The 69,833-nt window shown below is 45.4% G+C and overlaps 3 protein-coding genes across 11 annotated transcripts; 2 read left to right on the forward strand and 1 right to left on the reverse strand.

Moving 5' to 3' along the window:
- Nucleotides 1-3,377: 3,377 nt before the first annotated feature.
- On the forward strand, nucleotides 3,378-5,644 carry NFE2 (nuclear factor, erythroid 2). The gene is made up of 2 exons (XM_060113953.1): nucleotides 3,378-3,491; nucleotides 4,643-5,644. The coding sequence occupies exons 1-2, from the start codon at nucleotides 3,378-3,380 to the stop codon at nucleotides 5,642-5,644; spliced, it is 1,116 nt and encodes a 371-aa protein (XP_059969936.1).
- Nucleotides 5,645-8,429: 2,785 nt separating this feature from the next.
- Nucleotides 8,430-14,919, reverse strand: HNRNPA1 (heterogeneous nuclear ribonucleoprotein A1). Of its 4 annotated transcripts, XR_009533817.1 has the most exons (12): nucleotides 14,809-14,919; nucleotides 14,129-14,245; nucleotides 13,714-13,860; nucleotides 13,356-13,566; nucleotides 13,166-13,258; nucleotides 12,987-13,079; nucleotides 12,662-12,736; nucleotides 12,303-12,452; nucleotides 11,605-11,760; nucleotides 11,266-11,331; nucleotides 8,790-8,860; nucleotides 8,430-8,572 (listed from the first exon to the last, which is right to left on the reverse strand). XR_009533817.1 is itself a non-coding variant. In XM_060113288.1 (11 exons), the coding sequence occupies exons 1-10, from the start codon at nucleotides 14,821-14,823 to the stop codon at nucleotides 11,276-11,278; spliced, it is 1,113 nt and encodes a 370-aa protein (XP_059969271.1). In that variant the 5' UTR covers nucleotides 14,824-14,919; the 3' UTR covers nucleotides 8,430-8,860; nucleotides 11,266-11,275. The 4 variants fall into 4 exon arrangements, 2 of the variants coding, with proteins under 2 accessions (XP_059969271.1, XP_059969270.1); XR_009533818.1 differs by lacking the exon at nucleotides 12,303-12,452; XM_060113288.1 differs by having other exon boundaries at nucleotides 8,430-8,860.
- Nucleotides 14,920-15,503: 584 nt separating this feature from the next.
- Nucleotides 15,504-51,422, forward strand: CBX5 (chromobox 5). 6 transcript variants are annotated; one of them, XM_060111684.1, is made up of 7 exons: nucleotides 15,504-15,641; nucleotides 19,375-19,485; nucleotides 19,786-19,887; nucleotides 32,895-33,073; nucleotides 37,953-38,139; nucleotides 41,173-41,273; nucleotides 42,931-51,422. In XM_060111684.1, exons 4-7 carry the CDS (start codon nucleotides 32,937-32,939, stop codon nucleotides 43,079-43,081), a joined length of 576 nt encoding a protein of 191 aa, XP_059967667.1. In that variant the 5' UTR covers nucleotides 15,504-15,641; nucleotides 19,375-19,485; nucleotides 19,786-19,887; nucleotides 32,895-32,936; the 3' UTR covers nucleotides 43,082-51,422. The 6 variants fall into 6 exon arrangements, with proteins under 6 accessions (XP_059967667.1, XP_059967665.1, XP_059967663.1 ...); XM_060111682.1 differs by lacking the exon at nucleotides 19,375-19,485; XM_060111680.1 differs by lacking the exons at nucleotides 19,375-19,485; nucleotides 19,786-19,887.
- Nucleotides 51,423-69,833: the final 18,411 nt, after the last annotated feature.

The raw sequence follows: 69,833 nt of genomic DNA on the forward strand, positions 1-69,833 counted from the left end.
TGAGAGTAAAGAGGGTGGGTTATAGTCCCTGGAAATGATGTCCATCCTACCTGATGTGCAATGCTGGGGAGCAAGATGCCTGTGTGACCTCAAAGTGTGGGCTAAACTGGAAAGTGGGAACCGTCTGTTGTAAAAGAAAAGGGACACAGGGAGGCATGTTCCACTTTCTCAGTACCTCTTCAGCTTCTGTACCCTCTGTGATGTTCTATCTGATCCAATTCCGACTATACCCTCCTTCCTGAGCTATACCTCTGGCTGCCTGCCCCCTGGCCCGTCTTCAGGAAGGTAGACTCCTAAGACCTGTTGAAGGTAGACTTCTTGACCTTGCTTGTTGTATAGACCACCACCCATCTCTGAGTGTCTAGGGAAAAACAGACTATGCCTTTTTGGCCTGGTGCAAACTTGCCACTGCACCAGAGAGCTGGTTGGATTTGAACCTTAGGTTCTCCTTAACTGCTTCTTTCCTAACCTCCCGCCTCCCCCAGCAGCCCTCTGGATTCTCATTTCCCTGTCCCAGGGTGAGGGGAAGATTAAATTTCTGGTCTTTATGAGGAGGGGCTGATATCTAGTCTCAGAGACTAGGGCAGCCTAGAACCCAGCCTTGCCTGGGTCAAGGGTGTGAAGCTAGGAGAAGTCTGGAGATTACTTGCCAGGCGCTCTTCTGGCTTTGCATTCTTTTAAGTCCATATGGTTGGACCAGTTTAGTAGTTTTCAAAGTAGAGTGGGCCTCTGGCATCAAAAACACCAGGCCACTTGTTAAAATGCTGATTGCTGGGTACCTGCGACTATGAATTCAATTCGATAGGTCCAGGGTGGCTTTCAGAATTCTGTATTTTCACAAGCACCCCAGGTGAATGCAGGCCACAGTAAAGTTTGTGACTGCCTGAGCCAGATGCAATCTATTGTAAGGAGGTTCTCCAAGTCTGTCCCAATTTAATAAGAGAGTCTGAATAAGAAGCGATTTGCCCCAGATCATGCATCTGGAAGGCCAGAGAACCTGGTCTCCTGCCTCCTAGGGCAGGATCTTTGTACTGCACCTAAGAGTCAGATCCGGGAAACTATGAGGGGCAAAATGGGATGTGTGTGTGTGTGTGTGTGTGTGTGTGTGTGTGTGTGTGTGTGTGTGTGTGTGTGTGTGTGTGTGTGTGTGTGTGTGTGTGAAGGACTGTGAGGCAAGAGTCATTGTCCCTGCCCCCAAACCCCTTCTCCATTCACTTTGTCTTTGGGCAATTTCCGCCAGAACCTGGGTGGGGGAAGGTGGGGTTCCGGTGTTGAAATGGCATCCTGGACAGACATAAACACCCCACCCTCTGCCCACTTGCCAAGGGCCTGTGCCTATACCAACTCCCAGCTCTGGGGATGGCAATATAACAAGGGTTAGGGTTAGGGTTAGGGGGCAGGGGCTAGGGGAGATCCTCCTTTGAAAGGACAATTTAAAGTTCTCACCAATTTTGTGGTGAGTCAAAGAGTGTATCCCATATTAAATAGCTGTGATAGGCCAACCTTGTGGTGATCTAAGGTCATCCAGTCCTATGCTCTGTCCTTCTATAAGTCTCCCTCACCCACCCAGCCTGCCTGCCTTCACTTACATGGCAAAGGTAAGGTGTGGTGTCTGGCCCTAAGAGATCAGGAGGTCCTTGCCACATCTACTTGAAGTCTCATGCCAAAGGCAGGGAGAACAGATGAGGGTGAGATGGGTGTCAGGGAATAGGGAGGTGGGATGAGGAGAGAGGTTGACAGAGAGGAGAAGATGAAGGTGGGATGAGGGGTTGCTGAGAATGTTGAGCTATCCAAGTAGAGAGGGACCTCCAGGATCAACTTGTCTCATTCCCTGGTTTTACAAATGAGGAAACAGAGGCTCAGAGAAATGTGATGGCTTGCCCAACATCATGCTGCTGCTCTGTGGCAGAGCTGCAGCTAGAGCCCAGATCCAAAGAAAAGGGGATGGAGGGAAGTGTGTATTCAAGCCTCTAAAGAACTATTCCTTAGAAGAGAAAAGAGATTGAGATTCAGGACTTCCCTGGTGGCACAGTGGTTAAGAATCCACCTGCCAATGCAGGGGACGTGGGTTCGAGCCCTGGTCAGGGAAGATCCCACATGCTGCGGAGCAACTAAGCCCGTGAGCCACAGCTACTGAAGCCCGTGCGCCTAGAGCCCATGCTCTGCAACAAGAGAAGCCACTGCAGTGAGAAGGCCGTGCACTGCCAACGAAGAGTAGCCCCCGCTCGCCACAACTAAAGAAAGCCTGTGCGCAGCAACGAAGACCCAGTGCAGCCAAGAATAAATTAAAAAAAAAAAAAGAGTCTGAGATTCCACAGAAAGAGTTGATTGATGTCGACCGCCAATAGAGTCTCATCTTATGGAGACATGGGAGCAGGATTGGGAAGGCGCCTGGAAGGTGGGATAGGCTAGTAGAGTCGGCAACTCTAGGTACCAGACCTGACTCTGCTATTTATCAGCTTGAGTCTCAACTTCTGAATGGAACTTACAGGATCTTTGTGGAAATCAATCTCGTAAACGAGTGCTTATAAACTACCAGCCCGGTTCTCGACAAATGCCAAATAAGTCTTTGCTGTGGTTATTCCATGACCTTAGGAGAGAAAAGACCCCTGGTTGTGTGGAGTGGGGTATAGCCAAGATGACCCTCTGGGACACAGGGCAGAGGTCCAGTGTCTCCAGAGACCATTCCTCCTCTGCTGCCTGCTGCTGATAAAACTCTTATCTGGCCCAGGCAGGGGAGCCCAGGGCCAGGATAGGAGGAGAGGGCAGGGCTGCTATCAGTCACCAGGCCTGGGCCATATCTTAGAGAAGGGGAGGGGCTGTCTGCTTGTCTCTTCCCACAACACACTCCTTGGGGATCCCCAAACACTCGCTCTCATCTTGGAAAGAAAAGACTGAGATCCTAAAAGTGAGGGCAGAGGAGGAGAGCAGGAGTGATCCCTGATGTTGCTGCAGGAAACAGGAAAAATAAAAAACACTGGATGATGTGACTTTTGCTCTGGCCAGTGATACAGTTTTGAGGAGTAAGAAGTAGGCGAAAGTGAAGGCATCTTGTCTGAAAAGAAGATAAAAACCTACTGTGCTCCCAAAGGAACTGCCTACAGCCATAGCAGGTGAGATAGAGACAACACGGCAGAAAAAGGCTTTCTAGCTTAAGGAGTTTGTCCGATGATGAGTACAGCATGAATGGGGGTAGGGTAGGGCGGGGAATGAGGCATCTCCTTCCCTCAGGTGAAGCTGGAGGGAGCCTCTCCATGGAGGAGGACAAAATTTCTGACCTGTGGCAGGAGAGGCCCTAACTCCTGTTTCTCCTTTGACACAGATTGCTGGGACCATTTGGGCTTTCGGGACCTTGGACCAGGCCCTGGCCCAGTAGGATGCCCCCGTGTCCTCCCCAGCAGAGCAGGAACAGGGTGACACAGTTGCCCACTCTGGAGCTGGGTGAGATGGAATTGACTTGGCAAGAGATCATGTCTATCACTGAGCTGCAGGTGAGTGGGGTTAGGGGGCAGGGCTGGGGGGAGGGAGAAGCAGAGAAACAGTGGGTCTGGCTGGGACTGAGGCCGGGGGCTGGAGCAAGCAGAGCCCAGGGTCTCAAGATGGAAATGTTCCAGGCACTGTAAAAGGAAGGGCTGGAGTCAGAGGGCGATCTGGATGGAAGATCAGAGCATTGAGGGGGAGGGAGTGTGGATGAGCAGGAGATAGGAGTGGTGGGGAAGGAAGGATCTGATTGGGGGTGTAAGCTCTCTTGGCAGTCACTCTGCTTACGTCTCTCTGCCCCACCTCCTGTACTGCCTTCCCTTCCTCACCTTCTTCTGTTCTGACCTCCTCCAATCCTGCCCATCTTCTTCCCTCATTTCCTCCCCCTGCCCTAAGCAGCAGGGTGGGGGGTGGGGGGGGCCTTTCCCTCAGGTAGCAGAGCTGTAGTTCTGACCTTGGGAAGGGGGGTCAGACTATGCCAGGGTCCTCTCCTCCTGCTAGTTGGACAAAGGGGTGTCTGTTGGCCTAACAATGATGCCTTTGTCCCCAGCTGGGCTGGAGCAGGGTGGCTCCCCGATGTGGGTTGGGGGCCCTTTTCCAGCACGTTCTCTCCTCCTCTCTGCACCTGGGCAGGGACGGAGGGACTGAAGGGGAGAGGGCAGAGCTTGTGCCGGCTCCCCAAGGTAACTCTCAGCCCCAGACCTGGCTCTGTGCCCACCCCCTTTTCTTCCCTGCCACCATGCCTGGGCCCTACAGCAGCTCCCTCTGCTGGGCACCCAGGGCATGGCCAGGGTCTGAACTTGACCCTTTGACCCTAGATAGGGGCAGCAGGAAGAGGGTTCGGAGGGTCATCATGGAAACACTCCTTGTCTTCCTGAAGGAAATAAAGGGACATGAGCCATTTCAATACAGTAAGAACTTCTCCTGAAGAGGAGGGGATTCCATAATTGTTGCGTGACTTCCCTTCTTGTTTAAGCCGCTTTCCTCGTGAACAAACTGTATCACAACTTTGCCAGAAGCTTTCAATGATACTCAGCACCGTTCTCTTCCCTTGTGATTATCTCACTGGGTCTTTCAGCGGGACCCAGTTTGGTTCTGAGAGAGAGCTGGTTTCTTCTCTTCCTCAGCCTGTCTCCAAACCTTTTGGTGTCTTTTCTTGCAGGGCCTAAACGCTCCAAGTGAGCCATCCTTCGAGCCCCCGGCCCCATACCCTGGGCCCCCGCCGCCTCCAAGTTACTGCCCCTGCTCAATCCACCCGGAGGCTAGCTTTCCCCTTTCTTCACCACCTTATGAGCTCCCAGCACCCACATCTCATGTCCCAGACCCCCCATACTCCTATGGCAACATGACCATACCAGCCTCCAAGCCACTGACCCTCTCGGGCCTGCTCAGTGAGCCCCTCCCAGACCCCTTGGCCCTCCTGGACATTGGGTTGTCAGCGGGGCCATCCAAGCCCCAAGAAGACCCAGAATCCGACTCAGGATTATCCCTCAACTATAGTGACGCTGAATCTCTTGAGCTGGAGGGGACGGAGGCTGGTCGGCGTCGCAGCGAGTACGTAGAGATGTACCCAGTGGAGTACCCCTACTCACTAATGCCCAACTCCTTGGCCCACCCCAACTATGCCTTGCCACCTGCTGAGAACCCCTTAGCCTTAGAGCCCTCCTCGGGCCCCGTGCGGGCCAAGCCCACTGCACGGGGGGAGGCGGGGAGTCGGGACGAGCGTCGGGCCCTGGCCATGAAGATCCCCTTCCCTACGGACAAGATCGTCAACTTGCCAGTAGATGACTTCAACGAGCTGTTGGCACGGTACCCGCTGACGGAGAGCCAGCTGGCACTAGTCCGGGACATCCGAAGGCGGGGCAAGAACAAGGTGGCCGCCCAGAACTGTCGCAAGAGAAAGCTGGAGACCATCGTGCAGCTGGAGCGGGAACTGGAGCGGCTGGGCAGTGAGCGGGAGCGGCTCCTCCGGGCCCGAGGCGAGGCCGACCGGACCCTGGAGGTCATGCGCCAACAGCTGACGGAGCTGTATCGTGACATTTTCCAGCACCTGCGGGATGAGGCAGGCAACAGCTACTCCCCTGAAGAGTATGCATTGCACCAGGCTGCTGATGGGGCCATCTTCCTGGTGCCCCGGGGGACCAAGATGGAGGCCACAGACTGAGCTGGCCGGAGGGGTGGGACTGGTGATTGAGGTTTCCTTCATTCTCTTTTGATAAAGGTACTCCCCAACCGTGAGACCCAGAAGGAGCTGAGTTCTGTAGACCAGGAGGGACCACAATGGGAAACCTGGCATTTGGAAGGTCCAAGGTGTGTTCAGTGAGGCTTGCCTGGAGGCGAGGATGTGAGGGGAGGGCTGGAATCTCTCTTCCGTGATTCAGTTTCCTGGGTCTCCAATCTCTTGTTTGAGCTTTGGTATATAAAGCACTCTACAGAAATAGCTTTCCGCTGTGTCTTCCTTCTCGAGGGAGGGTGATGAAGAGGGTGCCCCTCAGAGCTTACTGCCTGTTGGTGGCAGGGAGGTAGTTCTGCTGAGCTTGCTTCTTTCCCCTACGGCTCTGTATGAGGACGGGACACATGACGACACTTGGGCCTGAGCAGTGTGATATCTACCTCCTTCACTCCCCTTCTCAGAGCCAGGGGCCATGGATGATTTGAGGAACCGCACCTTCTCGGGTGGCCCCCTATTTATAGAGCTGCGATTGCTGCCAGAGCCAGCCAGACCCTCTGTGAGAGGTCCCCGAGTGCTAGGCCACTCCTTTTTCAAAGTTGGGGGCACTGGAAATCCTAGAAAGCCCACAGGCCGTTTTCCCCTCCTCATGCCTGCTTCTACGGGACTCCCTCAGCCTGGGTCCTGGTATGCCAGAGCTCTCTCCGAAGACTGAGTGAGCTGCTCTTGATTGGAACGAATTTGATTGGACACCCAAGTTTCAGGGGATTTCACACCCAGGTCTGGGTACCAGGTCTGCTCCACAGTGGAGCACAGTATGCATTTCAGTGAAATCTTCCATCTCCCTGGTTACATTAGACAGATGTTACCCAATTCTTGTTTTGGTGCCTCCGCCCCCCTTTCTAGATCCACGAAGATCTAGGGCCTTTTCTTTTTTCGCGGGCCTCTCACTGTTGTGGCCTTTCCCGTTGCGGAGCACAGGCTCTGGACGCCCAGGCTCAGCGGCCATGGCTCACGGGCCTAGCCGCTCCGCGGCATGTGGGATCTTCCCGGACCGGGGCACGAACCCGTGTCCCCTGCATCAGCAGGCGGACTCTCAACCACTGCGCCACCAGGGAAGCCCTAGGGCCTTTTATTAGTATATTTTTTCTTAGAACACGACTAAGTTTCAGAATTCTTAGCCACATGGATCAAAGTCCAATCAAACCTCCTCCAAACACCTTCATCTCCTTGCTTGGAATTGGGGTGGTTCCCACTCTTCCCAACCACTAATTATATAAATTACCTCTGGCGTATTTTGCTTCTTTACACTTCTATTCAATTTTACTAGCTCCATTTCAATAGAGAAACCTCACTTCCAAGTTCTGATATTCATTACAGTTGTGAAACAAAAAAGCAGACGTAAGTGATCAAAGTGGAATCTTCATGCCTACAGATTCAGAAAAAAAAGTGGTCTCTAGGGAATGAAAGCTTCCTATTTCTAATAGATCTGAAGACAGTCCAACCTGTCAACTTTCCAAAAACCTGAACATGTGGGATCAAGTAGTAATGAGATTAGTTGTGAAGTAGTGAGATTAGTTTAGTTGTTCCATTTGATTAGTTTGCTTAAAGGATTTCAGAATGAAGTTTTTCATTCTAACCAAACTCACAAAGATGGTTAATTCAGAGGCAAATTTAAACATTCATTCATTCAACCAATATTTACTAGGCACCCAATAAGCTTAGGTATCGTTCTAGGCATTGGAGATAGTGAACAGGAGACACTCCTCATGGAGTACACTGTAGCGGGGAAGACCCTCATACACATATTTATAACAGTACCTAAGGCCAAAGACAGAAGGGTGGTCACAAGAATTTGAACAAGGTAATTATCTTCCTACAGGTTATTTCCTCATTTAAAAAATAGGGAATTTACTTTTTAGCAAACTGGTAGCCTCAGTTGTTCTATCCCTCCAAACCATTGTTGTATCAATCAGAGAAGCCTCATTCAGTAAATGGAGATTCTTACTTGTAATTCTGGTAGTAAAATAACTGACCTATGGTTTCACACACTTCATTCCCTTTCATCAAGGATGGAAATTGAGGCTAGATAATGACCTTTCCTGAGGATGGTAGAATATAAGCACTTCCTAGAGTTCAACTATTGCTTTAAAATATTTTTAGGTTCATTACCTTTGAGAAGTTCCTTTACCTTCGTACCCTTGGCTCAGTATTTTTGAAGCCTGAAATAGCTGACCAATTAAATATTTATTCATCAAAGATGAGATCCACTATGCCCCTCAGGAACTGAACAGATGAGACTCAAATTCAACAGCATCTGCCGGCCTTTACTACACCTTGATTTTCCGTTGCCAGGAGAGCTACAAAAAAGACCCGCTCAAGTGGAGCAGTAGCGAACAGCTCACTCCTAACCGGGTCAAGATTTACTCCTGCAGCGAAAGAAAACCAGTTCCTCTGATTTCACTAAACCATGGATGCTGATGGGACGAACTTTAATAAAAAATAGTAATGCATAGTAGTAGAATCACATAAAACCAACCCAGTACTTCCTCCATCTGAATTAACACGCAGCTATGCTTAAAACATTTATAACGGTTTTCTTTCAACAGCTTACAGTGACTACAGGGAAAAACACTGGTAAGGAATGAGGGTAAAATTCTTCTGGTTTACCATTAACTCCTTGTACTTCCTGTTCTCAAACTTGGTCTAGTAAAGAATATGCACTATCTCAAGTTATTTACCATAAACATCATGAAGACACAGAAAACAAGAATCAAAACCAAGTTCAACGCATTTTATTTTTAAAAAGTCCATTCACAAAATTGAATGATTAATTCAAGCTGCACAGCAGCTAATGACTACTGCATGGCAGTGAAAATGAAGTGCACAGTGGCTCAGATAAAGGTCCTCATAAGGATGGTCCTGCAAAAAAGAAGAAAGTATATACATAAGCAGGTGAGATTCTACAATTACATCCATTCTCTTTACTGAGAATCCAATTGCTTTAATAGCTTTTTGCTGGCTACAGTCTGTTAGATCAGATAATAGAACAAATTATGAGATCTTACTTTAAGTTCTGAGGCACAGCTTGGCATTTTACTTTAGGAATACTAAGCACTGTTACTTTATAAAAACCTACCTTTTAGCCATGAGCTTGAACTGGAATTTTGTTTTTTAAGAGTTGCTAAGCCTGTAGTAGCACACTCCTCCCTAGAAAAGTAAACAGCCTTTAGAACTAGCTTTTCTCAGAGACAAGTTCCATCTCAGGCTAAACCCTCCCACCCCCCCACTAATGGTCCACCCACCCTCCCACCAGCATTCTGGGGAAGATTCTAATACATTACTTTGAGCCATTGTTTTAAGTTAATAGGTCAAAAGAAGATAGGAAATATAGAAATTAAAGGGTGAAAATGTATCACTGTAGAATTAAGTAAAGTGCTTGCTTCCTTCAGTTGGGAGCCACCAAGAGCAGGGTGTCAACTTAAAGCAATTCATTTCCAGAAAAACCAAGTTCAGCTTAACTGGACTAGTTTTGGCTCAATATATTAAAGAAAATATAAGAGAAAGCTGGATTTTAGAGAGCTATATGGATGTAAGTAAAATCTGTTCTTACCTACCAGCATAGCAATAAAACCTTTCCTCCTGGTTCTGACTGCTAGTCCTAAGAGTCAGGTGTGCCTTACTCTTGTCTGCCTCCTTCCTTGCGATGGTCACTGAAACTTCACTCCCTCCTAGCTTTCATGGAGCGTGCCGTGGCCTGCCCCTGGCTTATCTGTACTCCACATACCACAAGTGTCTACTCTCAGCTGTAGAGTGTCTGACCTCGGAGCCATTCGCGCTATACTTGCTAGCAGTTCCTAGTAGCTGAACATCTCTCCTGGATCTTTAAAGGCATTGTCACGAATCCTGAGGTATCTGCAAACTCCCTCAATAGTTAAGGTTCCACCTGCCATTGCAAACTCAGCCAGTATCAAGCCCATGGAACTATTACCCACGCTTTCCCACCCACCTCCACCTCCCAACCAACCCCACCCAACCCCCTCCCCAAACTTCCAAGTAACACACCCATGGGATGGAATACACAGTCCTAGTGATCAACAAATCTCTCTTCTACTAAGTACAATGGCACTGAAATTGAGGGTACCAAAGGGAGGGCTCAAAGGAAGCTATGTACAAATAACAATGATTGGATATTAAGTAAACTGTTATAAAGGTTTAGAAATCATTTTCTATACAATCAGCATTTTAGAATGTTTGTGTCATCTTGTGCCGTATTTAAAGGAAAACTGCAGTTAGCATGAATTAAAGTAGATAATATGGCTCCTCACCATAACAAATTCTTATCTCCATACAGATAATTATTACTAGTGTTGTCAATCCATAAACCTATATAAAGACCCACCCAACCAGAACAAAAACTGCAGTTTTCCTTTAATGTAAACCTGTTTTTGTGTTAAGAGTAAATTCCTTACTGGTACCGGTCAGTTTAAAAAGGTCTCCCCAAAACTTCTAATTTGTGGATTTATGGGGTGGCATTAGCCAGCATCTGGTTTCTATTCTCTGGCAGAGTTTTGAACTTGAATTGTGATAGAAGCATTCAACATTATCAGGGGTAGCGGGTAGGGAAGGTCCAAAGCTCTGCCAGTCCCAAATCCATACAGTTGTCATTCCATTCAAGAGGGTATTAAATTGTTTATTTATTACACATGATAATGGATGATACACAAGCTTCATTCCCATCTATATCTGGTACCATAATCCAATTTAGATATATTGCATAGGATATGCCAACAATCATATATTAATAATCAAAAAACTCCATCACTTGGCTTGGGTGACCCTTTTCACGGTGAACTCCAGGTCACAACGCAGTAACTGTCAGTTCAACTACACCAAGGTTTCGGAAGACAGTAGCTTCTCCACCAAAGCAGGTTGTAAATAAATTTTGAATGGAACCTGGCATCACCCTGAAGGAACTCTAACTTCACACTGTTGGGGTAGTTTACCAAAATGGCTTCAGAGTAGACTAACTTTACACAGCACATTTAAAAAAAAGACACATTTATTCAGCGTCATGATCAGACTATTACATTTAGCAATCAACAGCATGGGTGCAAAAAAAAAAAAAAAATCTACATTAAAACCCTTTGTTGGAATGCTTTACACTTTCCACAGAACAGAAACTAAAATAACCTGTTATACAATTAGTCACAAATACAGTCCTCGAGTTTTGCCCATACACATGAGTATTGTCTAAAACATGTCTTCTTTGTAGCAGCTAGGCCCTGCCACCACTGTGCTTGGCTGAGTTCACAAATCTGTTGTAACCTGTAGCTTCCCTGTCACTTCTCTGGCTCTCCTCTCCTGCTAAGCTTTGTTTCCTGTTGAACAATATGGAATAAAGTTGTTAATCTAAACATATTAAGACTCAAGGCTACAATCCAATAGCAAGTTGTTTCCCACAAATTTTGCTGATCTGAATATTAACTTTATATCCACAATTTTACTGTAATTATAATGTTAACTATGTTTCACTGCTCAGCTACATTAGGGTTACTGTGTTCATTATCAATTACAAGAAAATTAAGTGAAAACCAAAAAAGGTGTTCACTTACCTGGCAGTAATCAAAACCTTCTGCCACTGCCATAGCTACTGCTGCTGCTGGAACCACCATAGCCACCTAAGAACAAATTTGTTCCCTTAGGCTTTAGAAGTATGAATAGTAACGGTAATGCTTTTTATATGTCGGGCTTTCATATTTGTATTATATAAGTTCAAATTCACAAGTTTGGGCTCACATGATTTTCCTAACTGAACTACAAGTTACCAGTCACTTAAAATTTCCTCAAGATTTTAAATTGTCAGCTTTTTTCCTGCATCTGCATTGCCTAAAGGTCTAATATTTTCCTCAACGGTACTAGTTTAGCCCTCCCACACCACATATACACCATACCTTGGTTTCGGGGTTTGGCAAAGTATTGGCCTCCACCACCATAGGGGCCAGAACTTCTGCCTCCGAAGTTTCCTCCTTTCATGGGTCCAAAATTGGAAGATTGATTGTTGTAACTGCCAAAATCATTGTAGCTTCCACCACCTCCAAAATTGCTTCCTAAGAATGGAAAAGAAGGCCTTTATCTGTTACTCGGGGAAAATGATAAATTCTGGTGTTCTAAGTAAAAAAGTTGCTTGATCTGCCTTGCTCCCAAAACTGGTGGCTCCAATGTTTATCTTTGTATTTTATCCTTTCTGGGCAAGGCATTCAGTTGAATAATCCAATAATCTAAAAAAATTTACCCAACTCACCACCGTATAGCAAACAATATATTCTCTAGCCTTGAAGACCTTTACCCATCCAGGGGCACAGCAAACACATGCTGGATACATCAACTAAGTGCCTAAGACCCCAAGAGTTAAGACACTAAATCCTGCTAGAATCTAATCTAATTCCAACTGAAGACACCACTATCCACTTACCCATCTATCTATTTTGGGAGTGAGGCGGCCCCAGCTTAAAGCTAGGAGGAGGTAGCATTGCAAGCCCGTTAAAAAAGTACCATGCAGCGTAACACACAAGCATCAAGTCCCCGTATGGATAAACTCTAAAAGGCTCATCTAGCTATTGCACCAGTACTTGGATCACTGGATACCTACCACTACCACCGCCAAAGCCGCCTCCGCCTCCTCCGTTGTTATAGCTGTCACTCCCGCCATAGCCACTGCCCTGGTTTCCATAACCCTGTCCACCACTTCCATAGCCTCTGCTTCCTCCAGAGTAACCAGGGCCGCCTCCTCCATAACCACCTACAAGAATACAATTCTTCTCAATAAGACAAAAGTAGTCAACAGTCAAATTCTGTGCTAGCGTGACAGCTAAAGGCCTGCTCACAACATGCTATTAGGTCAGAATTGGGCTTATCATGCACTAGAGTTTTAGTCTCTATTAGCCTATTCTAAAGGTTGCCAAAACTTATATAATCTGTGGTTCCTTAAATGAAACAAACAAAACTTACCATCGTTACCAAATCCATTATAGCCATCCCCACTGCCACCATATCCACCACCACCACGGCTGCCACCAAAGCCACCTGGAGAAAAGCAGAATTAAAACAAACAAACACCAGGTTTGAAGTATGTGGATCGCATACAAGTCACCCCCTTCTAAATCTAAATTTTAGGAAGCATTAAATCAGTAAATTATTTCCGTATGCAAGACTAACTACCGGTTAGTGAGAAGCCAGAACTACATCTGGATTAAAATGTAACTTTGGATAAGACATCTGGGGGTAATTATAATTTTACCATTAACTCTCATTAGTAAACTATAACCACACAAACCTCGACCACTGAAGTTTCCTCCACGACCAAAGTTGTCATTCCCACCAAAACCACCTCCACGACCACCACCAAAGTTTCCAGAACCACTTCGACCTGAAGAGACAAGTTTTAAGTGTTAGGCTATACAAATTGGAATTACTCAAAATTATGTTTAAGGTTTAATTAAGTAACAAACTGACCTCTTTGGCTGGATGAGGCACTAGCCATCTCTTGCTTAGATAGGGCTTTCCTTACTTCACAGTTGTGGCCATTCACAGTGTGGTATTTCTGAACTGAAAAAATATGAAGATAAAGGAAACACCAACTCAGCATTTAGAATACAGCATGGATTTCAGAACCTTTAGCAAATGCCAGCTACCTGATACTTACTGACAATCTTGTCTACGGAGTCATGGTCATCAAAGGTTACGAAAGCAAAGCCTCTCTTTTTGCCACTGCCTCGATCAGTCATGATTTCAATCACTTCAATTTTCCCATACTGTTCAAAATAATCTCTTAGATGATGTTCTTCAGTGTCTTCTTTAATGCCACCAACAAAAATCTTTTTCACAGTTAAGTGGGCACCAGGTCTTTGAGAATCCTAACACGAAAAAAATTAGGTTAACTTATATTAACAAAACCTATCCCCAAGTTAAGAATTTTAAGTTTGCTACACCCCCAAATGTTAAGTCCCCCTAGTGGCACACTTCCAAATGACTAAAGGAAGGCGGGGGGGAAGATCACTTACTTCTCTTGAGACGGCCCTCTTTGGTTCCACAACTCTTCCATCCACCTTGTGTGGCCTTGCATTCATGGCCGCATCCACCTCCTCCACAGTGGCATATGTGACAAACCCGAAGCCTCTGGAGCGTTTGGTGTTTGGATCCCTCATTACCTTTAATGTTTAATACGTGGTAAGACCCCAGAAGCTATTGTCTTTTCTACCTTAAGGCAACAGGAGACTTTATACCAACCCTTTGTCTGAAGCCCTTCAATTTCCCACTAACCATCTAAAGTTAATCTATTAATTGGGAGTTTTTTAATCAGTTAAAGCCACACCTTACTTAAAACTATAATCCCATTAGCATTCAGACAGTAAGTACAGCAAGCTAAGCCAAAGAAATCAACGAGTTCTACGGTCCTTTGTCTCTTTCAAGTCTTACCACACAATCTGTGAGCGTTCCCCACTGCTCAAAATGGCTCCTCAGACTCTCATCGGTTGTTTCAAAGCTCAAACCTCCGATGAAGAGCTTCCGCAGCTGTTCGGGCTCTTTGGGTGACTATGAGTAGGGGGAAAAAAAGCGGTAAGTAGGGCTGTAACGCAAAAACACCTTGCAGTTACAAGAACCAAAACTAAAACTAGATAGCAACGTACGAAACATTTATTGTTCCTTCTGGTCGCAGCAAGCCACGTGCTTCTCCGCACTGGGGGAGGCGGTATGTTGGGTGCTGGGTGGGCCGGGAGGCGCCGAGCGCATGCGTCCCTCACTCCCTTCGACGCACGCGCAACAAAAGGACTAGGAGGGAGGAGTACATCGCCAATATCGACTATAAATGCTCTTTAAGAAAGTCGCCCGCTGAGACAAGGTAAAAAAAAAACAGATTGAATGTGCTTAAGAGTTTTGCAAGGTGGACCGAGCCTGCGTGATAGCTAAGGGTTGCAGGACGGCAGCCTCATGGCGAAGAGGACAAAATGGCGACCTCAACTTAGGGAGGGGTAGGCCCTGGCAGCGACCGAAGAACTGCTGAACCGGCTGGGGCAAGCAGCCAAACCAGGCCGAACCCTACTGAACTAAGGAAGGCGCGAGAAAGAAAATTTAGCTGGAGAGAGCGTCCTACTTACCTCTGACTTAGACATGACGGCAGTGGAGGGGGGGCGGGGGAGACGTTAACGATGCTTACTCGGCGGCGTCCACGAGCAGAAAGGAGTAATCTACCGAACGTATCTGCCAGCCTACCTTCGGCCTCGCTCTTTTATCCCGCCTCCTCGCTTTCAGCATTGGTAGACTCCGCCCCTGAGTAGCTCTGATTGGATATTTGAAATTGCTCCCCCTTACTATTGGTCTCTGATACTGCAGTGCGGTGTAACATCATCCGTTTGGGCGTTCTACGCAGTCTCCACCCCTCGGGGGGCGGTGTCTATGGGGTCCCGAGTAATATTATTCGTAAGTAGTCTGATTGGCTAGTCAGCCAATCATTCATGTTTGAATACACTTAGGGTATTTAGATAACTTTTTAATTCTCTACGCTACGAATTTTATCTTCAGCTCATCTGGCAAACCATGATTAATACTATGTATCAGAAACGTAGTTACCATGTAACAATTTTTTTTTTGGCAGCGACTGCCTGCTGAGCGCATGTGTAGTAAAATGGCGAGTTTACGCAGGCGCGTTAAGAAGTTCCGCCTGGCGCTTGGAACACGTGAAATGGCGGGCAGGAGACAGCGGCGAACCTAAGGCGCCTGCGTAGTGGCGGGAGTTGGGCCCCTTTTTGCGCAGGCGTAATGGGCGGGGAAAGGGTCCAGTTCCAGGATTGGTCGCGCAGGCGCAGAGAAGGATCCGTTTTGGCGGGCGGTTGGCGTTGCGCAGAACGCGGCGGCAGCGGCGGCCTGTGGTCCGGCCTCACCACCGAGGAACAGGGGAGACGTTAGCGTGAGTGATCGGTCTCGATCCCGGGTAAGTGGCGGACAGTCTTGCCTACGCATACGAGGTCTTGAACCGACTCCAGTTGGCCCCGTTATTGTGTAAAATGAATGGACCGCGGGGTGGGGGCTAGTGAAGGGGGAGCGGTGGGTCCACCCAACCAATGGAAGAACAGGGGCGGGATGTTTTATCCCCGTAGTTTCTGTGGCGTTTTGCAGCCGAAGAGTTTGACTGGCGAGTGAATAGGCCAATTGGGTCCTCCTTTAGCTGCCGACTGACCGGTCCTTGGGCCATCGGTATGTAGGAGGCGGGCTTTCTCATCCTGAGCAGCGGCTCACTGAGCCAATGAGCACGAAGCGCGCGGTAGGTTGGGCTCCTCCAAGAGGCAGCGGTTTGACTCCAATGGGGGATGCGGCAGTCGGGCGGATAAATGGATGGACCAAATCTGGAGCCAGTAGGCGGACAGCTTACGGAAAGCGCTCGGGCTGGCCGTCCAATCAGCGCTCCAAAAGAGGGAGGTCTTTGATTTGGGGATGCAAGGATGGGGAGTCACTGCCTGCGATGGCGCGAGGGGGTGGGTATTTTATTCACAATGACTTGAACGAATCCTTTGGGTCTCTAGGCCACACACTTCTCTGGTAGGGAACCTGTAAGTTCACTCCTATATTTCTCGAGTTTGGCTTTATTTCCCTATGTAGGTACATCCCACCATCCTGCAATGTTTAGGTTTTGTGGGGTGCGGGCAACAAGGGAGGTCTTTTGACTTTGAGAACTCGCTTCTTAAGGAAGACGGACTTGAAATGTTAGAGCGAATAGGATAAATCTCTTTGTATTGTTGTGGAAAGGTACCCAAGAAAAATTAACATAATTGTAATAATGCATATTTTCACGGACAAAGAGATTTGTAAATCCATAGAAAAAGTTTTGGAAAGCTACATACCAAAGCGTGTTACCTCTAGGGATACACTGGGATGGAGACAGGTCCGATTTCAAATGTTTAAATCTTTTCAGGGATAATAATTTGTGATTCAAGTTAAATTTAAAAGCCAATTGTTTTTGTGTTTTCAGTTATAAGCAAGTACTTCTCAACACCTCCTTACACCTCAAAAAAGTTCTATTTTTCCGTTAAGAACTAAGGTGATCCTCTGTTTAAAAATACAAATTTTAAAAAGGTAGCTTTTTTTGAGTACTTAGTATTGATACCTGCTAGGCATTATGCTAAATGCTTTGCAAGTATCATCCATGTCCCCAGTGCCTTTATCTTAGGCTCTTCTCTGTGGAACTTTTCTCTCCATATATATCTCTTTCTTTACACCATTACAGATCTCCTAAGCCCTTTCTGCTGTTCCATTGAGGATATCTGGATTTGGATAAAAAGGAAGTTGCTTAAGGAGGATGATACTTAGGGTGTTGGAGACAGGAGGACTCATCCATCACCTGGGTTTTTTTTGGCCTTTTGATTATATTTCCTTCAAAGTATTTTATATGCAGTTCATATCCCATTAGTAATGCCCATTCGTATCAGTCGAGTGTATTTTAGTAAAACAAATTTTCATTGCATATTGGCTGTATCAGAGTCTATACTGCTCTAATATTTACTGATTTATTTAGTGTCAAGGGGAAAATGTTTAAATACTGTAATAAGTTCAAATACATATGAAGTTCTCTTATGAGTAGAGACCTTCCTGACATTGTACAAAAGGAAGATAATTTTAGATGAGCTTATCATGAAGGAGAGATTTTCACGTTCTCTGGTACTTGCAAAAGGAAAACCTATTTTGTATTTGCTTCTAAACTATTCGTCGGTATGCTAATAATGCAGCTACTTAGTTTATAAGAACTAAAGTGAAATAGATTAAGGGTATCTGTCCCTAATTTATTTAGGTTTGAAAGGAATACAATCTTGATCTACTACAGGGTTTCTCAAGCTCAGCACTATTGATATTTTGAGCCTGATAAATGCATTTCACCTCCCCCCATACCCCCACTTGTGACAATCAAAATGTCACCAAATGTCCTGGGAGGGAGAGGTGCAAAATCTCCACTTGAAAACCATTGACTGAAATGACAGATGGTAGAGTTGATTATCTTGTCAAAATCTTTTATTTTGCCAATTGGAATTTAGAGGGAGATGGGTGAAGTGTTTAGGAAGTGTCCTTTAGTAAATGGATCACTAAATCCTCATGATTATCTCTTCAGATATAGCTGATCATTGTTTGATTGGATAAAAGGAAAATTTCATTAAGGTTTTTACCATTTCTTGCAATTTTTTTTTTTTTTTTTTTTTTGCGGTACTGTGGCCTCTCATTGTTGTGGCCTCTCCCGTTGCGGAGCACAGGCTCCGGACGCGCAGGCTCAGCGGCCATGGCTCACGGGCCCAGCCGCTCCGCGGCATGTGGGATCTTCCCGGACCGGGGCATGAACCCGTGTCCCCTGCATCGGCAGGCGGACTCGCAACCACTGTGCCACCAGGGAAGCCCCCATTTCTTGCAATTTGAACGTTGATTGCATCTTGTGTTTGTTTGGCTTCCTAAAATAATGGCAAATATGTTTTTGAAGAAGGTAGACTTTGCTTTAGATGCTTATTACATTCTCATTTGACTTAATCCTGTTTCCTTTAAAGTTTCATTATGCAAATAAATATGCAAAGCACTCTGACATTTTCCTTTTTTTTAAATAAATTTATTTATTTATTTTATTTATTTTTGTCTGTGTGGGGTCTTTGTTGCTGCACGCGGGCTTTCTCTAGTTGCAGCGAGCGGAGGCTACTCTTCGTGGCGGTGCGTGGGCTTCTCATTGTGGTGGCTTTTCTTGTTGCGAATCACGGGCTCTAGGCACGCGGGCTTCAGTAGTTGCGGCACGCAGGCTCAGTAGTTGTGGCTCACGGGCTTTAGAGCACAGGCTCAGTAGTTGTGGCGCACAGGCTTAGTTGCTCTGGGCATGTGGAATCTTCCCGGACCAGGGATCGAACCCATGTCCCCTGCATCGGCAGGCGGATTCTCAACCACTGCGCCACCAGGGAAGCCCCTCTCTGACATTTTCTCATCTATAGTACTCTATTTCATTTTCTTAGAAACACAGGTCTATTTCTGCTGATCTGATTTTTCAGCTGTACACTGGGGGAAAAGAAATACTGACTGAAAAATAGGTAACCAAATCATGCCACCCTAGATTACTCTTGAGTAGATTCATCTCATTTCCAGCGCCAGCTACTTGGCTGTAATTATAGTGATCCCTTATTTGATGTTTTTAATGGTATATTATAATGGTATATTTTAATTTGAAAAATTTCAGGACTTGAAGCTAGACTTTTTGGTTTACTGTGGTGTGCAAATAAAAGTTGTTTGTTTTATTGTAAATTCTCTTACAGTGTCACAGTTAATAGATTTGATAAACATTTCTTTCTGGTGGGTAATTTTTCATTGAAATTCTGAGACTATCACATTGAAAATCCTAAGTTTAGACTTATTTCTTGCCTTTGGAGAATCTGGTTTGGCTGTTAATTTGTTCCTTTCTGTTAACAATATAAAATGCTGTGCCTTTGTTACAAAAACTAAATTTCAGGCACTTGCACTTAGAATTTAGAAGCATATTATTGCATCCAAACATGAAATGATTATTCACTAAAAGGGAAAATAACACATCTTCACTGGTCTGTCTGAAATACAGTAAGTAGAAGTCTGGGCAGGAGGTGAGCAAGATGATAACTGAGGAAAGAGAAAGAAAGAACATACCTCTGAAGTGACTGGATTTTTATATTATCTAGGGAAGTTCTGGTGATTTTCACTGCCCTTGACAGTACCTCTGGGAAAAGAGAGAAAGGTATCAGGGTACAAAGGTTCCTGAGGAAGACTACTGTTTTTTTGCTTTTATCAAGGTATTTTATTTAACCACATAGCATGATTTATATATCTTATTGAAATAGCCCATTTAACATCTTCTGGTAAAGCATTTTTTCTTGTCCTTTTACTTGGTCTATTTTTATTTCCGTTTGCCTTACGTGAAATTGGGCCTGAATGCTCTGGATGTTGATTTAAAAAGCAATAAATTACAGTGTGAGATATCACAACTGACATAGTATGGCTGATATTTACACATTGTTATCTTTGGACTTGGACTCTGGGCAGTTGTCTTTTTTTCGCTGACATAAACTTTGATTTTCCTTCCCTCCTTGTAGAGGATGGCTTTAGCTGATCGTCGTACTAATGGGAAGGAGTCCAGGTCATCCTGAGAAGAGTTGGCTTGTGCAGAGTCCAGGACGCAGATTTGTTGGATTTCTGTAAGCCACTCGAAGCCACGTGTTCATTTCTGATGACAACTTTACACTTGTGTTGGCAGAATACCCACAGTGACAACTGTTGCCCGTGTTTAGTCTGTTCGGGAGCTCTCCAGCTAGCATGTTTGGGGGAGGACCTACACTGTTCTTGTTAGAAGCTGTGTAAATATTAGATCTTTCTGAATTTATCTTCTCAGATCTGCCATAATTTTAGATAAATTGCATCCTGTGACCGCCTCAACTTACCCTTTGAAATGAAAGATGAAAGGGTTTAGGCATTCTTTGGGTCATTTAAAGCACAATTCTTTTTGCATCAGTAATTGGTTTTATATATGTCCGGTTTATGATTTTTAAAATTTTATTTCCCCTGTGTCTTGGTTTCCTGTGGCTGCAATTACCACAAACCTGGTGGCTTCAAACAACAGGGATTTATTCTCTCACAATTCTGGAGGCCAGAAGTCTGCAATCAAGGTGTTGAGCCCATTCTGGAGGCCCTAGGGAAGAGTCCCTTTCTTGCCTTTCCAGCTTCTGGTGGTTGTCAGTTTTCCTTGGCTTATGGCCTCATCTCTCCCTGCTCTGTCTTCATGTTGCCTTCTCTGCGTGTCTGTCTCAGAACTCCTGCCGCTCTTAAATAAAAAGATACATGTGATTGCACTTAAGGCCCACTGATAATCCAGGATAAATTTCTCCTTTCACATCTTTAAATCACATCTTTTGCCATGTAAAGTAATATTCACAGGTTTAAGGGATTAGGTCATGGATAACTTTTGGAGGGCCATCATTCAGACTGTTATACCTTGGTTCTCTAACCCCTATCCAAATAAATTTTACCTAATTCAAAAAAGGAAAGGTTATTTTTAAAAATGAGGGGCAGCTATGGGGCGGGGGAAGGCTCAGGAGACCCAAGTGAGCCATTTGCCCTCTTCAGTCCTTAGTTTCTTTTTTCTTTTTTTTTTTTTTTTTTTTGGCTGTGTTGGGTCTTTGTTGCTGCACACGGGCTTTCTCTAGTTGTGGCGAGCGGGGGCTACTCTGTTGCGGTGCGTGGGCTTCTCATTGCGGTGGCTTCTCGTTCCAGTGCGCAGGTTTCAGTAGTTGTGGCGCATGGGCTTAGACGCTCTGTGGCATGTGGGATCTTCCCGGACCAGGGATCAAACCCGTGTCTCCTGCACTGGCAGGTGGATTCTTAACCCTGTGCGACCAGGGAAGTCCCAGTCCTTAGTTTCTTATATGGAAGAAATTGGATAGGTGAGAACTAATAGCCTTCTGGACTTAAGACTTTTATGAAGTGACTCCTAAATTGTCTTGGAGTTTATTTGTGAAGTTAATTTTAAATGCAAATCAATAACTCATTCTTATATTTTGGGCCAATGTAGTCCACTCGTGGTTTTGACTAGGACTTGAGGGACAGAAGACTTTGTTGGCTGCTTGTCAACTTCTCAGGATGTTAACACAGGATAACAAACTGTACTTGTTAATTGTGTGTGATTTTCTAAAAAGAATGTAATGGACTAGCTGGGCCACTTTCCACTCATTCTAATGAGGCTGTGGACTGTGTAGTCTGGATTTCCTATCCAGTAAGAATAGTTCATCAAATTTAAACACTTACAATCAATTATACCTCAATTTAAAATTATTTTTAACGAGAGGGGAGTAAGCAGAATTTTAAGAAAAGAAAATAGCACTGACAGATTTTTCTAACTGAAAATAGGTCATGGACCTAGTTTTAAAATTTTTCACATGCAGTCCTTTTTTTTTTTTTTTTTTTTTTTTATTTAACCAATTGGCATGCCGGATCTTAGTTTCCTGACCAGGGAACGAACCCGTGCCCCCTGCAGTCGAAGTGCGGGTTCTTAACCACTGGACCACCAGGGAAGTCCCAACATGCAGTCTTATTCTTCAGACTTACTAAGTGCCTGTTCCATTGTGTTTCATTGCTAGGAAGGACACCAGAAAGCATAGGATTGAGATGGTGTCATTGAAAGGACTACTTTAAGATCAAGTTTTATAACACACTCATTATTTATTTCTTCCATGGAGAGGAGGAACCAGATTGAATTCAAGTATTTCTCTGATTGTAATCTACAATTCTTAGAATAAAGCAAGTTCATATCTGAGCCAGCAGGCATAATTATGTTGGAATAAAATGCTCTCTGCTAAAGAGGTCAGCCAATAGGCTGGGAAATCTATCTTAAGTTTGGTTTCTGAGGCAAATCCTTGAACTCCTTGTGCCTTGTTTCTCATCCCTAAATCAGTAAGACTCACTTACTACCTCACAGGGAGTTGTGGAGGGTAATATACTGCTAATTTGTTCAGTATTTCACAACAATAAATTATATCTAGGAATCTGATGAAACATAGGCAAACCTCATATGTGTAGTTGGAGACAAGCATAGGTGAAACTTACAAATAGTTCAGCAAATTCATTAAAGTTATTTTTAACATCCAACATTTGACCTTCAGTTTCCTGTATATTCTCTAAAGTGTTTTCTTGTTCTTTTTCCGAAACAGACATGAGGTAGGTAGGGCAAGTAGCTAACACTAGGTTAGATGATAAAAGGATCAACTCAGGGCCTCCCTGGTGGCGCAAGTGGTTGAGAGTCCGCCTGCCGATGCAGGGGATACGGGTTCGTGCCCCGGTCCGGGAGGATCCCATATGCCGCGGAGCGGCTGGGCCCGTGAGCCATGGCCTCTGGGCCTGCGCGTCCGGAGCCTGTGCTCCGCAACGGGAGAGGCCACAACAGTGAGAGGCCCACATACCGCAAAAAAAAAAAAAAAAAAAAAAAAAAAAAGGATCAACTCATTAAGAGGATACAATAATTCTAAATTTTACACAACTAATAATAAGTGTCAAAGTACAAGAAAGAAAAAAACAATAGAACTAAATAATAGACATCTGCAATTATGCTGGAGACTTCAACACCCTCTTAATTAAAAAAAAAACAATAGAACTGAAATAGTAGATATCTACAATTATATTGAAGATTTCAACACCCTTTTTCAGTAATTAATAGAACAAGTAGACAGAAAGTCAGTATGGAATAGACTTGAACAACACTATCAACCAGTCTGATGTAATTGACATTCATAGGATATTCCATCCAACAGTAGCAGAATTCACATTTTTTTCAAGTGCAGGGGAACATTTACCAAGACAGACCATCTTCTGTCATAAAACAAATCTCAAAATTAAAAGGATTTGATCATACAAAGTATGTTTTCTGGCCATAATGGAATTAAATTAGAAATCAGTAACTGAAAGGCCTCTGGAAGATCCCCAAATATTTGAAACTAAACACACTTCTAAGTAACCCATGGATCAAAGAAGAGATGACACACAGAAAATTAGAAAATATTTTGAACTGAATAAAAATGATAACGTCAAAATTTGTGGGATATAGCCAAGGCAGTGCTTAGAGGAAATTTATATTATTAAATGCTTTAATTAAAAAGGCAGAAAGATCTAGAGTCTGTTTCTATCTTAAGAACCTAGAAAAAGAAGGGATAAGAGTGATGGTGTTTAAGGGTACAGACTTGTAACAAGTAGTAAATAACCCTAAAGACCTAATGCATGGTATAGTGAATATGGACAATAATATTGTACTGCAATTATGTAACATAAATATCACTACATTGTCCACCATATTACAATACACAAATGTATCCAAGTAACACACTGTACACCTTAAACTTACAGTGTTACATGTCAAATTTATTCAATTAAAAAAAGAAAAAGCAAATTAAACCCAGAGTAAGCAGAAGAAAGGAAATAGTGAAGGTAAAAGCAGTAAGTAGTTGATGAAGTATAAGACAAAACTAGTAGAGAAAAATCAATGAAACTGAAAGTTGGTTTTTTGAGATGATAAAATTAACGAGCAAGTCTGATCAGGGGGAAAATGTCACAAATTACTAATATCAGGAATAAGAGAAGGGCTATCACTACTGATCCTACAGACAGTGAAAGGGTAATAAGGGAGTATTATGAACAATTATGCCAATACATTCAATGTCTAAGGTAAAATGAATGGCTTCCTTGAAAGACAAACTACCAAAGCTCACTTCAGAAAAAATTCAGAACCTCACTAGCCCTATACGTATCAAGGATAATGGAATTTGTAGTTAACAGCCTCCCCACAAAGAAAACTCCAGGTCTAGATGGCTTCACAGGTGAATTTTCCCAACTTCTACGGAAGAAATAATATCAAATTCTACACAAACTGTTCCGGAAAATAGAAGAGGAGGAAACACCAACGTGTTCATTATTTTTAACTTCATCTACTGTTAACTTCCCTGCTTTGTATATATGTATATATTAAAAATAATAAATTTATTTATTTATTTATGGCTGTGTTGGGTCTTCGTTGCTGCTCACGGGCTTTCTCTAGTTGTGGCGAGCAGGGGCTACTCTTCGTTGCGGTGCACGGGCTTCTCCCTGCGGTGGCTTCTCTTGTTGCGGAGCACGGGTTCTAGGGTGCACGGGCTTCAGTAGTTGTGGCTCGTGCTCTAGAGCGCAGGCTCAGTAGTTGTGGTTCGTGGGCTTAGTTGCTCCGCAGCATGTGGGATCTTCCCGGAGCAGGGCTCGAACCTGTGTCCCCTGCATTGGTAGGCAGATTCTTAACCACTGCGCCACCAGGGAAGCCCCTGCTTTATATTTTAAAAAGTGTTTAGTTTTTTTACCCCCACAGCAGACCTATGAGATAAGTAGGGCAAATAGCTAACACCCTTAAGGTTAAGTGAACTGTCCAGTTCAACCTTTCAGTGATCTGGTTGGGATAGGACCCACATCTCCTTATTTCTAGTCCTGATATTGCCACTGTTAACTAGTTACCCCTTTAGTAGCTTTTTTGTAATAACCTTTGGGGATGGTGCTAACCAGTGCTGACTTAACTAAGGAGAGTCTTAAAACCTTAGTCCTTAAGTTGACGACTGGGCTAGACTCACTGCTTATGCAATGCTTGACACCTACTTGGCCCTCAATAAATGTCCCATAACCAATTTTAGAGCAAGGATCAGTATTACTGTATCATCCTTTTGGCATAGGATCTGAATTGGGATGATGGTTGGAAGCTAGACAAAAAGAGAGTCAGGGCTTCCCTGGTGGCGCAGTGGTTGAGAGTCCGCCTGCCGATGCAGGGGACACGGGTTTGTGCCCTGGTCCGGGAGGATCCCACATGCCGCGGAGCGGCTGGGCCCATGAGCCATGGCCACTGAGCCTGCGCGTCCAGAGCCTGTGCTCCGCAACAGGAGAGGCCACAACAGTGAGAGGCCCGCGTACCGCAAAAAAAAAAAAAGAAACATCTTATTTGGCATAAGCAATGTGTCAGAGTGCTCAGTGGAAGAGCTGGGTGGTCTGAGATTGGCCATCCCTTTAGCTTTATCTGATGGCCTTTCTTTGCATTTAACTATCAAGATATCTGAAGTGTAGAGCACACTTTTATGATACTGTGGCATAGTAACTCACACTTAAATGTCAATAGAGATGCTTGCAGAGACGTACAAGGTTCAATAATTTCTGGTGTAGGTTTGTTTCTCCTGTCACCACCCATTATATATATATTTTTTACAGCTTTTAAATTGCCACAGAGAGAAATTGGTCAGGATCATAATAGATGGCCAAGGAGCTGCCAAGGATACCGTTGTATGGGATGGGAAAAAGTTCAATACTGGCTTGATTTTATTTATCTAAATTGTAGACTATGACTTCAATATAATTCATGTTGCTAATACACCAAGGTAATGGCAGAGCACAAAACTAAGCCGTATGTTGAAGGAATGCTCTCTTTTACTCCTGAAGTTTTACAGTCTGAGATATCTTTCTTATTCCAATTATATAAAAACTCCTTTTTTTGTCCGGATGTATTAATCAGGTTTTAGCATATTGGTTTAAAGTCTAATACCATCTCAGCAGTTAGAGATTTTAGTTTGGTTATGCAGATTAGTTTTTATGACTCTTGAATGTCTTTGCAAAACTAAGACTATGTTAGAATGTAAATTGTTTGGCATAGTAGAAGCTTTTCCTTCAAATAGAGGATTTGTTGAAATGACCTGAAGGGGCCCTTGTAACCCTTAAGCTGCTGATGGCCAAAATCTGTACAAGCTAGATAAGCGTGAGTCTTAATTTTATGCCTGTTTAGAAACTGCTTTATGACCATAATTTTATTTGGTGGTGGATACTTCAGTTCTCTTTTAACCCCTCCATATTTTGTGAACATGAATTGCCAAAGTGGTATGTAAAAAGCTAAGATTCGTGGTAATCTACTCAAACGTTGCTCTTACTCATTTTTCTTAAGATTTATGATGAAATTGCTAGGTTCTTCATGAAGGGTGACAAGATCTACTAGTTCATGCTTCACATTTAATTAATAGAGAGGAGTGGGTGTGAGATTAACACTCACTAGAGACTGTGGGGCTTTGAGATGAATTCAGTACATTCCAAGGATAGAGTTGTTGGAAGCACCATCTGGAAGACATTTGCCCATAGTGATACAAATTCTCCTTTCTCATGAATCTTGGAACAATTGACTATCTAACCTCTCGCCCAGCAATGGGTTTAGGTGTGCCCTAACTAAATTTAGAGAAGATGGACACTTGGGAGAAGAAATTCGGTAGATTTGAATATAGGAAAAAGAAAAATCTCATGTAAAATTATTATTTTGTGGAATTGTGATCTGGTAACGGGTTATCAACAATTTGTGTGTTAGTGGTAAATATACCAATGAACCAGACTTAACGCTTTGAGCAGTTCTGAGAATTGCTATAGTACACATTCATTTATATTTTTTAATGGCATTCAGAGCTTGGAGGACAGTACAGTCAAATGAAATTTATAAGGCACCCTTTATCTCCATTTATAATGTAGATGTTTTAATCTAAAAGAACAAAAGGCTCTTTACTCCCTTGCTCGCTGGAGCAGGCAGCTTAGATAATCAACAAATAGGATACTTTGCCCCCAGAATAATTCTGTGACTGGTTGAAGCAGTGCCTTGGCCTGATTTTTGAAGGATCATGAACTGGAGCTCATGCTAGCCAAGGGAGAGAGCGTTTCCTCTTTCCACACTCCTGTCTATTAATAAAGTTTGTGTTCTCTGTATGTGGCTTGTTAATGACAGGGGTGTTAATGACCACAGTTAATCTTCCTCCTCAACTCTTTCCTAATCCAGTCTCTTAAGTAGACATTTAGAAAGCTTTTAACTCCTCTTGAGTTGGGTGCTCATAGGCTTTTGGTGGAGGTGGAGTGATAGTTTTCAGCCCATTTAACAAAACCTGAGACAGCCAGGACAGCTGTAATGTGCATCCCTATGCTGTGTTTTTGTTAAAATGTCACATGGCTTATACTTTGGAAATCATAAATCTAGTGGAAGAAAACATCTTTATAGAGGGTATTTTAGTTTTATGCTGTATGTTTTACAAACCTGAAACCATTGGTACTTCTAGGTCTATAAAGAGGAAAGAACACAAACCAGATTAAAATGGTTCTGTAAATTTGGTTGCTTTTCATCTGTTTTATTTGCTGCAATAAGGCTATAAAGAGGATGCCTTGAAGACAATGCTGTAGCTGACAGTTTAATCTTCACATAAGCCACCAGCTTTCCCCAAGGGACTTAGGGGAGAAATGGGAGTTTCTCAAGCCTAGACCAACTGAAGTCACCCATCAGTGGCATATTAATACATGTGATAGGGACCTTTGCATATGCCCTCGCCCTTTCCTACTCTTTAGAATGACTTGCTTCATAGAAGATTTTGCCTTTTTAGTGGGCTTATAAAATTTATATTGAAACTCTAAAATAAAGAGCTCATTGATTATGCATTTTGACATTTGGTTTGACTAATGTCAGTTTAGTAGGTAGTTCAGTGAGGCAGCTTAGCAGTTGGTTTCATTACTTTTTAAACAATACAAAGAAAACTTAGAGAAAAACGTAGAATATATATAATACATATATATGCTTTTGCTCGTAAGTCGTGATGAAAATACAGTGTGCTACACCGAAATCTAAGAAAAGCCACCAGGACAGTTGACGTTGAAAAGTAGTGACTGGAGGGACTAGAGCAGAGCCTGAACTAGATAGAGCAGACACATACCGGAGATCTCATGTGGGTGGTTCTGTTTCCAGGATTGATTGGTTGATGCAAACAGCTAATCATTACATCTGTTGTTCTTCTGGATTGCTCCAGCTTTCAGTAATGCCCTCTCTGTAATTTCTGGGCACTGGCAGTTTTTACCTTTTTTTTTTTTCTTTTACCCGTATAATGTGTGGGGCTTCTTTTGTCCCTCTCTTTCTGCTTCACCTCCTCACCTCTTCCCCACCCCACCCCCTTTTTTTCTGGAAGATTCATGTGTTAAAGAAGTTTCCTGTCATCGACTTGGAATGTGGGTTCTGACTGTGCCTGACCGCAGAGCTCTTTGATGTTTGTCCAAGGCTGAATTTTCACCAGATCCCTGGTTTAGGTGTTTTTCCCCCAGCACTCAGAGGCCTGTAAGGTGAATTTGCCTTGCATCGTTGATATGAAGGGTTGGTGGGCCTGCTCTTTCTCATGATCTGATGGGCCATTAAATTGCTGGACTCTGTGGTTGTTGATGCCTTTACCAGAGAGTTCCTGTGTATGTTCAAGAAAAGGCTGCGTGAGAGCTGTTATGTCTGAAAGACTCTAGAAACTTGAGAAGCTCACCCCTTCCCGTGGAGATTTCCATAAGGATAATAAGGTTGTGCTCAGAGGCTCAGCCTCTCTTTCTCTGTCTTGGTATCGGGATTCTACCTTAATCAAGCCATCGTCCTGCCAGCCATGTCTCATTTCTCACACTGGAATGCTCCCTCCTTCCAAGCTCAGTGTGAACCACCAGTCTTGATGCTTTATCTGGTCCAGGCTCTAGCCCTTAAATTGTCCGTCTGACTCTGTGTTTCATTTGACCCTAATACACTGGGTCGCAGTGTCTAAAAGAGAATTACGTCCCCTCCAGTGTCTGAGTGCATTTCTCATTTACTGCTGCTCCTGAGCCGATCTGTAACTTCAAGGTTAAGATAAGACACATTCCATCAGAACTATGTCCTCATCCTTGCCAGCTTCTGATCTGTGACTGTCCAGGAGATTTACAAGACAATTGCATGCCATTCTTTACAGAAATTATGGTTGGACTCTGACTCCTGGCATAAGGCCCAATTTGATTTGTCAGCTGTTAAAAAACCCATTTCCCAAAGAGAAAGGGATCTTAGCCATGTGCCTTTTAGGCAGTTCTTAAGAGTGGGAAGGAGGGAATTGATCTGACCCTTTATTTCCTGATGTTTTAAGGAGAAGGATGGACACCTGAATGTTTTTGTCCCTTTCCTCCTTGAATTCCCTTGTTTCGCCTTAAAGGTTTCACTAAAATGTTAACATTCCTGTCCTTTATCCCTTTACAGAATTGCTGTTAAGTCTTTTCATTCTGCCATCTCCAATGCTTTCCTGAATTTTAAAGAGTAAGAATTTTGCCCTTGAGAGAAAGGTTTATTAGTTTACCAGCACCTGGTTAACAAAGACACAGTTCCTCCTTTCTTCCTCTCTAACATGTTGAACTGCAGGAGTTACTGCATGTGATATGGTTTAATGGCTTAGGAATTTGGAAGGTCACATATTTCCTGCTGCTGTTGTATTAGGCCCTGTAATATTTTTACAAAAGCTTCTCGTTGGGGGACTTAACAGCCCTTTGGTTTCAACATAAACTCACTCTTTCCCTAGGTGGTAGGCAGTGGGGATTTATTTGGCCCACTTTAGTGATTCTGGGGTTAGAGCTAAAATTTATTTACTCAAGATCACACATGGCAAGTTAATCACAGAATCAAAACCCTGATCTAATTCCTTTGGCATTGTTTTCATATCCCTTAACTACAAAAAGTTTTAAAAAGTTAGGAAGAATCGAGAAAGGCAGTTTTTACTCAGATTTCCTGATGGGTCTATTCAAGGTTGAAGAAATCCTCGTAGTTGAAAACTGTCCACTTTGCCCTCATATCCTACAGTTTCTTCTGTTTGATAACCAAAATAATAACCAGTCTTGATGCTTTATCTGGTCCAGTCTCTAGCCCTTAAACTGTAAAAGAATCACCATTCTTTTTTTTCCTCGGTCGGGTTCTTTGCTTTCGATTGTCCCTTCTTCTTAATCTCCGATGGCAGCAGCCTCTATCTCTAAAAGACCCATATCTGTAAAGCAGAGAGCAGAGTTTTGGAGCTCTCTAAAATGTTCTTAGGGCCAGGAGAAAGGAATTCATGGGACTGCAAGTCTTAATTCTCTTTTCTTTATTTATTTCAGTCTTCCTTTTCTCAAGTATTAGGGATTCTTAATATACAAAATTTTAAATTACTATACTGTATAATTAATGTTCCAGGTAGGTAATTATTTTAAAATTTGTTTTATAACATTACAAGAACAACTAATGAGAAGTGGTTTTAATAGTAATGGTTGTGACTGGACTGCTCCCTCCCTTCTCTTTTTTAAAACTACTTAAGAATTAAATTTTTTTTCTATCTATAATTTCAGCTGAAAGGTTCTTTGGTAGTGCTTCAAGTCCCTACATTCTGTTTCTGTATCCAGTGATTCCCCCCAAAGGGAAAGTTGTATAGCATCTTTGAAATCCTTCCCTTCCCCCTCTCCGGTTAGTCCCTGCGCCCCACCCCCACCCCAGCAATCTTAATTAACTGTTCAGTGACAGATGGTAGAAAAGGCCTCGTCTAAAGTGCTTCTGGTGGGCTGGATTAGGGGGTGGGTAGTTTGTACTGATCTTGTAGAAGGCGCTAGCCTTTCCCCGCCCCCCTCCCCCCTCCAGTTGCGCTATAATCCTGTTAGATCTTAAAATGCTATTGATTAATTCTCAGTGCTCTTAGAGGAATAAGCACAAGTTTTGGGTTTAAAATCCAAGCGCCAATTCCCTAGAGCTCTGAATGCCTTAGCCTTGAGGCCAAGGGAGGTACCTTCCAACTTCTCCACCCAGTCTTCACTGAAAAGAAAAGTTAAGCCTTTTAACTTTTCCGTTTGCCTCTCCCCCCTCCCTTAGTCTAGTAAGGCTGCCAGTTGCCATGGCAACGGACTGGGACAGCTGCGCAGTGGCGCCTAGGCAGCTGGGTGGGGGCGGGGGAGCTGCCAGCCCGCCAAGCCCCAGACCTGGGAGGGGAGGCCCCTTCTGTTAGCCCAGAGGGAAAGAAAGAACTGGGGCGATCCGGTAGGTAAAGGAGGGAACCCCCATTCATCTGCTGCCTCTGGGGCTCCTCTTCTGCGTGAAGGTGTAAAGGTAGATTTTCCTCTTTCCTCCCTCAAACCGAAGAGCACATATGTAAATCCTTGTTTTTCCTTGTGAGGCAGGGGAGGCCATAGCCACAATGCTTCACTGCATGCATCTAACCCGGGGCTGGTTTTAACCCTGGCGCTCTGACCTAAGCTGCTCAGCTCCCGGAAATTCCAAGGTGAGTGGGGGTGGGGGTGGGTTACTCTCCTTGGAATATGACATTTCCTGTCTCTGGTGAGGTTGGAGGCTGCTTTTATTTTAAATAAATCAGATTTTTTTCTTGAAGCTTAGGACTTTCCCCTGAATTCATGGAAAAATTATTTTGAAACCCCTCACCTACATTACCCCATCCTCCCACCCCCTCTTCCAAATAAAGTATGTTAATGAAGACATAGTTTTATTGCGAGGCAGTAATGGGTACAAACAGTTTTTTGGGTGGGCAGACCTATTGCTAGTAAGTTCTGGAGGTATGGTTTCCAACTATATATTCTGGGAGTAATTCCCTAAAATTTGCTAATTTGAAGTAAATTGATAAATGCAACTTTTTATGCTACTCGAACAAAATTCCGAGATCAGTAGCGACCTTCCCTATTCCTGGGGTGGTCTTCCGATCAGGATGGAAATATTTTTAGTGCTGAAAAAAAGCTTTAAAGGTTACAGCAAAATAAAAATAGAGTTCAGCTAAGAAAACAATTCCTGCTACTCTGCAATCCAGACTCTAGGCACCATTTAACATGGTTAAGGAAGAATTCTTAAAAATGATTATGGTAACAGCAACGTGGGAATTTAAGAAACTAGATTCTCTGTTGAGTACCCCCCGTTGTGCATATTTCTGAGCTTAACTCAATTTCCATTTGTGTTGCCTTGCTTCAGCTTTCCTTGGGCCTATGAATGGTTCCTCTGTGTTTTGAGGCTTCATGTTGATGTGAGTCTGGGACCAGACTTCTTTTTCCTCCTCCTCTTCCTTTGGCCCAAAGTCAACTCCAGTTAAGAGGAGAGGTACCTCCTTAATAATTGGATGAGTTGAGCCTTAAGAATTATTGAACAACTCAATGACTAATTTTGATTTTTAGGACTAAAAAATCTTTTTCTCCTTCCTGCCTCCCTCCCATCCCCAAATGAAAGGGGAGGCTTAATGTGTTTGAGATGTCAGCCTTGCTTTTGTGAGCTGATGGATGCTCAGAAGGGACAAGCTCAGTTTGTTTAAGGGAAATGTACTGAGTCACTGAAAATGTGGCGAAAGATGCCTGAGCAGGACTTTTTTTGTGCTGCTGAAAGACTGTTCAGGATGCTCAGAGCAGAGGAAAGTTAGATTTTGGTGGCTTTTCTTATTACTTTTTTTCCCCCCGTTTTTATAAAAAACCTTATTAACTTTGGAGGGAAATGTGTTAATTCTATCACGGTTCTTTTAACTGAAAGTTTTCCATACTTGTCTTTGAGTTTATGGCTTGTTAACAGTTATAGAATTAGCTAGGAGTAAAATCCCACACATTACTTGTCTTATGGAATCTGAAATTAGAGGAGTTAGATAGTTGTGCCATCTAATAATTTTGATCTTGTTAGCTGAAGAGAAAGTTGTAATTGGGAAAGTGGGGATCTGCCCATTTTTGATTAAACTCTTTAGGACTCATCTGTAGGATGCTTTAAGACACAAGAAAAAGGTACATGGCAACTTTGTGTTATACCCCCTGCATCCCGTCAAGAAGAGACAGAGTTTTAACTGCTCACATGGATTCTGACCATTTTTGTCCTTCCCATTTGCAGGAACCCGGTGGCCTTAGTCCTTCAGGTGGAACAGCGTGAGACATGGGAAAGAAAACCAAGCGGACAGCTGACAGTTCTTCTTCAGAGGATGAGGAGGAGTACGTCGTGGAGAAGGTGCTAGACAGGCGTGTGGTTAAGGGGCAAGTGGAGTATCTACTGAAGTGGAAAGGCTTTTCCGAGTAAGTGCCTTCTCTCAGGCTTTGGGACTCTGTGCAGGTAGACGGAGACACAGACATTTCCCTGTGAACCATCACCATCTTTTTTTTTAACTACTTGCACTCCTTTCTAAGAGTCAGAAGACACAGCAATAAACTAAGCAAAACCTCCCCCTTCTTGGAGCTGATGTTCTAATGAGAATGCTTTTGAGAGGCAGTATAATGACCTGGTTAGGAGCATAGACTGGGGGCCAGATTGCCTGGGTCCAGATTCTTGCTCTACCACTTATGATACGAGCTGGGTGACCTTGGTGAAGTTCCTTAATCTTTTTTCTTCCTCAATAAAATAGGGATTAGAAACAGTATATATCATAGAGACATTGGGGAGATGTGTAGAGCCTGACACATAAGCTCAATGTAAGTATAAACTGCTACTGTTACAATTCTTTTGGATGTAACTAAGCTAAAACACATACATGTAGGCAGAAGAAATTGTAGTTGATTCCATAGCCCAAAGCTTTCGATAATGATCCTTGGACCTCAAGATTGTCCTAGGATGAAACACTCATCTTAATGAGAGACTTAAATCTGAGACCACATTTTACCCCCAATATTTATTTTTATTTATTTATTATTATTTTTGTGTGTGTGTGGTACGCGGGCCTCTCACTGCTGTGGCCTCTCCCGTTGCGAAGCACAGGCTCCGGACGCGAAGGCTCAGCAGCTGTGGCTCACGGGCCCAGCCACTCCGCGGCATGTGGGATCTTCCCGGACTGGGGCACAAACCCGTGTCCCCTGCATCAGCAGGCGGACTCTCAACCACAGTGCCACCAGGGAAGCCCCCGATATTTATTTTTTAAAATTTCAAATATACATACAGCTGAGGCAAAAGAAATTGAGTGAACACTCAGATACACACCACCGCATTTCTACAGTTAACATTTTAATATAATCTATCCCTTTATCTCTCAATTTATCTTTTATTACTATAAAACCCCTCTTTTTAGGTCAATGAGCTTTAAGAATGGTACCGAAGTGTTGACTATTCAGAATTAGGCAGTAACTGACTTTATGTTGAAGTGCTAAAGTAGGTTATTCTTTCCTTTGGAATAAGTAGAACTAGACACACAAGCACATAGGAGAGGTAGCTTGAAAAGTGAAATACATGAAGCTGTGTAATCATTAGGCATTTTGCCTCAATTTCTCATTAATTCTCTTCCCAGGATGCCTGATAACAAAGAATGGGTTTCTGTGAACCCCAGTGAGCTTTTAGGAACTGGTTTAGGCTCCTAGAGTGGTGCTGTCCAGTAAAAATGTAATGCAAGCCACATATGTAATTTCAAATTTTACGGTGGCTACATTAAGGAAAAGTGGAATTAATTTTAATAATATATTTTATTAAGCACACTACATCAAAATGCTATCTCAAAATTAATACAAAAATTATTGATAAAATTTTACATTATTTTTCATGCTTAAGAATTCAAAGTCTGATGTGTATTTTACATTTTGTAGCACGTCTCACTTCATAGTAGCCACATTTCAAATGCTCATTAGCCACATGTGGCTAGTAGTTACCATACTGAACATGACAACTTTGAAGTGTGAGGCTTAAATATAATAAAAGATTGAATGTTTTGCCAGTACCTTTGGACAAAGTTATGATCAGGAGCCTTCAGAATATGTTTAAGGTTATTTTACTATGTGAATCAAGTTTCTCATCTGGAGCACTGTGGGTGTTTTAGGTGGGGCAGTTTATGCACTGCACGATGCTTAGCATCTGTAGCACACACACACACAGCACTAAATGTGGGTAGCACAGCAATCAGAATGTGCCCTCTGTATTTCTAAAGAGGAGTGCTATCACAACATCTAGAGGTGTGAACTATAAATTCGAGAGACCTAGAGCACCATGAGAAAGGAATTAAGATACACCTAAAGACTTTGAGGGTGTTTATGTGACCCATTGAATCACCACTGGAAATTGTTGGGCATTTTGAAGAATTTCAAGACTATATAATTGAGCTACTGGTACCTTACATACATAAAAGAGGGAAAGAAAAGGTTTAGGGTAGATGGATTAAACCTTTTTTTTTTTTTAGTATTTACTTATTTTTTTGGCTGCATCAGGTCTTAGTTGTGGCACGCGGATCTTTCATTGGGGTGCGTGGGCTTCTCTGTAGCTGTGGCGCGCGGGCTCCAGAGCATGCGGGCTCTGTAGTTTGTGGCACGTGGGCTCTCTCGTTGAGGCGTGTGAGCTCAGTAGTTGTGGCGCACGGGCTTAGTTGCCCCGCAGCATGTGGGATCTTAGTTCCCCGACCACACGGATCGAACACACGTCCCTGCATTGGAAGTCAGATTCTTTACCACTGGACCACCAAGGAAGTCCCAGATTAAACATTTGTCCTTACTTTGTCAGAAATATCCAGAGTTTATCATTAAAGACCGGAACAGATTGTGCCCCTTCAGCATTGTCTACAACTAAGTACCTACTATTTACTAGGCAGTGGTCATATTCTACCTCATGTGTTCTCTTTAATTCTCATAACAGCCTTTAGAGGTATTTTCAATTTACATATGAGGAAATTAGTTGTTTGCCAAAGATAACAGAACTGGTACGTGCTGAAACAAGGACCCAGCATCAGATTTCTTTGGCACTAAAACCCAGGTTCTTTATAAACTATACCGTGCTATCTTTTGGGTGAAAATTGATTGATGTAGAAACAACAATACCAATATGGTAGGAAAAGGGATAATCTCATTAGAAGACCGGCTTTCCTTGCTAGCAACAGAGATTCTCTCCTACCTCTGCATCTGCTTGCTTATTATGCTACAGTGTTGGCACGTCTCTTGAATTTCGTGCCTTAATTTCTCCTGGGATAGTAAACTTACATACATATTCTGTGGATTTAGGAGAAAGTTATTGTATGAGGAAATTGTTTTGGTTTTTTTTTTTTTTTTGCTGAAAGAAGAGCTATGAGGAAGAGGCTTTTCCGGTTTTGGCTCAAATGATTTAGAAATAAATTTTGTTTCATTCTTAAGCTCTTTTTGCAGAAAGTTGAAGTCTAGAGTAAATATCTCAGATTTCCCCATCATTCTGCTACTTAGTTGAGTTATTATGGCATGTGTTGAAACCATTCCAATTTAAAGATACCTTATTCAAAAAACAAAAACAATGAAGGATCTAAAATGAATGGTGCATAAATGTAAAAAATTTTTCCTCAGTCAATGAATGGATTATAGAAACTGCTATGGTATATTTACAGATATCTTAATGTAGCTAATTCTTCCTATATAACCAAAAGAACCTCTGCCACGGGTCTTTTGGTTATAGGAGTGAAGAGGATACCTGGTCTAGTTTTTCCCGTGTAGAGAGATTTCTTGCTTTGATTCCGTAAACTGCGGATGGTAGTTGGTGGTTTGCTTTTCTAAAACCTATGCTGGGGATACAGAGAACAACTTTGTGAATACCAACTATTTGTTTTCCTCATAGTAGGACTCCCTTGATCCAAATTTAATTAGACACAATTTTTAAATTTGGATTGTTTTTGCTTACTAACATAAAAATGTATTTTGAAAAATGTATACCTAGTAACCATAAGTTGAATCCAGAGCTTTGAATTAATGCACTCCAAATTCCAGTTTTGAGTCTTTTCCTTTTTATGGTTCGTCTGTATTCTAATGATTTAAGCCCTTACTGTCTCTTTTCTAATTATTTTAATCTTCCAATAACTTGTTGGCATTTCTTCAAAATATAAGTAACATACTTAAGACAGTATAAACTGGAGTGCATTTAGAATTAGGTTGTCTTCTCTTCAGCATTTGCATAGATGATTATATGTATGAAATCACATTATTTTGCCACTTACAAAGCAGAACTTATATTTGAGTGTTTAACAGCTTTATTGAGGTATGTTACATACCATAGGATTTATTTACTGAAAGCATAAGATTCAGTGATTTGTAGTAAATTTACAGAGTATGCAACCATCAGCATGCTCCAGTTTTAGAACATTTCTGTAACCTCCCAGAATTCCCTTGAACCTAAATATTTGTATTTAATCCCAAGCCCTAGCCACAGGGAACCACTGTCCTGCTTTCTGTTTTTAAATTTGTCTTTTTCCTAGAGGTTTCATGTAAATGGAATCAGACAATGTATAGTCTTTTGCATCTGTTTTCTTTCACTTAGCATGTTCTTTTTATATATATATAAATTTATATATTTTTGGCTGCATTGGATCTTCGTTGCTACGCGCGGGCTTTCTCTAGTTGAGGTGAGGGGGGGCTGCTCTTCCTTGTGGTGCGCAGGCCTCTCATTGCGGTGGCTTATCTTGTTGCGGAGCACAGGCTCTAGGCGTGCGGGCTTCAGTAGTTGTGGCACGCAGGCTCAGTAGTTGTGGCTCACGGGCTCTAGAGTGCGGGCTCAGTAGTTGTGGTGCACGGGCTTAGTTGCTCCACGGCTTGTGGGATCTTCCCAGACCAGGGCTTGAACCTGTGTCCTCTGCATTGGCAGGCATATTCCTAACCACTGCGCCACCAGGGAAGCCCACTTAGCATGTTCTTAAGGTTCTTCCATGTTGTAGCATATATTAATATTATGTTCCTTTTTGTTGCTAAATAGTATTCCATTGTCTGGATATACCACATTTTGTTTATCTATTCACCAATTGAGTTGTTTTCTGTCTTTGGCTGTTAAAATGCTGCTATAAGTAATTGTGTGCAAGTTTTTTTTGTGGATATATTTTTTCTCTTGGTTAGATTTCTAGGATCAAATTTGTTATCTTCTTTAAGCCAAAGTTCTTTCCTTTTTGCCTACTTGTCGTCTTTAAAATAAAGATGTTGGATTCCTGCTCCTCCCCGCCACCCTCATTTCTTTCCTTTTTTCTCCATTCTTTTTGCCCAGGGAGCACAATACTTGGGAACCTGAGAAAAACTTGGATTGCCCTGAGCTAATTTCTGAGTTTATGAAAAAGTATAAGAAGATGAAGGAGGGTGAAAATAACAAACCCAGGGAGAAGTCAGAAGGTAACAAGAGGAAATCCAATTTCTCAAACAGTGCTGATGATATCAAATCCAAAAAAAAGAGAGAGGTAAGCTTTATTTCTCCCCCCCCAAAAAACTATTATTCTGCCTCCCCCAATCCCCCTCCTTCCAAAGCAAGGGCATTATTTTGGTTATTTCTGTTCTAAGGATGGCCTGCAAGGTAAATTACTGAACAAAAGAGCTTCCAGGGAGACATGTTGATCGACCACAGCGCCCCCTCCTGGATGAGTGAGAAACGTAATATGTGTTTGCTGAATTGCGTTAGGGTGGCAAAAATAAATCCCATAAAACATTCAGCTACTCTGTGCCTTATCCATGAATAAGTGGCTAATCATCTTAGAGAGGGAGTCTTTGGTGAATTTTTTAAAGGATAAAAAGGAGCTTTTAAAAAGCTTCACTTTTCTTTTGTTCCAAAGGTAGCACTTACTTTCAACCCTTTATATTCTTTCTTTTTTTAATTAAGGTGAAATCCACATAAAATACAATTAACCATTTTAAAGTGAACAGTTCAGTGGCATGTATATTCTCTTTTGATCCTATTATATTTTTACATGCTCCAAATAAATTAATTTTCATCTTCCTTTTTAATCTTTTTATTGTTCAGTTTGGAAAAATGTGTTTATGAAATTTTGGTTTGATTCAGTTGCCTTAATTCTTCTGAATTTTAGCTCTCAAGTAACTAGCCATAAGCAGTTATTGCCTCTCTCCTTTTTTCGTCTATATCTTTTCCATCTGGGCACACATATACACATACCCCACCCATCAGCTTCCACTCCTTTCATTTATTTCAAGGTTGTGAAGCCTTTTGTGGTGAAGAATGTACTGTACCCTTAAAGTTTAATAAAATAAAAGCGTAAGTCTGCTTCTGAATCTTCTAGCATCACTGCCATAAGCATCCTTATTTATCTTCATTCTCCTTGGATACCCATCTTTCTAGAGCATCAGTTCTCAGCCCTGGCTGCACATTAGGATCCTGGCAGGGGACTGGGGGGTTGCTTCAAAAACCTCCAGTGCCCAAGATGCACCCCAGACCAATTAAATTCAGATTTCTGTGGGTCAGACCTAGGCATCAGTATTTTCTAGAGGTTTAACACAAGTGATTCCTGGTCTCCCGAGGAAAGAAAATGGGAGACCAGCTTTCCAAAAAGAATTGAAATAAGAGTGAAAGATTGGAGGCTGCCAGTGAAAGTGGACTCTAGGTTTTTGTTTGTCTCCTTATTTGTTTCCCTAGTTAATTTTATGTTTTACAATCTTATTTTCTAAACTGCCCTATTCTGGTGAGGTGTGTATATCATTGTGATACAGTGTACTGGTAAATAATTTGAGAATGCCTTCCCTTCTCTAAGGAGCTAAGACTTGTTTCTTTCTTTTTTCTTTTTTTTTTTAGCCCTTTGTATTTTGGCTCTTGTCATTTGATTCATTTTCTAGCTAAGTAAAAAGACCAAAAAACAACACAGCATAAGACTTCTGTAGCTATTTGTGACATATAGTGTGTCCTGGCTCAACCTAAGGCTTCTGTCCTTTTCAAAAGAAGTGACCTGGCTTTGAGATGCTGGCCAGTGCAGAGAGTTTGTTCCTAGGCCAGGTTCTGATGCTGCTGACCTTGAGAACCACCCCTACGTGTCCCTTACATTGTAATGTTCATCTGGGGGCCCCACAGCATTCTCAGCAGTGCTGGCGCCTGTCAGGTAGGCAGCTGGGAAGATAGGTGATTGTGTATCTTAAAGGTGCAGGAGGGGATTTCGTTTCTTTCTTTAGACCACTGCAGAAGAACTTTGTTAGTCAGCATTATGCCTGATTTAAGATTACTGCCTGTGTAATGATTTTAGCATTTTCCTCACCTCGGCTCCTTTTCAGCAGCTTGAACGATTTTCTTCCCTTCCCTCCCTATGTGGCAAACTGTTTTCAGCCGCCAGCTATGATTTACGACTTAGTTTGTGCACCAGCATTCCAGCTGTGAGCAGCTGTGTGCACATCTGGGAACCTCCTCCCTTTCTGCACCCCCCAAAAGAGGCTATGCTTTTGAGTCTGTATGTCCCCTGATTCATGCATGGAATTTCCTTCCCAGTGTGGGTTCTGGTATCTTTGGGGACCACCTGGATGCTGAATGTATCTCTCAGAAGAAAGCAAGGTGAATGTCAGATCAAAGAGATTTTATCATGAAAATCAGACAGATTTAGTTCACTTGGGCAGTCTTTCTAAATCTTTTTTTGCGTTGCCACTAGATAAGTGGCATTATCCTCCATAATGAGGTTTTTAAAATTACCTGGTTTGTATAAAATTTCACCATTTTGCTCTCACCAGTGCCGTCACACCTGAATCAGACCCTATGCACCTTATCTAGATTGCAGTTTGACCAAGTTTGGATAATCCCCTATGGAATTATCAGTTTGTTTTAAATCACTGTCCAGTTCTGCTCTCTAAAGCTAATGACCTGTCTCCATCAGGAGGGGATAGGCACAGATCAGGGCCTCTTCCCCAAGTGTGTGGGTATTACAGTATGTGAGCTCTGAAAGAAATTTGCTATTTTATGGTAGTGCCTTGAATCATTCTTATCTCTGTTCTTTCATAAATATATAGATGACTGTGTGAAAAGAAGTATTAAAAATATTGGTCAGTGTTAGGTGAACTAAAAGTCTAGAAAATAAAGATTGAGGGGTGGTATATTTGAAGTTTATAAAATGAAAAAGGATTTAGTTGAGGGGGGCTTGTTTATCATCTCAGAAGCAACAGTTTAGGGGTAGTCCATTTATCATATCAAGATTAGATTAGGGGATTAGAGAAGTTCCTAGGTGATGACTCCAGAATATTTTAAGGGATATTACACAGTTTTAGGGACCACTCCTAATCCTTTGAAGGAATACTTAAAGGACAACTGCATCTTCCTGCAAAAATATGTCTTAGCATCATTGTCACTGGCTGACCCAGTATTGTGTTTAAGTTCTAAGAACTTTATGAATTGGGTGACAAAAATGGTGTCCGGTGATATTAACTTAGGTTGTGCTTTGTTGAGCTGAGAAATGGGGAGGTTTTTTGCTCTTATCTCCAAGCTGTAACCTTTCTTCATCTTCTATTTATAGCAGAGCAATGATATCGCTCGGGGCTTTGAGAGAGGATTGGAACCAGAAAAGATCATTGGGGCGACAGATTCCTGTGGCGATTTAATGTTCCTAATGAAATGGTGAGAGAGATTGGGCCTCACTCTGCGACTGTGTTTCTTTACCAGTGGCTTGAATTCATATGGAAGATAGGGAGGGAAGACTGAGTATTCCCCAACTAAGAATTTTGATCATCAGTGATCTAAATTGTTAACTGATACCAACTGTCAGTATTAAATGGGAAGTATGATTCAGAATGGATTTAAGACATTGTAAAGCTTTGGTATTAAGCCAAATTATATTAGCCCACATACCAGAGAATGGTAGACTTGAGGTAGGAAGCATATATACGTGACCTAATCGTTTATTTACACAGTTCTGAATCATTTACCGTCACACCATGAGCCTGTGGCCATGGGATAGGAGTTGAGTGACGCTTTCTGCCATCTCTGAAGACCAAGACCACTGAATAATGTCTAAAAGAGAAAAATAATCTTAAAAAAAAGCATTAAGAATAACACTAGCCAAAGCACAAGTTATTTCATCCGGTAGAGGGAATGGCTCTTAAAGGAAAGTGTGGTTACTTCCCTTCAATTTGGTTTCTTAAAGATGAAGTGATTTATGGTGTGGCCCTCACTACTTCTCTGTTTCCAAGTGTTCTGGGCTTGTGATTTAAGTTTGGTCTCTAAATAGAGGGTTCATGCTACAGTGCCACAAAGGAAGCTAATTACATTAAAAGTTGTATAGTCAAGAGGTTTAATATTTTATCTGATCGAAATTTTGCTGGTAAATTACCCAAAAGTCTATATTTGAAGAATCACTATACTCTGTCTGAAGTAAGGAGCTGTATTGACTGCTTTTCCCACTCAGCCATATATGGGACTTATGACTTACATTCACATATTAACTAGCTTTTTCGACCACAGTCCAAATTTGGGTAGCCTCTCTGAGCTGTGTGTTTTCCCCCTCCTCTTCTCATCCATAATGCTCACCTCTATGAATTCAACATCTCTGTTTTCTAGAGAAGGAGTTAGTCGTCTTTGCTCACATCTCAGTGGAATTTTAATTTAAAATATTTTTTTTCTTGTTTTGGAATCCTGGTTAGTTAAGGAACTTGCTAGATTTTTTTGTTATACCGGATAGTAGAGCATGTGTAACTTGCGTACTTGAAATTTGCAACTAATTCCTACATTTCATTTTAGTGACTAGATTTTACATTCTTTGATGACTTAAATTTCTGTTTTCTTATTGTTCAATCCACAGTTCTGACCAAAAGGATGAGTGTTTAAAAAGGCCACAAGATGAGGAGGGTTAGGACCTTTTCATGATCCAGATGATCCAGAAACTGGATTGAGCAATTTATGCATAATCAGTAGGGCTGAATGTAGGTTTGATTGTGTGTGCACTCACATGCTCATACAGACAAATAAAAATTATGGGAGCAGAATTCATATAGTAGTTTAATTTTCAGCCTTTTGATTAAGCCTGCTGTTTTCGATCTATTCTAGCTGCAGACTTCTGTTTCTTTCTGATGTAGTGGTTAAATGATATTTACTAACAATTTGATTCATTTACTTAAATTTCTCCTTGAAAGTGTGGAACTGTTAGGATCCTTTTCCCTTTGAAATCAAGATGGAGAGGAAATCAAGTCAGCTAAATCATAATTTAATAACATAAATCTATGTTTGGACAGACTCTTGCTCTTCCTCTCGTTCTAAGTCTCATATTCTTTCTCTCCAGGAAAGACACAGATGAAGCAGACCTGGTTCTTGCAAAAGAAGCTAATGTTAAATGTCCACAAATTGTGATAGCATTTTATGAAGAGAGACTGACGTGGCATGCATATCCTGAGGATGCGGAAAACAAAGAGAAAGAAACAGCAAAGAGCTAAAGGAGGGGGTGGTCTCTGCCATTTCTCTTTGTACATAATACATTCACCTCCCTGCCTCCTCTCCCTCTACCCACCCCCTTCTATCCTAAACACATCCATAAAAAATGTGCTTATCACTGTGCTCCACAGGAGAGATGTTGGTATTGGTTCTCTTGTAACATAACTGATGGTCTGATTCATGATAAGTGTCTCTCTGTGAAGACCAGGCATTTACGTACTGTGTGTAATTCTCACCAGTTTTTCCTTTGCCCTGCTCTCTTCCTTCTGCTCCCCTGTGACCTCAAGATGAGTCTTAACTTTTTAATCACCTTAGAATCTTGATCTTTTCAGGGTCGGTCGCTTTTTAGTGGGGGATTTTGCTATAATGATGATGAATTTTGGTTTCTTTCTTTGGCTCTTAGAACATGTTGATGACCAGCTAGGCTTTGTTTTGAGATGTTGGGTTGGAAAAGATGTTGCCCATCTTTTTAAAAAGCCAATAGCAACTGCCTACCTGTTGGGGCTTTCCCAACCTCATTCAGCTCTACCCAGGAGAATACAGGGTTCCTCGTGTGGTCTTCTGGGCCACCCTCTGTTGTTCATCCTCACCCATCCTCCCAGAATAGCTCCATCCTTTGGAGGGCTTGAAATTTTACATTCATGTTTGTCAAGGCACTCCTTTTAGCGCCAGGACTTTTGGCCTTGTTTCTTAGCAATCCCTGATTCTGCTTCTGCAAGTTGGTGTAGTCTGTCATAAAATGACAAGATTATTGACTGTGGAGGTTTGTAGCTATTAGTACATGAGGATGATGGGGTAGGATACAATTGTCTTTATTATCACATATGGCATATATGTATTATTTCCTTCCATCCCTCCCATTTGGATTATCTATTTATGTAGGTGTGAGTGACTGCCTGGTGCTTGCTTGTGCCAAGGTGCTAGGCACCCTCCAGCCCTGCCAACTTTTGTGGCCTCCCAAAGCATTCCTGTTACCAAAGAGGCTTCAAACCTGACCCTCACTTCTCAGTGGACCCAAGTTTCCCTCCATGCCATTATTTTCAGTAGGGAATTCTTAGAGGGGAGCCATTGGCCACAGTATCAATTTTAAATATTCATAGTGTTTATAATCATAAATTTCCTGCTTTGATGACTCCTGGATTTGCCACCAAGAGTCCCCAAAGTATTAATGCTCTTCCCTTTCTCCGCCCTCAAACTCTTAGTTGTTTTTTTTTTTTTTTTAATGCATTTCCATGGAAGACTATCAACCTCAGAGAGTGACAGGCCCCGGCAGTAGCATGTTGACACGACCTCTCCCTACTCAGCAAAATACTTCCCTTTTGGCTTCTTCCTGCTTTACCATTATATTGAGAGATTATTTTTCTGATTATATCCTCTGCCTCTGTTCCCCAAGAAACACCCTACTTCTCATTACCCTTTTTTTCTTGTAGTTGAAGGGGGCTAGAGAATCAAGACTAAAAGTAAAGAAATAGCAGGGTTTTGAGCATCCTTGTCCCAGCCCAAAGCTGAGGAGATAAGAATAAATGCTTGAAATAGCCTTAACTCTAGAGTTCACCAGCTATTGAGGTTTTTGTGGTTGCTTTTGAGTTTTAAAACAGATAGCTGTCTGGCCAGGAGCATTCAACCATTTCTAGATTATTCAGAGTAACGAGGGGAGTGCAGAGATTGCTCCAGTCCACAGATGAGCCAAATAACATGCAAATCATACACCCATTCATAGCATTTGTTAACATTGCTTCCCCTGCCCAGCTGCTGATTGAATTCTGTGTGGTTGTATAAATTATGTCAAAAATTATACTGCACGGTTGAGAAGACAGCTGTTGCTGCAGTGACATGACAGACTGGAACAATGAAGCTTTTGGTTTCAGCCATCCAGGAAAATCCTTCTGAATGGCAGTGTGATTGGGGGAGAACTCATAACCCATACCTCAAGTGGGTAGGGGTTTTATCTCCATCTCCCTTAACTCTCTGAAGGAATAAAAGGCCTAGATAAAGTGCTGGATAGTTGACAGTTGTTAGTACTTAATCTGATGGGCATCTGAAAGAAAGGATAGTCAGAAAAGAGATTTTTCATACAAGTAACTAAGGATATCAATTAGGGTATACTAGAATAGGACAGAAGTAGGCCAGAGCCACTGAGGAGGTGATCTGGGTCTCTGAGTTTGCAGGTGGAGAAAATGACAGCTTATCCATGTAGCCAGAGTGGGTCTCCCAGGAGCAGTGGGGATGTAAGCAAAGTACAGTGACCATAGTTTTAGAGCCCAGATCTAGCCTGTGGACAAAGAACACGACCAAATTATTTGGTACCAAGACTGGTCTTGAGAAACGTGGGACACATGGTTGCCAGGGTTATAGGTAATACGTAAGGCATTCATCAAAATCTGATTTATTTTAACCAAAAAACCCCAGTATCATCTACTCATCACCTCTTCAGTACTTCAGTCTCCGCTCCATTCGTCTTTTTCTGTCCACAGTTTACTGAATCATGGTCTTGTACTGAGTGCTGCCCAAACAACCTGTTCTCTCCCTGCCTACCCACTGCTACTTCTATAGGAACGGAGGAAGCCAGAGGCCAATACTGATCTTAGCCCTCAGCAGAAAGGAGATGGGTGCCTGCCTGTTCCTCTGGCATTTGTTAGTGCTGAGTAGCTGTCCAGGCCTTTGGAGGATTGCAGCCTCAAAGAGAAACCTGCTTTCATGGGGCTTTCTCCTCTCAGAAGAGTTAGTGGCCCTGGGCTAAGCACTCTTAAACATCTAGGTCTCAGGTGCTCAAAGTATATTTTTCCTATGTTAGGTCCTCTTTCAAAACATCTTTCTAATGCTGAATTTTTTCTTGAAATCAGCATTCAAGGATTTCTCTTTCCAGAGAATGTAGCAGAGCTTTGACCAGCAGAGTCTATCAAGGTCAGCATAGCTGCTTTCCTGAGCCCTGGGCGGGGCAGATCCCCTCACATTAAGATCAGCTGTTAGAGAACGTCAACCCTGATGGTAGCGCCCATTTTTAACCTGGAGAGAGCCATATCATTTTTCCCCCTGCAGTCCAGTTTTCATCTGCTCAAGGGAGCATTTGGACCTGTGGTGTTCCTTAATGCTGGAAAGTCTATGGTCCTTGGCTGGCCCCCAGCCGTATATCCATACTACTTTTTTTTGTTGAAGAAAAGTTGGTCTTGTTCGTGTAGTTCCTGCAGTTTTAGATTCTTCTTAACTCTTCCTATTTGTGCTGTAGCCTCCCTGCAATCCAATTTCCTTATCTTTAGGCCAAATCCTTTGGCCTCAGGGAAGGTGCCTGTGATTTTCATCTTGTGGTTTTGTCTGATCTGTGTGTAGCCCAGCTTACCTAAGGTACTGTAGGGGATCAGAGGGATCTGTGTTTGGGCTGGGGAGTGATTGTTTTTGCCTTTAGGGTTCAAATTTGAGGGCCTAAAATAAGTTTGCAGTGACCTGAGAACTTCAGGAAGGGTAATATCATTAGATTTGAAATGTGGAAATGGTTTCTCACAAATTAGGTCAAAGGAAAAGCTCATTTTGCACCCATGACTCCATCCTTTTGGTTTAGGTTTTTAGAGTGTTGAGATCTGTACCTTTGTAATTAGACCACCAACCAAGCATACCTGTGTCAGGGCAGAGAGAGGAAAGGTCTGGACCCAGTGTATTTCAGTTTCATTTTGGCTTTACCACTAATCATAAAAGTTATGTTTTCAAAAATAGAGATGTTACCAGCCTTGCCCCCAAGAGCACATGCTCGGTATTGCCCGCCCCCCAATTAATCGTGGTGGATTTCTATTGAGCCATCCACATTCCAGCCACCTTAGTGTACATCAACATGCATTTCATTTAACGGCCATTTTTTGGCTCTGGGGATACCAAGTTCAAAAAGATGCAGTCCCTGACCTCAAAGAATTTTCATACAGGTGTGGGATGAACTATTTAATACTTCATTGTAATAAATGCTACAAGTGGGCACACATTTTATATTTGAGGGCAGAGACAACTGACTGGTTGGTATAGTTTGTGGCCCTAAAGTAGGAGGGTGACAACTGGTTCGTGTGTAGAAAAGACATGACCTTGGGTGAATTGAACTAACTGGCCATAGATGGACCACAACAACGGTTGTTTTATTCCAGAAAATAAAGATAACAGGTTTGGTTAGAAATGCTACTACAAGAGAAAGGTGAGTGGAGGTTGAGAGCCCTGGCTTCAGTCCCTATTCGAGGCTCTTTGCCAGAGTATTTAAAGGTAGTTAATCCTTGCTTGCGGAAAGTATTACCTATGTTGCAGATCCAGTTACGTGTTGTTACTTTATTGTGGGTTCTGTAAAATGTATTCCTTATGGATATTTTATCAGTGTTGCTCACACCTTTTTCAGTTTCTCATTCCTTCTGAAGGAATTAACATGAGGCTGGCTTGAAGCCTAAAACAGGGACATACTTTCCAATGACAGAAGATTTGCTAAGAAAAAAAAAAAAAAAGGCTTGGGGCACATCTGGTAACACCTGGGCATCTATTCTGGGCAGTGTAGTTTTATTTAACACCTCAAGATGGTGATTTCTAAGCAGAGACTTGTGTCAATTATGTTGAAACCTCTCCCAGAAACACACATGACCCAGAGTTTCGGATTTAATCAGTCTAGGGAGGTCCAGGGTGAGGCCTAGCCCTGTGAAGAAACAGTCTGACCTTAAGAAATGTCCTAGTTCTGACCATGTGACCACAGGAAAAATGCTACTTTTCTCTGCCTGCATAATTGAGAGTTGGATAATTGAAAGTTGACTAAAGTGTGAAGGTTCTTTGGATAGCTTCATAAAAATTCTAGTTTCTTTTTGCTTGCGCTGGATTTCTTGGATTTTAAACTACCTCATCTCATCTTTTTAGAGTTACTTCAGCTTGTCGTTGCCACTTTAACATCATGCTTGACTGTGGTGGTTTTCTAAGATGGAACGTTTCCTATTCGTTGAGAGCGTGTTTTCTTGCCTTTTATCCGGATTCTCTCATTTCACCTAACATCATCTCATTTTGCTCCCCTGTCAGAAATATTTTAAGATAGTTTAAAATCTTGGTTCATGGGAAGAAAGTGACCCTCCAATGCTATATTTGTCTCTGAGGTCAGTGAGAGAAGGAGTTAAAACAAGGTGGTGGGGGAAGGGACAGAACCTGCACTGGAGGCAGCCGACGGGACGAGCCATTAATTAAAACAATTTCAAAGTCAACTGATTGTGATCATTAATGTCACAGTAGATCAAAACCTAATTATCACTGCCTAGGTAAGAGCCATCAGTATTAATCAGAAAATCTAATAGGAAACTATTATCAAGAAATTAGGCCAAATTGAATGCAATGAACTTCTCGCCATTCTCTCTCCTCTCCTTTTGTTCTTTTTTCTTTTTTTTAATTTGGCGATGTCCCCTGGCATTGGCAGGCGTGACCCTCACAGTTGACCCAGGCCCCAGTGGCCAGTTTGTCATGCTTTTTGAGAAATTCCAACACAGACTGAACCTGAACTGTCACTGCTGCTTTAATCAGTCTTGAACTTTCTCATCACCTGGTCTTACCCAATGTGATCAGCCATCAATGAAAAAAGGTTTATATTTAGGTCTTGGAACGGTTGGTCCTTCTTGGAACTAGAGCATCCCTGGTGAACATTATACTGTATGTATTGATAAATCATTCTTCGAGCTTCTGAGGTACGTAGGGTCCTGTTGCTCTGGCTACTGCAAGTAGGTATGGAGGAAAGGAGGGGCTTCCTGCCTGGAGATCCTTCCAGAACACCTTAGAAGATAGAGTTTCATCATGTTATGGCCCTTTTAAGGCTCGAGTCACTGTTTTGCAGTTTCCAGGAGCTTTAGGATTTGATTCTAAACCAGGACTGGCTGTGGTTTTAGTTTTTTTCCCCTTAGTTTTAGGGTAAGGGTCATAGTGATTTCTACCAGAATCCAGTGTAAATCCAAAGGAGCGGGGAACATGTTTTTTCTTTTGCCTTTCTTTTGTTAAAGATTTATGCCTCTGGCAGGAGGTAAGAATATTACAAGTGTCTTCTGACTAGTTATAGAGATCACTTTATACCCTCTCCCTGAATGGAAAAGTAAGTGTCACCATCTATATCCTTAACTGTTTTTGAAGATACTGCAACTCCTGAGGTCGAGCTGAGGCAGAAAGATTGGAAAGACGCTGGCCCTGCGTGTTGTGGGGAGGGACGAGTAGCAGCAGGGCGTGTCGGGTGGTGCTAGGGTTCCTAGCTGAGCCTGTAGAGAATGGCTGCTGCCACCGCAGTGGCTGGCCTTTCCCCACCAACCTTGGAGCTCAGAGCACTACCCAGACCACCACTGAGGAAGTTGTTCTTAGCTTTCTGCTTGAGTGTGGTCTTGCTTCACTCTGAATTTTAGGAATTTGGGTTACTCAGTATAGAACTTTGAGAAACCGGTGTGACTTAGTCCTTCACCTCTTAGGGTAAAGTGAGTATTTGTTTACAAAAGGATTCATGCCCTTAATGTTTAAACTGTAATTTTATTTTCAAGACACCCATTAACACATGACTTTCAGAAGCAGCTTGTTTCTACTCCAAGGTTCCTTGCCTTGTGCTAGATAAATAATGGGCCATCAGTTAATACTTGTGGGTTGATAGAGTTCATCTGGTTTGCAGGGTGAGGTGTGCTACCCGCTTCCTTTTGCTCCCAAGTGCAGTCTAAGATGTAAAATGCTCCGGGGATGGACAAGAATTGAGTGGATGCTGACTATGGTGCCAACCTCCTCAACTGATTCATAATGGCTGACCTTGGGCAAGTCACTCCTTTCAATGCCTCAGTTCCCCATCTGTCAAATGGGGATAATAATACTGACCTACCTCACAGGGGTGTTGTGAGGCATTGTAAATCAAAGTTGATAGAATACTTTAGGGTCCTCGATGGAGGATGCCCTGAGCTGAGGTCTAAGCCTGCCATAGGCTTTTGTCCTCACTGAGCTGTCCCAAGGTTGGAACTACTTAGTGACCTTGGCAAATTCTCTGCCCCCCACCCCTCATCAAAGCTGCTAGTTCAGATGTTGACAGTGTTTCCATGAATGTTGAAGTCTTAATAGTCCAGACTTAATTTAGGATGTTACGGGGGAAAGTGCTTAGTATATTTTATGTCTTGCATCCACAAAGAGAGGCCGTTTGAGACCCAAGAACATTGGATTAGGGAATCAGGGATGCTGCTGCTGGTTGGGGATTAAGGTCCCATACCCCATGGGCTTGGAACAGACTTGGGTTGTCTTGGGAGCAGGGCACACACAGTGGGTTTGGTTTATATCTTGGCTTTGCTGCTCCCTGAACTGATCCCAGGACGGCTGGCTCACTTCACCCCTTCGTGGTATCTGTACCCGAGCCTTTGCCTCCCCATAGGAACCAGCTGGTTCAATAAGCATAACCACTTCCTCCATCCCCCACCAAAAAAGAGCCACATCTTGGAAAATTTTTTTTCTAGAGATAAGCTTAACACTCAGAATTGGGCAGTGATGCTCCTGAAAGCTTCATCCAGTTCACTGTATTCAGCATCTGTCATCTCTTTCTCGGTGTCCACTGTCTGAACCGGACCTTGACCTTTCTTCCCTCTGGTTTGGGAAAGCTTTGGACACTTTGTATTTGCCCAGGTGTGGGCCCAAGAGCCTTGCTCTCTGTCTCAGTTCAGGGGCTCAGCTGGCTCCTCTTCCCAACAGGGCTCTTTCTCCTTTCCCTCTCCTTGGCCCTAGATGTGTAACCCCTGAAAAAGCACAAGGTCCTGGCCCCTTGCCGCGGTCACGTCCTGGTTCTCAGTGTTGAGTGGACTCTGCTCCTCTGTTCACGGCACTGGCGACACCAGGCGGTTCTGTGGAGTCCTGGAGGATGGAGGGAGCACGGTCTGCCATCCTGCCAAGTAGCCAGGAGTTGATTTGCCCACGGCCACAGGCCTTCTCACCCCTTCCCACAGGATGGGATCTGAGAGACTCCAGAGGCTGGGTTTCTTTCAGCACTCGGTACCATCCTGAGTAGCAAAACAAATCACACTTTGTAGCCAGATTTCTGAATGGAAAAATGGGAAATTGAATTCTCTATGGACCTTTTTGGTTTGTGGGGGAGTTTTGGTTGTGTTTCTTGGTTTTATTTCAGCCAAACATGTCTGCTTTTGATTTTTTTTTTTAGGATAAGTGATATATATATATATATATATATATATATATATGTTCGCCTTTTAAATGTAAATGTTTAAAAGTAGGCAATTTATGTGTTTCCACAACTGACATCTGATGCAGACCTCATTCTCTCCCCCTCTTCCACTCCTCTTTTCCCTCTTTTCATACTCTTGTATTGGTTCTAATAAATGGTTGCTTTTCAAATACGGATCCTGAGTGGTGGTTTCCAAAATCTGGGTCTTACACTCTTTCGTTAATTTGGGCCCCAAATGTCATCCAGCGGCTGCGCATGCGTTTGTGAAAGAGCTGAGAGACTTGGAGAACAAGGGCTTTTTTCTAAGGATTGTCAGTCTCTGACTTTGTGCAGATAGCCACAGGGTGGCGCAAGCCTGAGGGAATAAGAGAACGTGTATCCTGTTCCCTGCTCCTTCCCTTAACCCCTTCAGACTGCATGCCTTCCTGGTCTTGGAGCTGGTGTCTCCTCGAAATGGCTCAGAGAATAAACATTAACCGTTAGGAACCCAGGGGACCCCCTAGAAAAGTCAGCCCCTGGTTATTAGAATTTGTGGAAAACCACATGGACAAACAATCGGAATCAGGTTTGAAAATCCCAATACACGTGAATTATATTTATGAGCTGTTATGCTTTTGATTTTGATTTTGATTTCACAAATACCAAAGAAACTGAGGATCTAATGACTGTGGGTCATGGTGGGGGCAGTTGGAGGTTGGATTAGGAAGGAAAAAGTGTGTGGATAATCAAGCATTTATTGAGTGATACAAGCCTGATGCCGTTCTGAATCTAATGGATACGTGGGCAAAAACTCACAGAGGAGTGAGAAGTGAAGACGGAGGGATCCCAGAACCCAGACATCCTCCCGGGAGGCGCCTCCGCTCGCTTTCCACCATCTCTTATCTGCAATTCTCCCTCTTGTTTTCCCTTCTTGCTGCTGAGTTATAGGGTCTCCCCAGCCTAATCTCGTAAAGTCTTATGAAGACATCTGTAGGTTGGCTAGTTTAATGGTCCATGACCCCATAAACATGGGACAGGAGAGCCATTTGGTCCACTTCAGAGCCAGACCTTTCTGGACATTATTTATTTTCTAACTCTGAAGCCTGGGACTGCTCACCCCCTTCTCTTTCCATCTTTTTCTAGTTCTCTCACCATTTTGCCACTTTGCCCTGGGCTCATCAGAAAGCACGACTCGGGGGTTTTGACACCCACTCCCACTCCTAAGCAACTGTGTCTTTGTTGTTTCCCTCTGGCGTGTCGGGGGGTATGCCTGCCTGGCCGCCACTCAGATGAGCTCCGCACTGCTCCTCGTCTCCCGGGAACCCTGCCTCTGGGTGCTGGGCCAGGCCCCCGCCGGCCAGTTGTGCCTTCCCTCTTGTCTCCGCCAAAGGGCCGCAGAGCTCATGGAAGTCCAGGCAGGCCCGACAGCCTGGGGAAAAATGGAGGGCTGCAGTGTGGGAGTCTGCGCTTAGTTGGATGGCCGAACGCATGGCTTGAAATCGCCCTGCTAGGAGGAAGCAGCCCCCCAGGCAGCCTCCGCCCTTTGGAAGGAAGTGTGAGCTGGGGGCTGAGAGCCCCACTGTTGAGAGCGGCTACACAGAGCCTGTGGATATGCTGAGCTGATCCCCGAGCCTGGGGTTGGGGTGTGACCTGCGGGGTGGATGGGGGACAAACAAAGCAAAGCTGGGCCAACTGGTGTGCGAGCGTGCCACACGGGTACAGTGCCCTCTGTTACTCCAGCAGAGCTGGGGTGGGGGTAAAGGATGAGTGAGAACCCTCATGGACTCCCCTGCTTAAAGTCGTGGACACGGTGAAGACACGTAAATGGAAGGGTCTGGTTCTCAGCTCCGTGGCTCCTCAGCCTTTGTTTTATCCTCCCCTTGCTCTCCTGCTTCCCCCACCGCCTCTGCAGCTGTCACATCTTGCTTTCCAGGTGCCAGCTCCCTCCTCTCTCAGCTCCTATCTTTATTTGTGCGTCTGTATTTTTTTTTACGGTTCCTCCCCTTTGTCTACTCCATCGTGTGTGTTTTTCTCTTTCTTTGTCTTTTTTTTCTTCTCATTTCTGGTCTCCACACCCCATGTTCTCTCCACCCCCTTCAAAGTCCATAAGCAGCCTCAATTTGGACATTTAATTTCAGCCCCATCAAATTATTATCTTTCTTGCAACAACCTGGGACTCTTTACGAGCTCTTTCTACTCCACACCGCCTCTGGAAACAGGTGCATCTCTTTCTCAGTATAATGTGATGCCCCCTCCCAGACTGGGGGAGGTGAGGCCGGCTCAGCGGCCTCCTGCCCCTTCTCAGCAGAGCCTTGTGCGATCATTTGGTTATGAGCCAAGGAGAGAGAAAGAGCTGCCGAGAATTGAGCTTGCTGGTAAATATGGGGGCTGCTGAGATGAAAAGGTTTGGGGTTATTATTGCGCCCTTTCCTCTCCCTCCCCCTTTCTGCTGCTGCTGTCTTCTGGGGAAGGAAGCTGATGGGGAGCCGAGGTATTGACCACAGCTGCTGCAGCTTATGAAATTCTGCTTCTACATCTGCAGCAAGGGCGGGAGTGGGGGCAGGTGAGCTCTGCAGGGAAGGGGAGGAGGGCAGGGGCGCTAAACCCCTTGCCTGTGCTGTGTGGGAACGGCATGGACCCTTCCTTCCTGCTACTTCCAATACCATGCAGCACCTCTCTATGCAGCCTGTTTCCGCCGTAACTTATCACCCCTGCTGTAACCCTCTGCTGCTTTCTGTTTCAGCTCTTCCGGGCAAAAGCCTGGAGAGCCAGCTCTGAGAGACCTGAGCCTGACTGTGCTCCTTTGTCCTCTGTCACACACCCCCTTTCTCTAGTTCCTGCCTTACCACTCCAGTCCTGTCTGCAGGAAAAGCTGGGTGGTAGAGGGGATGGAGCTGCTGCTTTGAGCCCTGGGAGAGAGCAGGGCTCGGGCTACCTGTTCCTCAAAGGGGATGGGGAGGGTGCAGGCACGTGGGCTCCTAGACCAGGACACAGGATGCTCTCTCTTTCCACGTGTTCTCTACCCTTCTCTCCTCTCCCCAACTACCTGCCTCTCTGACTTTTCCTCCTGTTCATCCTTTCTCTGTTCCTGTTTTTCCCTTTTTTTTATCATCATTTCAGTTCCTTTTCCCTTTTTTCTGTTTTTTACTTCCATGTTACTAAGAGTAGAAGTAAGTAAGGGGGCTTGAGGAAAGGGGTTGAGAGGGAAAGGAAAGTACACAGGTTTTTTTTTTTCACTTCCCCTTTGGAGGTGTGGGGATGAGGAATATCGCCCATTTTTCTCTTCCTGGGGATTGAAGCATCTCTCCACCCTCAGCCCTTCTGATTTTCTCAGCAATGATGTCTAAAACAGGGATTCCTAACCTTGAAAAACAGTTTCTATTTTTATTTGTTTCTTTATGATTTTGTAGATGAGAGAAAACCTTGCCATCCCTACAAAGTCAGTTCACTGTGTGATATTTTTCCGTTAGAATGTTTAAGATGATCACTTTTGAGAATTTCATAACCCTCCTTGAGATGATTGGAGTCTGGGGTGTTGTAACAAGGCAGGAAATCACTGATTTTTAGTGTCCAGCTAAGCCAATTGGATCCTTATTTCTGTGTGAATTTGTTGCAGCCTTTCAGCATGGGAGTAAAAACTTTCTTCTTGGGGGACTCCCGTTGCCCCATTCCTCAGCCTAGGGGATCATGGGGCAGGTCAAACCCAGATTGGTTCCCTGATTCCCTTCCTTACCCTAAAAGGCCAGCCGAGTCTGCCTGTAGAGGGAGGTAAGGAACAGTGATCTGACCTCTCATCCCCTCCCTTTACTTCACCCCACGCTTCTTTCAGTCATTGAGAATTTGAGGGTTTGGATCAGAGAAGAAGGTTTCTGGTTTGGATTAAGGAGCTGGGCTAGGAGGCATGGTTGGGGGTGAAGTTGCAAGCTTGGATGGAGGAGGTGGGAGAGAGAGAGAGGGAGGGGGGGAGAGAAGCGGGTATAAGGCTGTCCTCGTGAAAAACTGGGAGACTGGAATGAAATGAGGAAAGATGGGAGATGAGAGGCTTGGAAAAACATGATGTGCAGGGGGCGCATGTGCCATGTGCCAGAACAGATGCGAGGAATGTGGATGCTCACAGAGGGGCCTGCAAGGCCCTCCGAAGCTGCATCTCCTGTGTCCAGCCATAATGTCTTCTTCACTCTGACGCAGCTGGCTGGAACTTCACTTCTGAAGAGCTCTGGGCAGTGAATCAAAGTAGTGTTTACCCTCATGTGTTCTGAGTCAGAATAGTCTTTGCTCTAGACTGGATGACCACCCTGAAAATCTAAGAAATGTTTTCAGTTACTTCAGAAGGCCCTTCTGCACCTTGAATGACTTCTGTTTCCACACTGGCATGGGAGGTGGAGTAACTGCAATCCTGATATTTCTCCCTTCAATCCCCCATCCTGCTTCAGGCGGTCCCAGGAAGGGTCTGAGAGGAGAGTGCGCTGGTGGGGGCGGGGGGTGGGTTGGCCATACAGGGGCCCCATTGGCTGCAGATAGGGGTGCACTAATGTTCATTAGAGATTCAGAACTGAATAGCTATTGCTATCATCTCCAAAGAAGGGATGGGGCAAACAGCTCCAATTTTGCCCCCAAGGAAATGGCAGTGTATGAGAGTTGCAGGGATGTGTTAATTTGAGTATAACTCTCTGAATATATGTTTTTGCTCATCTGAAGTTGTTAAATTCCATGGCGTCCAACTTCAGTCACTCTAACTGTGGGGAAGCAATGGCCTAGGTAATTCCAGGCAGGAGATAACCCCCAAACCATTTATGAATATGATTGAAATGTGCTTTGGACTGTGCTAGGGACGGGCTTTAGAAGGTGCCTTGTGGGCCAAGAGGAGGAAGTCATTAATCACGGCAAAGGAGAGCTGCTCTTAGCTCTGCACCAGGACAGCCATACAGATCAGAGGCAGAAAATGGCAGGCACTGAGTCTGTTCAGGTGGAAAGGCAAGGAGGCCACAAAGGGCCTCAGGGGCAGCACGCTAGTGCAAGGCTAGTAAGCATGTGGGAAGGTCAAGGGCACAGAGAGTGGCAGGATTAAGTGTGGACTGAGAGAGGTTAGGAAGCAATAGAAGCTCACAACTGACCTTGCTCTGGAGCCAAAGCACCAGCCTAGGAACAGCCCGGGCACTGGAAAAAAATCATTAGGTGAGAGTTCTATCAGGCTTTGTCTTTCACAGGCATTGTGATATTGGTTAAGCTAATTTTCCCTTCTGGGTGTCAGTTTCCTGAGAAGAGTCAGCTGAAATGTTGAATAATTATTTCATTTTTCACAAAATAGTTTATCTTTTCTTATAATCATAACAGAAAGTTGATAAAAGAAAAAAGTGGAAAAAGCATAATCCTATCACATTAATACAATACATATTTCTATGTTTGTGCACTTGATCAGATTTTTGTCCATAGGAGACAAATTCCTATTTTTACATTGTGTACTATTTTGTATGTTTTCACTTATCATAAAATAGTTCCATAGCACTATGTATTCTTTCTTTTTCTTTTTTGTTTTTGGTAGCCCAGGTGGGATGCAAATAGCACTATGTATTCTTTTTTTTTTTTTTTTAACCCCACATTTGTTTATTTATTTATTTTTGGCTGTGGTGGGTCTTTGTTTCTGTGCGAGGGCTTTCTCTAGTTGTGGCAAGCGGGGGCCACTCTCTTCATCGCGGTGCGCGGGCCTCTCACTGTCGCGGCCTCTCTTGTTGCGGAGCACAGGCTCCAGACGCACAGGCTCAGTAATTGTGGCTCACGGGCCTAGTTGCTCCGCGGCATGTGGGATCTTCCCAGACCAGGGCTCGAACCCGTGTCCCCTGCATTAGCAGGCAGATTCTCAACCACTGCGCCACCAGGGAAGCCCCTTTTTTTTTTTTTTTTTTTTTTTGCGGTTCGCGGGACTCTCACTGTTGTGGCCTCTCCCGTTGCGGAGCACAGGCTCCGGACGCGCAGGCTCAGCGGCCATGGCTCACGGGCCCAGCTGCTCCACGGTATGTGGGATCTTCCTGGACCGGGGCACGCACCCGTGTCCCCTGCGTCGGCAGGCAGACTCTCAACCACTGCGCCACCAGGGAAGCCCAGCACTATATATTCTTAACAATTATCGTTTAAAATTATTATGAGAGGGCTTCTCTGGTGGCGCAGTGGTTGAGAATCTGCCTGCTAATGCAGGGGACACGGGTTCGAGCCCTGGTCTGGGAGGATCCCACATACCACAGAGCAACTAGGCCCATGAGCCACAACTACTGAGCCTGCGCGTCTGGAACCTGTGCTCCGCAATGGTGAGAGGCCCGCGCACCGTGATGAAGACTGGCCCCCGCTTGCCACAACTAGAGAAAGCCCTCGCACAGAAACGAAGACCCAACACAGCAAAAATAAATAAATAAATAAATAAATAAATAAATAAACTCCTACCCCCAACATCTTCAAAAAAAGAAAAGAAAAATAAAAAATAAAATTATTATGAGAGAAACTAAGCCCATGCGCCACAACTTCTGAGCCTGTGAGCACAACTACTGAAGCCCACATGCCACAACTACTGAATCCCGCGTGCCTAGAGTCCATGCTCTGCAACAAGAGAAACCACCGCAATGAGAAGTCCGCGCACCACAACAAAGAGCAGCCCCCACTCGCTGCAACTAGGGAAAGCCCGCATGCAGCAACGAAGACACAACTCAGCCAAGAATGAATGAATGAATAAATAATAAATAAATAAATGAAAGTAAAATGATGATGAATGTATTACATATGAATTCTATCAGGACCTGGGGTCTGGAGGGCCCCCTTCTGCCTCTCTGGCTGCTTCAACTCAGCTTCGTACCTTCGAACTAGTGGTGGTTCCAGTGTTCCACCCTCAACACTTGTTCTCATCTGTTTCCTCCTCCTGAGATAGCTCAAGCACTCTCATAATTTCAACCATTACTTATGATAAGGCTTGTGAACCCCAGACCTATAAGTCTGGGCCTCAACTGTTTCTCTGTCCCCTCTGTGTCCACGTGCCTTCTGCCTCCTCCTGAGTATCCTGGAGGCTTCTCAAAGCAAAGAGCTTTACGGATGGAGTGCGTGTCGTCCCTGCCTTCTGACTTCACAGTCCAGGACACAGCTGGTGCTGGAGGATGGTCATCACACACTGACTTTCTGAAAGATGGACAGTGAACAGGATGTGAACATAATTTAATGAATGACGTGATATGACATCGAGGTGGGTTGGATTTGTCTCCATCGTCACCAGCAAGTGTGAAACTCACCAAGAACACCAACGTGGTTTGCAAGACCTTCACTGCCTGGACTGTCTGGCCCCAGCTCCAGTCCTCCTTCCTGCCCTGCTGCTTTCTGCATGGGACTGTCTCGGTCTCAATACCCTTATCAGTGAGGCTGTCCCAGCAGTGAGGTTGCACATTATGTCCCTTGAAGCACCAGAAGATGTTGGTTTCTGAGTTTAGGATCTCCAAAAATGGCTCATAAATCCTTAGTGCCCTGGTGGTGTCTCAGGCCTGGGAGGGAAGCACAGAGGACAGAGGTGGGTATTGGAGGGAGACGATGGAGAGCTCCCCTAGGAGAGCAGGGGAAACACTGGGATGGAGAGAGGATAGGCTTTCTAGAGGATGAGAGGATGGGAAGAAACTAAGTCGAAATTAAGTCCCAGAAGAAAGAGGAGAGAGGAAATAGAAAGGTGGGTGTATAAGAGGAGAGGAAAAGAAAAGAGTAAAAAGAAAGGTGAGAAGGATGAGGTATGGTGGAGAGCGAAGGAAAGGCGCCACAGGAGGGAAGGGCACACGAGTTGTGTCCAGCGCCTCCTGGACACCATCGCCATAAAAGAAAGTTGATGAGATTCTTGATGGGGACAACTTCACCAAATGTCCTGTCTGTGGAATGGGGCGGGGGCGGGGTACGTGTATCCAAGAAGATGTCAGAAAGATGATGGGTCTTGTCACCAGTTCAAGGAAGTTGAGACCAGACAGGAAATAGGGCTGGTATGAGGGAGGCTCTGGCCTGAGCAGGGGTAGGGTGAACCCTGGGCAGAGTCAGAGGGATCAATGTTGAACGAAATATCCACAGAGCAAAGTAGAGCTTTCCATGCAATGAATGCATTGACACCTCACAACCCTGAGAGGAGACCAAGCCCTTTGTGAATTGCCTGAGGTGTCGCAGTTGATTAGTGATAGAGTCAGGCCTGGAACCCAGGTCTGTCCTCCCCAGAACTTCATGCTGTGTTTTGTTCCCAGAGCTTTTAGTTGTGCCCTCCTCAATCCTGGGATGCCTACTTAGGGCAAAATTGGCCATGATCAAGGGGAGGCCGGGCAATTAGGGGGCCTGGGAGCCTGCTGTAAGTTGACCAAGAGAGCACGAAACCACCAGAAAAGACAGGAGGCACCGGGAGAGGGGGTGGGGGAGACAGGACGGACAGGACACCAAGACTTGCCTGGGAGGGGATGGTAAGAACAGACACGAGAGTCAGGGACCAGGACTCAGTTCTGAGGATGGCCCAGGAGGGTACTTGCCTCTAGCAGTCAGGCAGCCTGAGGTGATTTGGGGGTTTGTGCTGCCCCCTGGTAGCCATTAGGGGAACAGCAGTGAGGACGGCCCTCATCAGACAGGCTGGTATGACCTCCACCCTACTTCGCTGAATGTCTTGCTGTCCCAAACGGTCCTGCAGAATGCACACTGGTGAAATCAGAGGCTCTGGAAACCTCAATCCCTTAAGCTTCTTGGCTTGGATTGTTAGTGGAGGTGCTCTCTTCCCCAGGGAAGGGACAAGATGGATCCTCGTGTCATCTGCCTGGAATATCAAAGGATCCAACACTTTTTAACACAGAGTAAGCATTTCATGAACTACTTCATTCAATCATTATGAAGTCTCTATTAAGTAGTCAATATTATTCCTATTATTCCCAGTTAAGGAAACAGCCTCAGTGGGAGGAAGTTACTTTGTTGAGGTCTTGCAGCCCTAGAGTTTGACCCTGGGCCCCATGACTCTTGAGTCCACTGCTCTTTCACTGCACTGGCTTTCACTGCACTGGCTCTTTCACTGAACTGGCTCTCCTCTCATAATCCTGGTTTCTCACTCCCCACCATCTTTCTGTTGCTTGGAGAGGTGCTTGGACCAAACGGGAATGGGGTGGGAGCAGGAACTCTCCTGTGGGCTCACAGATGTCATGTAAAGGATGCTTGGGACCAGCACAGTGTCTCAGCTGTGTCCTACTCCGAGTGCCTGGGGGAATTGCAGCTTCATACATACATTCATTCAGTATTTCTGAACATCTCCTGGGCAGTAGGGCCAGGAACTTGGGAACTGGGACACAGCAACGAACATAGTCCCTGTCTTAGCAATCTGGTGGGTGCAACTGACCAAACGTTTATACTTTAAGTGTTAACAGATATCATTACAAATTGCCAAAGGTGAGAGAAATTAGGGAGGGAACTAATTTCTCCCAGAGGAGGGAACGTTTTAGCACCGATTTAAGGATGTGTCAGTCAAGCAGACAAGAGGGAGGGGCAGTCTAGGTGGAAACGAGGAGCAGGTAAAGGCCAGGCAGAGGAGGAGAGCTCCTGAGGAGTTTAATGACTCTCCTGCAGTTTTGTGTAACTGAAGCACACGCTGTTGTGTGCCTGGGTCTGGCTATGATGCAGGAGACAAGGCTAAAGGTAAAGAAGAGAGATGCGGTAGGATGTGAGGGGCTTTCCTTGGTGAGAGTAAACCATATAAGCTTTATTCTGCAAGCCTAGGGAGTCCACAGAGTTTTAAGCAGCTGACCATGATTAGACCTGTTTTTTAGCAAGGTGCCTCAGGAGGCCGGATTACCACCTAGGAGGCTACCACTAGTCCTGGCAGGAAAATCCGCCCAGAAGCCCCTGGCCCGAGGCATCAGAGCAACAACGTGAATTCGTTGCTTGACCGGGTCGCGTCCCAGAGAGACGGAGAACAGGGATCTGGGGTTTTAGGCCTGGCCTGCGGCTGGCGGAGGCAGACAGATGCCCGGAAGGTGGCGCGAACTGGGGGAGGTGGCTCAAGGAGGCGTGAGAACCCGCTAGCGCCCGAGGCGTGAACAGGCACGGCCGAGATGCAAGGAGAGAGCGCCCGCCCAGCGTGGGGCCCGCTCGCCCGGAGCCACCCGCCACGAATTTATGGCCCCAAACCGGATGCAGCTGTGCGCAGCTGGGTATGCAAATGTATGCAAATTCACACTACCCGGACCCAGGTTTGGTCGCCCGCAGCGTCCGTGGGGGAAGGGGCGCGGCCTTGTGAGTGCTCTTCCGCTCTCCAAAGGAATTCAGAGAGGGTGTGTGCGGGGTGCATCTTCCCTGCCCTGACGGTTCCCGCTCAGGACCGTGACAATCTATGGTGACGAACGTGGAGTCCCCTCCCTGTCCCCGACGACCTTGTGCACCCCCCTACCCCTAGGGTGTGGGCAGAGGGACCGTCCCCGGCGGCGACGCTACCAGAGCATCCCTGCTGGAGAGAGCTTCCTTAGGGCGGAAGCAGCCGCGGGGCAGGGGCTGATAATTCCACACCCGCCCCAGCCTCCTAAATGTTTCTGTCCTCACCGCCTGGGAAGGGGAGGGTCGGAAGGCATGTTTCCTTTCATCCTTTCATTGCGATGTCCTCCCAACCGCTTCTAGAAAAGTCCTTCCAGAAGTCTAACCACGGTCACACGTGCTAGTGTTTCTATCTTATCCTTCCTGTGATTTGGTAAGAAGACTATTCCCGAAGTCCCAGTTGTTGAGTTTTTAGGGTGTGGAAATGGGATGAAGGATTGCTGGGAACAGCTGCTCTTCCCACAGCAGCCACATGGGGTCTTCCTTGCGCTAAGAATGGGAAATCCAGCGCAAGGCCAGAGGGCTGGGAGGTTAGGGCGCCTGGCGCAGTGTCTTCTCTGCGGCCCCGGAGCACTCAGGCCCGCAGGCGTCCGACCAGCCCTGCCCTACCCCGGTGGCTTCACTCGGCAGCAGATAACCTTCAGCTCTCTCACCTCGAGCTCCAGACTGGAGATGGGCACTCCTGGATCTCCCGCTCCTTCCTCTAAGCCTAGGGAGCAGCGGAGGGCTGCAAGTGAGTCGAGGCGAGAAACTCGGGCCGGACACAGAGTAGGCGCTCAATAACTGTTTTCGAGATGAATGAAAGAACGTGGCGGTGTCCTGTTCAGAAGCTGGGGGAGGGCCCCTCACAAAACAGGAGGGCGCCACAGAGGCAGCGCAACTCCCTACCGGGGAAACTGAGGCCATCTGTGGACCCTGGCGAGTGGGACTTGGATATCAGTACAGCTGGGGAGGTCCTGTACTGAGAGGGGATATGGAAGGGAGGGGGCAACCAATCAGAAAACACCTTGGATTACTTTGACCATGAAAGGCAGGAGAAACGAAGATCGCGACGACAGCTAAAGGGAGGCCTTGTCAGGATGGGGAAATAGGATGTGGAAAAGGGGCTGGAGGCTTGGATTGTTTAGCTAAAAGAAGGAAAGTTAAAGCACCCATTTTAACTTGTTAGGTTTAGCTGCAGCAGGAGGAATGGTGGTCAGACACCAGGAGGGACTTCCCCGTTGGAGTCAGACCTGCGCTGTATGGTGTAAGGGGATGATGATACCCCGTACCCAGGGGCTGGAGGCGAGTTACCCGAAATCATGGAAGCTCGTCAGGGGTGGTTGGCATGCGAGAGGTGATACAGTTTAAGAGACACAGTTGGCAGAAGCCTAGGTGGAGGCGGCCAACCTTCCCCGACGGAAGAGGCTGCAGGACCCGAAGAGTAGGCGGCGTCCGACCAGGTGCTCTCACTCTGACCGCCCACTGGGACAGACTCAGGGTGGTCCTGCGACCCGCCCCCACCTGGGGCTTGCTGGGGGCCCATCCCCAGCCGGATGCGGCGAGCTGTGTCTGGATGAGCTCAGGTTTCGAGTCTCGGACCGCACGCTGGCCGCACAGATCTCCACGAAGGTCTGCACACTGGCTCCCGCTGCACCTCGGCCCCCCGCGCCCCCTCCTTTGGCGCGTTCAGAGCACTTCCTTAAATGTCCTCTCTGTACCCTTGGGAAAGGGCTCCTTCGGGAAGCTTGCCCTGCTAGCGCCAGCCGGGCCGGTATTCCGCTTGGCACTCTAGTTTGTTTGCCTTGTGACCCTTCATCTGCGAACAGTGACCACACCTTGACAAGCACATAGTAGGGACATCAAATATAGCCTTGGAGTGGAGGCCTGGTTTTAAAATCTTGTACTTACTAACTGTGTGACCTCGGTTTGAAGCCTCCATTTCCCCATCTGTGAAATGGCGATGTACCCCGTCTTGTTCACTTTCCAGGCGGTTGGAAAGAAGAATGGATTAGAAAGTATTATTTTACGTAAATGTGAACTATGGGAGTTCAAGCCAGAACTGGCTGTCTCAGATCTAGGATCCAATATTCTAGGGCAGGGCCCCAGTTCCCTGAAGGATTCTGGGTGTAACCCAGCGGGCGCGGCCCCAGAAACCAGAGATGGGAGACCCCACTGTGGGAGCCGCGAGTCCGGGCCTCCGGGACCGGCCCCCAGCAGAGGGCGCCCCGGCCCGCGCGGCCACCTCAATACTGTCTTCTCCAGATCCGGCCTGCCTCCCGCGCGCCCTCTGCTGGCGACGGGGGGCACCGCCGCGCGGCCCCTCCCCTGTGCCCACCCATTGGGCGGGTTTCTGCTTATCTCTGTTCTCATGGCCACGCCCCCTGGTGAAGCCGGACTGAACTCAGAGAAGTCCGACGCTCCAGCCAGGCCTGGCGCTAAATCCCCCTGTTCTCCAGCCCTGTGGAGGAGGGTCCGGCGCATCCCCACCCCTCAGCCCAGGTTTCCTGCCCATCTCCGCTCCCACGCTGGTCCGATGGCTGTGGGTGGTGAAGAAAATCGCCGCAGCTCGAGGCTTAAGAGTATCTATATCCAGACTCATGGAGGCTTGAAATCTAACCTGCCTGCTCCCAGCTCCCAGGCCACTGCCTGGTCCTAACCGGCCAGACCTTCGGGATCTCTCAGCCGGGACATGCTTCAGCCTTCCAACTGTACCCCGCTGCCTACCATCTCTCCTCTGCACCTTCCATTTTCTCTTTACAAAACACAAATCAGGGCAGGCCACTCTCCTAAACTCTAGTAGCTCCCCACTGTCTGCAAGAAAAGGTCCAGACTCCTGCTCAAGCCACCTCCATCCTTGATGATCTGGCCTCAAGTCTTATCAGGTTGCCTCCTTGCCTCCCTACATAACTCTCCAAGCACATATTGGTCTTCCATGTCTTTGCACATACTTTCCATCTACACTTGGCAAATTCCTACTCATTCCTCAAGGCCCAGTTCAAATGTCCCGTCTTTGGATTGTTTTTCTCTGATACCCCCAGGCAGGAAGCTTCTGTGCTCCTGTGGATTTTATATACACCTCTTTTTTATGGCACTTATCGGGGGAATTATCTATTTACAAGCCTGTTTTCCCCCCAACAGGAACTTGAGCTCCTCTAGGGCAAGGTTTGGTTATTTGTCCTTGCACATACTGGCAGTCTAATATAGGTCTGAACTTACAGTGAATGGCTGACCCGTAGCTCAGCCCCAGACGTGGAGAATCCGTGTCTTGTGTCTGCCCCTCTGCCTGAATGTAGCAGAGATACCCGGCCTGTTTAAAGACTGGCTGGATATGCCAGTCATCTCCCTCCCTCAGCCCTGGGGCTGGATTCTGCCTCCCTTCCCAGTCCCTAGGAGATCAGCGGTCCCCCTTTTCTCTCTGTTATTTGCTCCCCTCCGTATTGGGAGGGGGGTGGTCCAGGCCCTGTAGGTTCTAGAAACTCAATTCTAAGTCCTGTGCAGAGATTTATTTCTCAAGAGCCCAGAAACAGATGATAGGGGGAGGCTTCTCCCCTCTGCAGAGTCCTGGAGACACCCCACTGATTCTTGGACCCCACCCCAAGTCAGCCCCCTTCCCACCCCAGGACTCACCTGGTCCTTGGTTGTTTAGCCTGGGGCTTGGGGGCAAAATCATAAATTTGGGAGACAAGAGGTGAGATAAAGATCATTTGTTGAAAATGGTGTCATCAGTCATGTGCTGGAGAGAACACATCCAAGATTTCCCCAAACCTGGGTGTTCAGCTACCCACCCCCAATTCCCGGTTATGGTTTCCTCTCCTCCCCGCAAAAAAATGTGCTCCCCCGCCCCCACCCCCCCATCAGCTCCTTCCAGGGCTTGAAGTTGCCTGGTCAGTTTGTTTCAGCCCTTCCCATCTGCGTTCTCAGAAAGCCCTCAGGCTCTCTTCTCTTCTACCTTGGGAGGGTCTCAGGATGGAGATGTCCCATCCCCCATCCTCCCTTACTCACATTAATGATCACATTTCTGAAAGAGCCTGGAGGGGAGATTCCCAAACTCGTAGTTGCAGAGTTTCAGGTTGAGGATGAACAGATAAATAATGGCGTGCCAAATTAATTAATTATTTTATTAGCCTGAGTAATTATTAATCAGGTCATTAATCACCCAGCTGTGCACTATGAATAGTAATTGTGCGGTGGTGGTGGGAGCAGCAGTGGAGCAGGTTATGGCTCTGAGGTCTGGCAGAGTCTGGACCTTCTACTGGTCCTAGGAAGATTTGGGAAGGGTTATAAGGCCCCATCATTCCCTCCACCCTCAGACGCATGCTTAGAGATTAGGAACAGAATGGGGTCTACCTGGATCCCTTTCCAAGGGCGGGTACCAACTTCATCCTTTTCTTCCTGATTTCCATAGTTCAGATGGATGCAGGACTTGGCGGCTGGGGATATGCACACAGAGGTGAAGGGAAAATGAAGACACCTTGCACTTATGAGTGTGTGTGTGTGTGTGTGTGTGTGTGTGGAGGGGGGACAGAGTGAAAAGAGAGAGGGACCTGGTGTGGAGAGACAGAGGCAAGTCCTAAATGTGCCAGATGTCCCCACAATCTCAGTCTGACTGGTCAGTTGATAGAGAAGAACGATGCTGGGATGGACTCAGAGTTTTGCCTTTGAACCTGATGCTTTGGAACGGGGTGGATGCCACCGGAGAGGAGAAGTAGAGGAGGTAGAGACCAGAGGAGGGAGGAAGGGAAGGTGAGACAGTCAGGAGAAGGGAGGAGGGAGGAAGGGAGGATGAAGGGCTGGTTCTTTACCTTTGGCTTTGGAACTCTGCTGGCTCCAGTCGTCCTTGTTTTGTTCTTGCTGGGGTGTCTGATGATTCCTTTTGTACCTTCTTTTCCATACCACCCACCCTACTCAGGACCTTCACTCTCCTGAGGTTTGGAGTAGGCCTCAGCTTCTGAATCTTTCCCCTTGGCTATTTCCTGGGACTCTGCCCACTGCCCTGTGGGGTTGGAGGGAGGGGAGATGCGAGGACAAACAGAAAAGGTGAAGTGGTGGCAGATGACTCTTGCCCTTGACACCAGGAAATCATTCTGTAAGTCTCACCTCCATCCTTCTTGTTCCATCATCTCACATCCTTGTGTGGTACCCCGTCAGGTAGCAGTAAGCTCTTGTCCGTCAAGCTGTCCCTTCTCTGGGCCTCCTTCTCCCTGGGCCAGGTGCTCCCGGGTCCCCTTCCCTTCAGGGCTCACTTGGGAAGGGGTCAGTGATCATGTTTTTAACTACCCCAGGCCCCTTTGTCATAGTCCATTTCACCTTCTGTTTATGGTGAATTTCACTTTTTTTTTTTTTTTTTTTGCAGTAAGCGGGCCTCTCACTGCTGTGGCCTCTCCCGCTGCGGAGCACAGGCTCCGGACGCGCAGGCTCAGCAGCCATGGCTCACGGGCCCAGCCGCTCCACGGCATGTGGGATCTTCCCGGACCAGGGCATGAACCTGTGTCCCCTGCATCGGCAGGCAGACTCTCAACCACTGCGCCACCAGGGAAGCCCCAGAATTTCACTTTTTATTTGCCATAGTCCTGCTTTGTTTATGACCTGCTTAGGGTCAGTTTCGGTTCTGTATCTCCAGTTTCTCTCCCATGCACTGTGTTTATTCCTGTTCCTGACGCCCTCTTTGTAGGCGCTTCCTCAAGACCCTCCTCTGAAAGGGGCCGGGTGGGGGCTCTCACAGGCCCAGCTCCACCTGTTTGGGGCTCAGGCTGCTGTGAGGATATGAACCCCACACTCTTGAGGCCCCGGCCTGGGGAGGGCCTGCCTGCGGGGCATCCCTGTTCAGTGTATCCTCTTAGCAGAGCCGTGGGGGCAGGGCAGGAGGTCAGGCGCAGGGGCAGCTTCTGACAAGACAAAGCCTGTCCTGAGATAAACACAAACACAGGGCCTGGAACCCAGCCTCTTGTTTGTAATTCTTGACAGCTGGGATGGTGGTGGGGTGGGGAGGGGCTAGTTGGCGGGAAAGGAATTGGAGGGGGGAGAGCAGACCTCCTGGAGGGTCTGGGGATGCAGACAAAAGGGACTGCGGCCCTGCAGCCCTTGACATTGCTCAAGGATTCCTTGCTGATGACTTTGAGGAAAGGTCTAGCACCTAGAGTCCCCAAAGGTTGACCTCCCTTCTTATGAAATTACCCAGTGGTCTGCACGGGTGGGTGAGCAGACGATGGGGAGATCCGTGGATTCGCAGTGCCTGGGGGCCAGGAAGGGAAATGCAGCGCAATCTCAGCAGAGGTTCCAAGTTTTTCCTCTTGTCCAACTTCCTCGCTTCCCTCGGTAAGGGACTGGGGGCGGGCGAGGGGGGAGGGAGAGTGGAGGAGGCCAAGTTCCTGGCTCTTCTCTCCCAACCCTCCCTGGGAGTTGTTCCTCTTCAGCCAGGTTCTGAGCGTTATCTGCAAGACACTCCAGGGAACCAGCTCCAGCTCTGCCGGTGTCTTTATCTTGTCTGCAGACAGACTCAAATTAACCTCTTCCCATCCTTGGAGAGTGTGCAAGGGCGTCCTCCTCCCAACCCTAGTGACCCCCTTTCCGAGCGTCTCTGGGGGCACCATACATCCCTCCCAATCCATGTCCTCCGCCCCCTGGCCCTGTCTTTGCCAGGTGGGCACGTCGCTGGAAAGGAGCTGTCTTACATTTTCTCTCATTCCCTTCCCCTAAACTCTCTCTCCCTGCATCACTGGGAAGCCCTTCTAGAAGGCTTTCCTTCCTCCCTCCTCCTCCATTCAGTTTCATCTGCCCAGACTTTTCCCTAGAACACAGACGTTCTAGTCCTTGACTCCTACTGCGAGACCTCTGTGAGCCCTATTGCTCTTGGTCCTTTTCTGGGTTCCACAGAGGTTCTCCCTGATACCTGGAGCACTGGGGAAAACCTCTCCACCTCCCTGGCTCTTTCGTTCCTAAGCCTCAGGTTTCTAGGCCTGAGGGGAGAGAAGGCTGCAGTTCTGCCCACTGCCAGCAGAGGGCAAGGGCAACACACCCAAGCCCGGGCAGAGGGTGTGGAGTCTGAAGGGTCTGGGGTGGGGCCCACTGCGGTGAGAGGTGGGACAGAGGCAGCTTGTAGCATAGGGACTGGCTTGAGGGTAGAATTAGCGGAAAATTTCTAGGACCACTAAATGGGCTGGGACTCTCTAGTTCTTTGCCTTATTTACAAATTCTGTAATAGCTAATCATATCAGCTACAATTTGGGGCAGACACTTTATATATAATATGTCAAATTCTCAAAATAACCATGAGGTACTATTATTTTCATCTTACATAATGGTAAACTGAGGCTGGGGAAGGTTAAATCATGTTAAATCACGTGCTCAAGGTCACACAGGGAGGAACTGGCAGAGCTGGGATTCGGTCCCTGTGGGGTGGCCCATGCCTGGGAGTCTGCATCCTCCCCCCAGACACTCAGTAAGGAGCTTGGAAGGGGCCTGGAAGGGGCCCTCGTGGCGCCCACCCAGTCCCCTCCTTCCGGCGCCCAGCAGGGTTCAAAGGAGGGGTTGGGAGGCTGGGCGGTGGGGGGGGACCCCTGCCCCCACGAGCCTCCCTCAGCCTGGCCAGATGCCTTTGGGGCCTGGAGACAAGGGCTGGAGAATGGGGCTGCCATAAACAGTGTCGGGCAGCACCGCAAGGCTGTAAAACCAGCCGGCAGAGGCTGGAATGTGGAGGGATCCAGGAAGGATTTTCCGGCCTGGTCTGACCTGATAGCATCTTTGGGGCCCTGGGGTCAAAGGGGAGCCCGCCTCCCTCCCCTCCCTCTCCCAGCCATCCTGCTGCTCTTTCCTTTCCCCTCCCCGCCCCCTCCTCTCCTACGTTTCTGTAGCTGTGTCCATGTGTCTTTACCTCGGCTTGCTCCTTCTCAGCTCCTTCCTCCGAGGGGTGGATCAACCTCTATGTGAGCCTGTTGGCTGTGTAACCATGTGACTTCTTTGCCTTGATCCCCCATCTGTAAAATGGGGAATCACGCTAGTGCCTAACTCAGAAACTAGATGAGGTAATATTTGTAAAGCACTTAGGACAGTGCCTGGCTCATATGAAGTGTTATCTAATTGTCTGTTAATATAATAAATATTAGTGTATCTGGTATTTATTTCTGTTTCCTATTTCTGTTCCCTGCCGAGGGATCCGAATTAGCCAGTGGGTTTTCTTGTCCTCATCTTTTCTCACAGCCTTCACCTGGATCCTGGAATGGAAGCAACTGAGGGGGAGTTGACTCTAAAGAAAGGGTGCCTGCTGGACCTTCTATCTCCCCTTC

This window comes from Mesoplodon densirostris, chromosome 11 (assembly GCF_025265405.1).
Source record: "Mesoplodon densirostris isolate mMesDen1 chromosome 11, mMesDen1 primary haplotype, whole genome shotgun sequence".
NCBI classification, from domain to species: Eukaryota; Metazoa; Chordata; class Mammalia; order Artiodactyla; family Ziphiidae; genus Mesoplodon; species Mesoplodon densirostris.

Excerpts from the sequence above, each read along its gene's own strand:
- NFE2 (XM_060113953.1), top strand. The coding sequence starts at position 3,378 with ATGCCCCCGTGTCCTCCCCAGCAGAGCAGGAACAGGGTGACACAGTTG. Across the intron at positions 3,492-4,642 it reads TGTCTATCACTGAGCTGCAG|GGCCTAAACGCTCCAAGTGA; the intron begins GTGAGTGGGGTT and ends CTTTTCTTGCAG.
- HNRNPA1 (XM_060113288.1), bottom strand. Across the intron at positions 13,259-13,355 it reads CTCCGTAGACAAGATTGTCA|TTCAGAAATACCACACTGTG; the intron begins GTAAGTATCAGG and ends ATATTTTTTCAG. Across the intron at positions 13,080-13,165 it reads TGCCTCATCCAGCCAAAGAG|GTCGAAGTGGTTCTGGAAAC; the intron begins GTCAGTTTGTTA and ends TTGTCTCTTCAG.
- CBX5 (XM_060111684.1), top strand. The coding sequence starts at position 32,937 with ATGGGAAAGAAAACCAAGCGGACAGCTGACAGTTCTTCTTCAGAGGAT. Across the intron at positions 33,074-37,952 it reads AAGTGGAAAGGCTTTTCCGA|GGAGCACAATACTTGGGAAC; the intron begins GTAAGTGCCTTC and ends CTTTTTGCCCAG. Across the intron at positions 38,140-41,172 it reads AATCCAAAAAAAAGAGAGAG|CAGAGCAATGATATCGCTCG; the intron begins GTAAGCTTTATT and ends TTCTATTTATAG.